Below are 72,089 nucleotides of genomic sequence, written 5' to 3' on the forward strand. Positions count from 1 at the left end.
AGATATAAAATGAAACGTATGTTTTTATTTATTTTTACATTCTAATATTATAATCTATATATCTCTCAACAAAAAACAAACCTAGCCTATAATATCAATGGTATTTAAAGCTAATTTTATTGTTGCTTCGCTAATAAGAACAAGACTAAGAAACAATCAAACATTCAATGATAAGGCAGGTTTTTTTTTCTTTTGGGTATGAATAAGTTAACCTAAAATTATGGAATCAACTTGAAACTGTGGAACTGTAACTTAGTCATTGGATCTTTGTAAAAAAGATTTTAATTTTGAAAAGAGAGTACTTCATAAAAAGAGTTCTTTAAATTATGTTGATAATTTATTCATCAAGATAAAAAAATCACATAAATAGATATTCTAGAATATATATAGAAATTTTGTCAACACTTTAAAGTTTTAAAATGCTGCATATTCAGATCTCGTATAAGTTTCTTCTGGTTCTGATAAGGACATATTCAGTTTCTTGAAATTCGATGGATAATTAAATGCTCCATAAACTGGAGAATGGTCAGAAATGAACAAGAGGATTACAATATACTCTGCCAAAAGTTTTACCAATCTACTTGAAGACAAAAAAGAATCATGTCTGAGTTAATTTTTTTCATTACGTTAGAGAATCAAAGCTTAGATTTTAAGTTTGGACCATATAATGCATAGAGTATTGTTTTTCTTCCACGAATGTCCATCTCGATTATTAAATAACTCTCTTTAGTGATTGACTCTCATTATGGTCATTATTATCATTATTTAGTTTATGGATATATAAATCATAATTTGGAATGTAGAATTAAATAAAAACTTGGTTTTCATTTCATATCTATAAATACAAAAAAGTCAGAAAACTATAGTTAGACCTAAGACAAAACATATATAAACTAACTAATTTTCAAATTAAATTTAAATTGTCAAAATTTCAGATATATATTTGGTTTATTTTTATTTTCTATTTTTTAGTAAAATTAACAGATGTTCCTATTATTTTGTGTAGCTTTAATTAATATTTTATATAAACTTATATAATATATTTGATTTACAACCGTTCAACATAGGGGTGGCCAGTTCGAAGACCGCGAGAGAAGGTGGCAAGAAGACTTTTGATGCAACTATGTTAAGACCTTCGCTAACATAATCTTACGTGATATAATATAAATATCAACATGTAAATAGGAAGCATGTGTAAATATGTAAATATACATTAAATAAAGAGTCTGTCTTTCCACAGTGTTTGAAGTGTGTTTATTGATATCAATTAAAACACAGCACTACGACTCTACAATTGAGATGTACTTTTCTCACACACAACTTACAACTAGATCTTAGATATTAACTACCATTTATCATATTAATAAAAATAGGCTGAAACGCATGACACTCCTGAAGTTGAACAAAAATATTATCAGATATATAAATATATATCTAACTACATGTATTAATAATATATATACATATATAACACATTAAAATATCCTCCTCTTTTTTCGATAATTATGTTTGATTGACGAAACATGATCTGCTTTGTTTCCGGCTCAATTCCATTTGAGGGCCTTTTGTTACTTCCTTTTTATCCTCTTCTCTTTAAATAAGTATGAAAACTCATTTATCGAGTTGTTTTTTACATTTTTGATACAAATCTGATCATTTTGCCAATAGTATGCCGTCTTATTGAAACATAAATTTAAATTTGTACTTTCTTTCCCATCTTCGTTATTGGTAATTTCTTTGAGTGTGTATGGCCGTAATTTATAATATAATCATAGATAAAAATAACATTACTACCCGGTATTTTAAACCAAAAAAAAAAAAATTACTGAAGGCGTTCTTCCTGACAATATCAAAAATGTTTGGAAATAGAGTAATATAGCAATATGGCTAACTCAAGTGAAGCTTGTGTTTGATAACATCATTTTATCACTCAGGGCCAAATTGATTTTATCTAGTCACAAGTCCAAGAAAAATCCTTTCTTTATTGCTCTGGAGGCTTTTAATAACACCTAAATAGGTCCACCCCTAAATATCAATGCCTATAACAAAACACCCAGGACGTTCCTTTTTACTAATACTAATACCAGAACGTAATATACATAGACGAAAAAACAAACATGATATTGGGAAAGGATATGTTATTGAAAAACTTGATACTTCATCAAAAAAATATTTATTAATAAAAATGAAAAAAATATGAATATTTATAAATAAAAATGAATGAGTAAAATATGAATATTTATAAATAAAAATGAATGAGTAAAATATGAATATTTATAAATAAAAAAAAGGTATTATCACTCTTTGATTGACATAAATATTATAATCTACAAAAAAATTGAGGCCATAAGAACTTTTTTTTAGCTAAAATTAAATTTTCTACGTAATATCTTGCAAGTACAATTATTTAAATACTTTCTTTTTCCATTATATCCAGATAAATTTGTTAAAAAATAAATGGAAATTTTTTGAGTATAAAAGTTGTTTACAAAAATACACATTAAGGGACACTTTGTCTTGCTATCATAAAATGTATTAACTTGTGAGATGATTCATTTTCACACTCATTAAAGAAAGAAAAGAAAAAATTTTATAATTTTTTTTGCCATATGAGTTTAAAAAAATTGAAAATACTGGATGAATTAATCCCAAATTAATTATAAAGTTTGTTAGGTTGTAATGTATTTTCAATACTCCACGCAATGCAACTGGAAAATTATATCTAACAACAAGAACTTCATTCCCTTGTTGCAGTGAGTTCAAGATAAAAACTTGATTTTCATAAAGTGTATTATATAATTATAAACGCTAAATTACTATGACATTACAAAAACATTTTGTTAAAATATATAATTTCTATGAAAAATATTCATTAAAAAATTAAATTTGCTCCAGGGAATCTAGTAAAAGTTAAATAAATTTATCATATCCCAAATCATTTTGGACACAACTTTATGAACGCACTGTAGAGACAATTTACAAAGCTAGAGAGGGAGGAATAAGCGAATTCTTTACCATTGCTAGGTAAATTTGTTGATTTCAATCATTTTAACCAATAATATAGTCAAAATTATGTATTCTAAATTGGGTTTTTTTCTAGAAAGAAGTGATAAAAAAATAAAATTAACTTTGATCTTAATATGAAAATTTTATCATTTTAGTGGATTTGAAGAATCGAAAATTTTTCAAAGGCTTATGATTGTGAATTCAAGAATCCTTTTTGAAAATATTTATGTACTTGAAATATACCGTTGGTAGTTTTTAACGCATTTGGGGTAATACTGAAGATTTGATAGTGTGAGAATAACTGATGTCAAAGGGAAAAGTACTATTTGGGAACTTGAAAATCAGAGTGAAAAAATAGTAAGTGGACCTGAAGAAAAGTTGGAGAAGAAATAAGAATGATTCCTATTTCTCCATATATTCCTATATTTTATTTTTGGAATATTATTGCCATCTACTGTTAATTTGTTAAAGCACATTCAAAATTACATTTTAAGGCACACTAAATAAATATATTATGTTTTTTCATTTAAGTATTTGTCATTGTTTTATTTATAATTGGGTTTCAAACCCATTAATATATTCCTACAGTTACCAAAATTAATATAGGCGTGAGGGTTGTCTGTAATTGTTTTTTTTTTTTTTTTTTTTGAGTACAATCAAAAAACCTACAAATTGCTAAATATTGTTCACTATTTCAACATAAAATTTCATTGCAAAATTGATAATTTGTAGGTTACTTTGACGCAGAGCTGTTCACTCGAGTCACACCTGAACCACTTACAGCTCGTAGCTAAATTAAATTGTATATATTGTTGATGATGGAATGAACAATTCTAGAAAAGAATCATATACTGAATGAGGAGTAGCAATGGTGTATGAAATAATGAAAGAAAGGATCAGCTCCATTTGTGGTCATTTGCTATGAGGAAACTCATCCGGGTAAATTATTGATGACTGCAGTTTTTTACTTTTATTCTACTCCACTGAAGAATGGAGGTGTGAGATGGGAATAGTTGAAACTGTTTGGAAATATATTTCATTCCTGGTCATTTAGATGGATTAACCGGGATTTCAAGGAGACACTCCCATCAGACATCATTCTCGTCCCAAAACAAAGTGTTGCCCTTTTGAAGCTATTCCTCGATGAGAAATTAGGCCCACAAGTAGTAGCCAGCATCCAGTCTGAGACAGATATGTTTTTCAAAATGTACCCAAACAGAGACATGGAAGACATATCCTGAAAGCAGAGAAAAAGATTTGCATTCTGAGTCTTGTCAAATTCCCAGGCAAATAAGATATTTGTTAATAATTAGCTTCTTTATTTAGGTATTACTTATTTTTATACAATATTTGGCTTTTTTAAATTTTCAGGTATGACTACTTCAGAAATTAATGCTATGCCGGATGAATACCTGGTAAAAGCTGAGCTCATTTTGACTAACTGGAAAGTAGATGACCTTCAGGAACTAGCTTCTAAGGGAGAAAGTAATGCTTTTACTTTTTTGCCGGGTATATTGGGTTTTCTTTGAAGAAGAAGATCAGCTGAATATCATGCCAAGAGTTAATGGTCATCAGAGACACTTCTCCGGACTCAATAACCTTCGATAGCCCAACCAATCAGCATGCAGATCTAAAAGAGTGCATCGATATAATGACCAGAGGGAGGTTGTCGACTACATCCGACCTTCCATACCTTACCCGTTTTTATGCTCACTCCGTGTTCTCTTACATCACAGCTACTCCTGAAGAGAAAGACAGTTTACTTAGACCCCCAAATCCTAGAGCTTCATTTGTTGCCACATTCATGGACAGGATGCAGGACAATTTAAACTCTTACATTATGACCGTTGTGGGAGTAAAGTCTGAGGAAGGATACTACTGGTCATCTTTTTTTCAAATAATTTCATTCGCATTGTTTAATGCCATGGCTAAAAATTTAAGTGCTAAACTGAATGATGACATCCGATTATTAACAAAAAAGAGAATGTCAGCTAAAAATTCAGAAGCACATAGAAAAAAAAAGCAAAATTTCAATCAAAATCTTCTGACTTGTAGACTTTGACCAACTTTGTACTTTTTGATAGTGCATTTTCTTTTTTATTTGTTTTTAATGTTTATTTTGATGTAAGTACTAATAAAATACCACTTCTATTAGAAATATATAGCCTTATTTTCATTATTCTGATGATTTTACTTAGCAAAATACTTTTCAAGATAACAGAAGTTCTCATAATTTCAATTAATAAAGGAGAACTAAGTCCATTTTTTGTCCCTATAAGCTCAAAAAGATAAATTTCTTGTTGCTTCTTTAATAAGGAATTAGCTGCTAACAAGAAAAAATCGAATATTCAATGTCTTTTTTCTTTTTGATATGAATAAGTTAACCTCTAAATATGGAGTCCACTTTATAATAAATTATGCTTTCCTAGGAATTCAACTCGTATTAAAACCCAGATTTTGTGTTGAAGGTATGAACAGATGTCAACGAGTAAAAATGTGTCGAAACGAGTATAGGCAATATTATACCTTAATATTTTTAAGCCTTAACATTATATCATACATGTGTATGTAAGTTATGATAATAATATTAATAATGTTATAATGATAATATTAATATTATATGTATTATAACTTACATTTTCAAGTTTAATTAATTTACATGTCAAGACTCAAGTACTATTGTAAGTGTAGTAACTAGAGGGGTGAATCACTTGGGGGCTGTATTCATCCTCCCAACTCAAATATAATTATACAAATAATTCAAAACTGTAGAATTGTTATAGTGATCCAATAATTAGGATCACATCATAGATTCTTGTCCTGAACAATCTTCTTTTTTTTCAACATTTTGCCCTCCCAAGCCCTAAATTACTGGATGGGGCAAAGTCTTATTTTGTTGTAATATTAAAATTTGTGTTATTTGACATCATTAAATAATGACCGTTAACGTTAAATCTTGTAGTTTACTTTTAAAAAAATGTTATAATAAACATACTTAAAGTGTCGAACCTGCTACTTAATTTGCTCATACATAAATAAAAGAAAATGGATCAGCTTTCTTTTTGAAAAATACACACCCGGGACGTTCCTTTTTACTAATACTAATACCAGAACATAATAATATACATAGATGAAAATACAAACGTGATATTGGGAAAGGATATGTTATTGTAAAACTTGCTACTTCATCAAAAAATATTTATTAATAAAAATGAATGAGTAAAATACGAATATTTGTAAATAAAAATGACGTATTATCACTCCTTGATTGATATAAATATTATAATCTACAAAATTCCATTAGAGCTATATTGAATATTACTGAATGTCAACGGTAAGCACTGTTGTTATTTTTCTCTCTAGGTACATGTGGAAATTTCTGTTTTCAATCGAGTGTTATGTCTATTTTAGCATTTTATATGAATTCTCATTTGCATCTGTTTAGCTCTATTTAGAATTCAAAATTGTAAATTCTATTTTTTGTGAATATTACTTTTGTTTAAATATTGAAGCAAACAAGCCGCTTTAAATTGAAAAATAAATATTCATTTTATTGACTGAGTAATAAAATAACTAATCATGATACTTATTATTAGATTGGTATGGATCTATAGGATTATTTTAACCATTGGTATGTACTTCATTCTTTGAGTTATTGGTTCTACAAATATTATAGAACTATAAAAATAATAAGTTGAAAATCTTGATTATAAATTGGTCTATTTATTTTTCAATAGCTGAGACGAAAGAAAGGAATAATTTGAATCTCACTGGGAGTTATGGTAGTAAGTATATTTGAAATTATAATTATATATCTATTATTTAGTAATTCTTTTATTCATAAAAATCATTGCATTAATAAGTCATTCGAACAAAAATAATTTAAATACACAAATTCTATTGAAAATTGTAAAATTTCTGTCTTGTTTAAGTCTTATTTAAAAATTGTAAATATGTGTTCTGATTATTATTCCATGAGACATTTTAACAAATATAAAGATTATATATGCAGTAGTAGTTGTAATAATTCTCTTTAGAAATGAAATATTGAATACTTAACTTAATCCAACTTTTTAGTAATAATAAGTCATAAACAAAACAATGATAGAATTGTATAATATACCATTCAAAAACTATCGAATAAGTAAGAAGAAAGAAATTTAAATCATTTAAATCTTTCTTTAATTGGTATGACGTAGTTGCACTAATTAAGGATAAGTATTTTTTTTAATTTACAATATTTTATGAAACCTTATTTTATTTTGTTTCTTACTTCTAAATTCATGGTTATGAAGATTTATATATACATACCTAAATATAACTTTAGTATTTTTATCTTTTTGATAGCTTTTCAATGATTTATTATATGTACTTGTTCACTTTAAATCTAATCCGATTTAAAAAATATATTCAAATTTTCATGAGCGTCAAAAATTCGGATTCGAAGTTACGACATTTGCAAGATTTTTTTAAATATTTTTAATATATAACAAATGCTAATTCAGACCTCCATTTTAGTCGAAAAGTTTCATAGCAAAGCTAACAATCGGTAAGTCAGACAGTTATTATACAGAATTGCACAAAAATTTACATATCAATTTATATTTTTGTTAATTAATCGACTTTTCTCTATAAAATAATTTTTTTCTATTGAATAAAGATAAATTATGTTTTTTATAATGGGTTAAAAACAAAACCAAAAAAATGGGGCATGTGTAAGAAAATTTTGCAGTTAATTTTTATATTTGAATAAAAAACAAGAAATTGATTTATAAAAACTTGTATTGTTGCTACAACATACTTAAATATAACTTTTGTTTATAGACATGGAGCAATAGGCTCATAGGATATGACAATTTAAAATTTGATATACATTTTCAAAAATAAATGTATCTATATTAAGGAATCAATGATTTGATTAAAAAATTGATTGAGAGTTTGCATTAAAAAGTTGCTTAATTTTGAGAGAATGGTTTGAAAATATTTGAGTGATTTGATGTGAAATAGGCTCAGCTCATAGTTATACCTACAATTAATATCTGAGGCACAACCTATCCATATATTCTAATTGTTGTTAATATACTTGGATTTTGAATAAATTATAACTTTAACTCGTAATTATATACAAAATATATATGTTTCTGATCAAAAATGTGAAATTCAAGGTAATGATTGGATAATTAATAAATATATTCAGCTTTTTAGTATATTTAATTATTTTTTTTAAATAAAAATATTTATGTTTAACTGGTACAATGCGCATGGAAAAAGGTTTGATGTAAAAAAATATATCATTCGAAATATAATTATAAGATACTTATATTTTTTGCGGGATTAATAATTTTTGAGTAATTAGCCCATTTATAAAAATTAATTATTTTTCTATAAATTTTAATTTTTTTATTGTCTTCTATGTACATTTAGTCGAATGGAATGTAAAAGTGACTTAGGAAATGTAGTACCTATGACTTTTCTTAAGATTACAAGCTGTCCTCAAAGTAAAGAAATGATTGATTTAAGAATGAAACTTTACACACGTAAACACCCTCAAATTCCACAAGTTTTTAAATATTCCCAGGGAAGTTCAATACGATATTCAAATTATGATGCTTCAAAACTTACAAAAACAATTGTACATGGATTTATGGGTAATTGTGAGTTACCATGGGTAGTTGATATGAGAGATGCTCTTCTGAAGATAGTAAGAGATATAATATAATTTATAACAAATTAATAAAATACAAATATGTAGTCGGATATTAATGTGTTCTGTGCTGACTGGAAGCAAGGGTCGCAGTTTCCAAATTATTCTCAAGCAGCAGCAAACACACAAATAGTTGGATTAATGATTGCAAAATTCTTTAATGCTGTCAGTGGAGTTGTTGGATCTATTGGACCGAAGCTTCATTTAATTGGTTTCAGTCTTGGAGCACAAGTGTGTGGATATGTAGGATCTAAGATTCCAAACTGTAGTCGGATCTCAGGTTGGCTAATTTTATTTATTGTTTTCAGAATTATAAAACATTTATCAAATAAAGGATTGGATCCTGCTGGACCTGTTTTTAGAGATCTAGAGGTAGAATTTAGATTGGATAAAAGTGATGCAGATTTTGTTGATGTCATTCATACAAATAGTGCTTATTATTTGAGCGAAGGGTTTGGTCTTTCGGATGTTTGTGGCCATGTGGATTTTTATCCTTTTGGTGGGAAGAATCAAATGCCTTGTAAAAGTGTGTTTCAAGAAGCTTTTTGTAAGTTTGACTGAGTTGAAAATATAAATTTATAGCAAAATATATTAAATTAAAATAGTGTGGAAAGATATTGGTTGTAGTCATAGCCGTGCTGTGCGTTTGTATATTGAAAGTATTAAGAATAAAGATTGTAAAATGGTAGGTTTCCCTTGTGTTGGAGGATATAATACTTTTCTTTTAAAAGGGGAATGCTTCGACACCTCAAAAGCATTTCCTCTTGGGCTGAACACTCCTCGTAATGCAAATGGAGAATTGTATTTAACTACAAGAATTGTGGCTCCATTCTGTGGTAAGTTTACCAGAGATTCATGTATTAAATGATGAATTTACATTTAGATATAGATGAATTTCAGCATAAAATAATATTTTTTTAAGGTATTCAGCTCAAAGTAAACATATCGGTGGATATTCCATACTCTTTCCTTGGAAAACATTATAGTCGTGAATTGAAGATTACATTTTATGGCGACCAAGGAGAAGTTGAAACCTTTACAATTTCCAAGTTAGTTTTTTTAATTACATAAAATATTTCTTTTGATTATCTGGAAAATATGTTATATTTATCATCTAGAAATATTAATTTTAACTAATAAAGTACTGATGATTAGATTCAATCATATATTTTTTCAACTCAATGAACAACACAACACAACCAGGAGAAATTATTTTCTTGAACTCAGTGTGCATAAGTTCATGCTTTGGTGATTCCTAGATATATATTTTATGCAAATGATTCCTGGGTCAGATGAAGTAAATGTAGTACCATAATGTTCATTAATACTTAATTAATACAACTCCATCTGACAAATTAAAGGAACATTTAAAAAAAAAATAGTTCTAAAAAATGATGACTGTTTTTTATTTATATTGCAGAGGATTTACGTCGAGTGGGAATTATTACAAAATTTTCACTTTAGATGGTAACATTGGGTTAAAGGATGTATTTTTAGAATATGCAATTGTAAGCATCCATAGTTCCTTTGGTACAATGGAACGTTTAAAAGTTGATGGCTTGACAATAACAGATGCTAATGGACCATCTTCGCATTGGCGACTTAATACTGGTGATGGTTGTATTAAAAGTGGAAGATCAGAAAGATTAGTTTTGGATAAGAAGAAAGTTTTAACTTAATTGATAATACAAATGGACACATTTTTTTCGAAAAATCAAAAGGTTTTTTAAAGTAATTTAAGTAAGGTATAATGTGTTAATTACAAAAGTCCATTTATCAATTATTATTGTATCATGTAGGGTTCTTGATAGTTTTTGATTCCTTTTATTGTTATTTTTTAAATATTGTAACAAAGTTTAAGAAAAAATATTTCAGCATACATTCATTTAATGCAAATTTTGTCTTAATTTGAAATATGCTTATGAATATTCATTAAATTTCAAGTATTTTGTGTTGATTTAATAACAATTCTTTGCTTTCTGTATAAATTTAGATTTAAATTGTTTTTTTTTTAAATGTTTTTGTTTCGTAGTTATTTAAAATAAATATTCAAAACTCCCACTGTCCCATATTTTATTCTAGTTCTTCAAATAGTTTCTCAATATTCGTTTTTCCATGACTGCGTTGTATATTATTCATCCGAAGCTTGTTGTTGCCACATAGCAGTGCTTATCTTGCACATTTCCAAAGCTCACAACACAGTCATTTTGCCTGTTGAAACAGGACCGACCGTAAAAGTTTTCTGCCTGAAAAAATAATGATGAGTCCAGATTAGCTCTTGATATCATTCAAGATTTTCTCGGCACGCTCAAGTCTGACTTCTCGCTGACGTTCAGTTAGCAGAGGGCGTTCAGTACGCCTCAGGGATTTTTCTCCAGCCCTTTTCAGTGCCCTTGAAACAGTTGATCTCGACGTTCCCATCTTTCTGGCCATGTCGGCAATGGACCTGTTGGGAGTCATCTTGAACACTGCCTTTACTTGCCTTGTTAAGACAGTGAGCTTCCTGCCAGTCCCAGGGGAATGCTTGAGATCACCCCCAGCCTGCAAGCGCTTGGAAACGTTGTAAATTGTCTTCAACGAGGCCCCAACCTGTTTCTTAATGTTGTTATGAGGCACTCCTGCTCGGAGGAGGGCTGCAATTTCCATCCTCTTTGTTTCCTGATTTGACATGGTCTCACATGTGGAAGTTGTTACGCTCTAACTTTCATTTTCATTGATTTCTTTTCCCTTATCTTGTACCTCAATCATATCTTGCTCTATTACCTTGATCCTTTCTTGCTCTTGATCAAGTTGTTTTTTCCTGTGTCGAGTTGTTACTGCAGCAACATTTGCAATGGGTTTGCCTATAGCTTTCATTAGTTTGAAATCATATTCATTGGGCTTTTAACTTTCTACTGTTACACCTGCTTCATAGTCAGATATTCTACTCAAAGAATCAGCATTCTGATTTCTTTTCCCAGGCTTATACTTAATTTCGAATTCATATTCCGTAAGCCTCTCCTTCCATCTGTGTAACATTCCAGTAAGCGCAACTGATTTCATGAACCATTGTAAAGATTGATGATCAGTCCTGATTTCAAACTTTCTCCCCATTATAAAATACTTAAAATGTTCTACAAACTCGACTTCAGCTAGCAATCCCTTCTGCGTTGCAGAATAACTTCTTTGTGATTGATTAAGGGACTTGCTACCGTGCGCAATCGGATGTTCTTTACCATCATCCCCTATTTGCGTTAACATGGCGCCAATGGCAAAATTTGAAGCATCTGTTTCTACAATAAATTATTTTGAAAAGTCTGGGGTATTTAATAATGGTTTTACCTGCAACCTTTTTTTTAATTCATTAAATGCTTCATCTTGGCTCTTAGTCCACTCCTATTCTAGATCTTTGCGGAGAAGTATTGGAGATCCCTCTTGTTAGCAGGAATAGGCCAATGCTGAATCAGCTTCTACTAGTCTATCACCCAGAGCAACATGCCCTCCCCCCTATCTCGTGCCCTAACCGATTTATCATAGGCGTAAACAAATCTGTTTTCGTAGCCTTTACCCTGAGATTAGCCTTCTCAGTCCTGAGCATAAATTCAGCAAATCTACATAGTGTTTGCATGAACGTACATCCTAAGATGAGATTGTCATCAAAGAATCCAAGGAGTCCTCGCCGGTCTAGTTGTGGACCATAAACTTGATGCATTAATTGTGCATATGTCCCGCACGCATTCTTGGGACCAAAAGGAATTTATAAGTCCCAAATGGGGAAACAATTGTTAACTTGTTTTGATCCTCATTCACTTATGGTCGGTTCAATTATTCCTTCCTCAATCCATTGTTGAAGTTGTCCTTTAAAACTTTCTTTCACAGCTGGATTCATAGGTCTAACCTTCGCCTTCACTGGTTCATTTTCACTAGTATCCACCGCAAACTCTAATATTTCCATGCGGCCTACATTGAAGGAGTCTTTTGATAATATACCATAAAATCTATATAATAACTCTTCTACTAGTGTCCATTCATTACCGCTCAGATAATCATTCTTTCGAACTCTCCCCCAAAACATAATATTAATTTCATTTTTTAAATTTCTCCGCCTCACTAGCTACTCTTTTAATAGGTTTTCCAATATATTGAAACAGTTTATCTAGTACTAGTGAATAATTAATGTTAGGGTCTAATTTTTCAAGTTCTTCAGATGGAGGGCAGATTTTCTCCATCTCCATTGAAGCTAATAAATTTTCATGAGTTGGCGTGTAACGCTTCAATCGTCGGATAGTTCTTATTTTTCTTCCTTGAGCTATCCGCCAGGGTTCTTCTTCAACAGTCGAAATGACTCGTCATCCTCACTTCTGTTAATTGTGACTCAAGATTTTTTTCCAATCTTCTTCAGTTGCAGTAAACCATACAATATTTGATGTGCCGTCATCAGTTACCTTGTACCCTTTGGCTATAGCCTCAATTATTACCGGTTTCTCTACGGAATTACCGTCTTCTCAGTAATAATTACCCCAGCAACTTTTTCACAGTCAATTAACATTAAAGTGGAGACAAGTTCCATTGCTTCGTCAAAACCCAGATATTCTGTAAACCGAATTTCTGTCCCACTAGTCCCAACCCTAGCAATGATATCCTCACCTAATTCTAATGATATGGACAGCTGTCTTATAGTTTTCAGTGATAGTATAAATGGCACCCACGAACTACTAGGGTTTTATCTTCCATGGTTCTTCTAAATTTTCCACCATGATTTCAACCGGTTCAGTAGGAATACCAATAATATCTGACCTATTATCCCCTACTGAACCCACAACAATGTCCGCCTTTTTCAGGTCCTTGCAAGTATTTGACCTCCTCCCTAATGCCTTGTCAATACGATCGAGTGCCCGGTTTCCAGTGTCTGCTAATCCCTGAAACCGCATACCACCTTGCCCCAGAACCAAATTGGCTGACTACCTGGCAGATTTAAGCTTGCTAAACTCAATTCATCAAATTTGCTCATTGTAGTTTCTTCCCCAAAGTCTTTTGGATGCGTCATATCCCCTTTGGTATTTGTGCTGTCCGCGATGGTGTCGCTTTGGGAAATAATACCTAGGGGTTTTTTTTCCTCCTTAGGAGTTTCCCAGCTTATTTTTAGCCAAGGGGCAATTTCTTTTAATATGGTCCTCCTTTTGACAGAGAAAACACTTCGGTGTCTGTTTAAACCTTGGTGCCGCAGTAGCGCCCTGTCTTTTTTCTTCCTCCCTTTTATACTTATTTACTACGACACAATCCTTCATTTTGTGACGACCCTGAGGGTGGATCAAGCAATGGTATCCTTGCGTGGTAAGACTTATTGCATCTACCTCCATGGGTTCAACCATGGCGTAATGGGGTTTTTGGGCATTTACATTGTGTGCTTTACTTGGCATAGCTCGTCCCCAATCCCTCTTATATACCTTTTGGTCGACATAATCGACCTGATCCGCCCTCTCATAGTGCCCTACATGTCGAAGCACTTCTTCTGCCGTCATCTCAGGATGGTCATAATTTATTTTCCTAGTAGCTTTTGCAATTACCCTATTTAACAGGCCCTGCAAAAAAAAAAGCACTATGGTCCGTGTCATTCGTAGGACCATAGGCCGTCAGCCAGAGATTATTTAATATGAAAAAGTACTTTTAGTACCTTCCCCCGTCCTCTGCAATCTCATTTGGAAGGCCGCCATCGCCTCTTCTTTCCCCCATACACTATTAATGGAGGTGTCTAACCGCTCCATTAAATGTGTTACACCCTTGACTTTCTCCAGGGGGACCCCTAAACTCTGGTCAAAGGTAAAATATGTGACTATGACTATGTGCCGGGCTGTCTGTTCCACGGTACCACACATGACCGAAAAAGCCTACGTTCTTAGTCATGACATACGATGCTCAAGTTCGAACCGATTTCAAGAAGTCCGTATCATGTCCATTAGATGTAAAAGAGGGATCAGATAAATACCAATCTGTAATGATAGGTACTAGGGTTCAACACTGGTATTGGAGATATAATATAATGGGGTTTGCAGTTATAGAGGATTCAACTTTGTGCTAATCGTGAATATGATAGCTGCATTGCTGAATATACTTTAATTAATGACTCCACTGAATATTAATTGTCATCTTATTTTCATATACCTGAGTAGAATTGACTTCACAATGTAGGTGTCCATTGTAAACTTGGATGGACATTATGTTTGAGAGGGTTTCCTCCATGGTATCGCCCAGAATGAATGCCCTGTTCAGCTCAAAGCTTGGAACTCGGGTCAAAATGAATTCATAGTGTAGTGTCCTTTTCTAGCAATCGTGGAAAAGGCTATTACAAAGTTTACTTATTTCTTTTCGTTTGGATTAATATAAGATCAATATTTGATAAGCATTCCTTCTCAGGATACAATTTAGTGGGAGTCAAATGAAAAGGATGAAAAGTTGATTCCAGAAATGATATCTGTAAGAAATCTAATAATAAATGTAAAAAGATCATCACCATAAATATAAAGCATCTAAGAAATAATAAGGTAAAATAATCTGTTGAACTTTCATAAAGGGGTCCAAGTTGACTTGGACCAAATAAAAATCTTAGAATAAAGTGCTTGGCCGGTTCTTTCTTGAATGAGTGTGCGTCGAGGATAGAGGTCTCAAAGTATGTAATTCACCATTTAAACAATCCGAAAGGGGAAAATGCGTCAAAATCTACCAGGAAAATTTGCGATATATATGTGACCGAAACACTTTTGGTTCGTACTGCACAACAATAGTTAGAGCGATTGTTTCCAACTCAATTCTACCCTCTACTGCTGGCGATCGAACCGTACTGGACAGCATTGGCAAATAGGAGACAACAATATATCATAAAGACAACAATAGGCTGTACACATCTTTGATGACACGACCGAAGCTTCGGCATCAAGAAAAGGAAGTTATTATGTATCTATAATACAGTCCGTAAGTAATTACTAGCTGATACTTTATTTGGCCAACGCCCTTGGAGGTACAAATTTGGCCTTAATAGAGGAGGGTAAAAATTGAGTGTTCCAGTTACTTGACAATAGGGATATGATTTACGTTGAAACAAGTTATCAAACAGAACAAGGTATAATTTGCTCCAATGGGATGATTCTAACACGTCCTTTAAAGAATAAAATACGAAATTACTTTCTCCTGAACCTTTTATATAACTTTTTATTGTTATACTTTATTTTACTGTTTTGTATTAAAGAAGAATCAATTTTCTTTTTGATCTTTTGTAATTAATATCAAATACTTAACAATAATCAACAGAATTGAACTAAATGTGTGTCACTCACAAGATATGTTTCCAAATTAAAAAAAAAAAAAAAAAAACTAATAAAAAAACCTATGGAGCCTCGAAGCTTCCCAAAGCAATATTATCAAATAAAAATGTCAAAATTCCAAAACTAATTTAAGTAAATATTTTTTTTATAAAAATATTTACTTAAATAAAATCAAAAATCCAATTGTTTTTACTCTGAAAATTTACGTAATCGATAATACTTTGAAAGACACTTGACCTTTTTCATAGATACGAAAGCACAACGATCTTTAATTAACTATTCAAAGTTGATAAATATAAAACCACCTTGTATTGGACTCCTTGTTGCAAATAATTAGAGTTTTAAGAATTATGGGAACTCTTCTTTAAAGAGTTAGATTGCATGGCTTTGATATTAATTGATGCATGTAATAAAATAATTATTAAACGTGGTTATTTCATTAATAAAATTCAAGTAAATACTAGATTTCAACAGTATTCTAGTCAAGTTATCTGCCCTTTCACGTCGTTATTTTACATATTATATTATCAGGATACCTTTCCTCCTAAAAGAAAAGAAAAAGCCCAAAACAATCTCATAGTAAGCTAAATAAGTAAATCATAAGAAGTGTTTATTTATCTGTTATGAAATTACAAAAATACAAAATAACATTGGCATTATTGCACAATATACAAAAGTATTTATAGTGTGTCTATGATTTCTTATTTCTAGAATTGAACGATCTATATTTTGATTGACTTTTTCTATATTTTCAGTACTTGTATCTCTAAAGGAGATTGGATTTCTCAACACAATGGCTGCTTTTAGGCTATGAGGTATTGTGAATATATATGTAATCAATTGAGAAATTGATAACCCCCCTCTTGAATAAAGACGCTAGCCTAAGATATGGGAACAAAATATATTATACTACTCAAGGTTACTACAGTATTATTTTCTTATTTCTGTTAACCTTGGTTCTACTCACTCTTGTAAATATCAGCTCCCTGTTTTATGATTTTGTGTGAGAAAATGGAGTACTGCTATCAAAAAGGAGAACTTTTAAACTACATACGTTTTACAGAAAAGTTTGTTTGTAACAAGGAGTATTTTATTGTAATTTTAAATACATTTATACACATATTTTTAACAACTCTATCTATATCTTTAAAGCCGACTAAATAGAAATTTGAAAAAATGCTTTGCTTTTACAAAATATTGAAAATGACTTTGATTTGTACGTTATTCTTAATCAACCTTGTATATGCTAGCCTATATACAATGGACTTATCCAATGGTACACTGTTTTAATCAACCAGTTTTAGACAATTTTAAGACAATCAGCAATTTTATTCATTAGAAAAAAAAAAAAAAAAAATTAACAATTATTTTTCCATACAATTGAGATTAAAAGTTATGTTATTACTGAAGTGTTAAAATCCCAAATATGGGCAATCATTGGGTGCTTAATTGTTATTTTTAACTCTGACAAATAATGATTGTAATTTAAGGTATAATACGACTTTTTTAACTGTCATTTATAGGCAAAACTAAAGCCTTGCATACAATTAGTTGGGTTAACAAGATCATCCATCAATTACAAAATGTACATATATGATATTTTTGTTGGAGCAACTCTTCTGATACTTCCCCCTTATAGTCGGAACATGATACCTTGGATACTTCTTCCTCTTTATGGAGAAGGATTGCTGTTATAAAATTTTGCATGTAGAGAAGTTAGTTAAAATTGACACTTCCAGTTTTTTTGACAATAGGGCGAGAGTTTATATGAAAAAGTCATTATAAAAGTCACTACAATTTACTAACAGTTTGCGTGCTCCATACAATATATCTACGTTGAATGCTATTGCAGTAAGGCCCATATTATTGGGCAATAAGCATGATTATGCACACTGTTGTAGATAAGCCACTATACCAAATTATGAAATAAATACCTCTCAAAAATTACTCCGTGTAGGGAGGAATAGATGAAATTGCTGGAAAAATGGATAATAAAATGTGAAACATTCTTGCTGCATTATAATTTAGCTCTCAGTTAGATGTGTCCATTGAAATTAAAAATAAACATGTGACTCTTGGTCATCCTTGGGTTGTCAAAGTTGAAAAGTTCGTTCAAAAAATGATATTAGTAGGAAATTTTATACTCAATGCAAAGGAGAGTTGGTATTTGATTTAATTTATATTTTTTTAGAGAAAAGCAACCCCTTGTGTAGTTTTCTTATTGAACAATATATGGTGAACCATCTATGTATAAAAGGTCATCAAAAGGTTCATGAAAAGCTGTGTTTAGTGTACTTACAGTACTTTGAGTAATCCAGAGTCAGTATTTCGTAGAAAAAAGTTATAGCCAACTCAATTAATACTGTAATCACGTCTTTAATAAGATGAAGGCCCATTTCTGAAATCCAGACTGTTTCGATCACATGTGCCCAATAATGAACAAGACAAGTGGCGGGGTCATCAGATTAATCACGATCACATTATATGGGAACTAAATGACTTTTCTCTTATTCACTTATTCAAAGAGAAGATTGAGTACTTAGCAAATCTACATTTATACGTGAGAGGGAATCAACTTACGTCGCTCATAAGTTGTAACTAATTGTTATACTTTTGCCCATCAGCATATCCAAAATATATATCTTAGGATTGGTATTATTAATTTGTTGGAATTAGTATTGTTATTATTAAATAAGATAAAGTTAAATACAGCCAAAGTCGGTTGCAACAAATTCAGTTACTATATTAAACAAATGTACGACTTTGAATTCAGCTGACGACAACTATGAAATATCTAAATCCTTTTTTGAAAAGAGTATATTAAAAGTACTCAGGATAAAAAGTACACAGGCCTTGGCAAAGGGGAATTCCATGTGAGTCGAATCTCTGGTTGAGTTGACAAGAGACTGTAGCGTAAAGGAATACAGTCTATGATGTTGTTCTTTACAAAAAGTATGTTGCAATCCATATACAGACATTGTATGTACGATTAACGACTACGCATAAAAACTTTTATACAAGTAATTTGCTCAGCAAGAATGATGAATAATATCCAACGCAGTCATGGAAAAACGAATATTGAGAAACTATTTGAAGAACTAGAATAAAATATGGGACAGTGGGAGTTTTGAATATTTATTTTAAATAACTACGAAACAAAAACATTTAAAAAAACAATTTAAATCTAAATTTATACAGAAAGCAAAGAATTGTTATTAAATCAACACAAAATACTTGAAATTTAATGAATATTCATAAGCATATTTCAAATTAAGACAAAATTTGCATTAAATAAATGTATGCTGAAATATTTTTTCTTAAACTTTGTTACAATATTTAAAAATAACAATAAAAGGAATCAAAAACTATCAAGAACCCTACATGATACAATAATAATTGATAAATGGACTTTTGTAATTAACACATTATACCTTACTTAAATTACTTTAAAAAACCTTTTGATTTTTCGAAAAAATGTGTCCATTTGTATTATCAATTAAGTTAAAACTTTCTTCTTATCCAAAACTAATCTTTCTGATCTTCCACTTTTAATACAACCATCACCAGTATTAAGTCGCCAATGCGAAGATGGTCCATTAGCATCTGTTATTGTCAAGCCATCAACTTTTAAACGTTCCATTGTACCAAAGGAACTATGGATGCTTACAATTGCATATTCTAAAAATACATCCTTTAACCCAATGTTACCATCTAAAGTGAAAATTTTGTAATAATTCCCACTCGACGTAAATCCTCTGCAATATAAATAAAAACAGTCATCATTTTTAGAACTATTTTTTTTTAAATGTTCCTTTAATTTGTCAGATGGAGTTGTATTAATTAAGTATTAATGAACATTATGGTACTACATTTACTTCATCTGACCCAGGAATCATTTGCATAAAATATATATCTAGGAATCACCAAAGCATGAACTTATGCACACTGAGTTCAAGAAAATAATTTCTCCTGGTTGTGTTGTGTTGTTCATTGAGTTGAAAAAATATATGATTGAATCTAATCATCAGTACTTTATTAGTTAAAATTAATATTTCTAGATGATAAATATAACATATTTTCCAGATAATCAAAAGAAATATTTTATGTAATTAAAAAACTAACTTGGAAATAGTAAAGGTTTCAACTTCTCCTTGGTCGCCATAAAATGTAATCTTCAATTCACGACTATAATGTTTTCCAAGGAAAGAGTATGGAATATCCACCGATATGTTTACTTTGAGCTGAATACCTTAAAAATATTATTTTATGCTGAAATTCATCTATATCTAAATGTAAAATCATCATATAATACATGAATCTCTGGTAAACTTACCACAGAATGGAGCCACAATTCTTGTAGTTAAATACAATTCTCCATTTGCATTACGAGGAGTGTTCAGCCCAAGAGGAAATGCTTTTGAGGTGTCGAAGCATTCCCCTTTTAAAAGAAAAGTATTATATCCTCCAACACAAGGGAAACCTACCATTTTACAATCTTTATTCTTAATACTTTCAATATACAAACGCACAGCACGGCTATGACTACAACCAATATCTTTCCACACTATTTTAATTTAATATATTTTGCTATAAATTTATATTTTCAACTCAGTCAAACTTACAAAAAGCTTCTTGAAACACACTTTTACAAGGCATTTGATTCTTCCCACCAAAAGGATAAAAATCCACATGGCCACAAACATCCGAAAGACCAAACCCTTCGCTCAAATAATAAGCACTATTTGTATGAATGACATCAACAAAATCTGCATCACTTTTATCCAATCTAAATTCTACCTCTAGATCTCTAAAAACAGGTCCAGCAGGATCCAATCCTTTATTTGATAAATGTTTTATAATTCTGAAAACAATAAATAAAATTAGCCAACCTGAGATCCGACTACAGTTTGGAATCTTAGATCCTACATATCCACACACTTGTGCTCCAAGACTGAAACCAATTAAATGAAGCTTCGGTCCAATAGATCCAACAACTCCACTGACAGCATTAAAGAATTTTGCAATCATTAATCCAACTATTTGTGTGTTTGCTGCTGCTTGAGAATAATTTGGAAACTGCGACCCTTGCTTCCAGTCAGCACAGAACACATTAATATCCGACTACATATTTGTATTTTATTAATTTGTTATAAATTATATTATATCTCTTACTATCTTCAGAAGAGCATCTCTCATATCAACTACCCATGGTAACTCACAATTACCCATAAATCCATGTACAATTGTTTTTGTAAGTTTTGAAGCATCATAATTTGAATATCGTATTGAACTTCCCTGGGAATATTTAAAAACTTGTGGAATTTGAGGGTGTTTACGTGTGTAAAGTTTCATTCTTAAATCAATCATTTCTTTACTTTGAGGACAGCTTGTAATCTTAAGAAAAGTAATAGGTACTACATTTCCTAAGTCACTTTTACATTCCATTCGACTAAATGTACATAGAAGACAATAAAAAAATTAAAATTTATAGAAAAATAATTAATTTTTATAAATGGGCTAATTACTCAAAAATTATTAATCCCGCAAAAAATATAAGTATCTTATAATTATATTTCGAATGATATATTTTTTTACATCAAACCTTTTTCCATGCGCATTGTACCAGTTAAACATAAATATTTTTATTTAAAAAAAAATAATTAAATATACTAAAAAGCTGAATATATTTATTAATTATCCAATCATTACCTTGAATTTCACATTTTTGATCAGAAACATATATATTTTGTATATAATTACGAGTTAAAGTTATAATTTATTCAAAATCCAAGTATATTAACAACAATTAGAATATATGGATAGGTTGTGCCTCAGATATTAATTGTAGGTATAACTATGAGCTGAGCCTATTTCACATCAAATCACTCAAATATTTTCAAACCATTCTCTCAAAATTAAGCAACTTTTTAATGCAAACTCTCAATCAATTTTTTAATCAAATCATTGATTCCTTAATATAGATACATTTATTTTTGAAAATGTATATCAAATTTTAAATTGTCATATCCTATGAGCCTATTGCTCCATGTCTATAAACAAAAGTTATATTTAAGTATGTTGTAGCAACAATACAAGTTTTTATAAATCAATTTCTTGTTTTTTATTCAAATATAAAAATTAACTGCAAAATTTTCTTACACATGCCCCATTTTTTTGGTTTTGTTTTTAACCCATTATAAAAACATAATTTATCTTTATTCAATAGAAAAAAATTATTTTATAGAGAAAAGTCGATTAATTAACAAAAATATAAATTGATATGTAAATTTTTGTGCAATTCTGTATAATAACTGTCTGACTTACCGATTGTTAGCTTTGCTATGAAACTTTTCGACTAAAATGGAGGTCTGAATTAGCATTTGTTATATATTAAAAATATTTAAAAAATCTTGCAAATGTCGTAACTTCGAATCCGAATTTTTGACGCTCATGAAAATTTGAATATATTTTTTAAATCGGATTAGATTTAAAGTGAACAAGTACATATAATAAATCATTGAAAAGCTATCAAAAAGATAAAAATACTAAAGTTATATTTAGGTATGTATATATAAATCTTCATAACCATGAATTTAGAAGTAAGAAACAAAATAAAATAAGGTTTCATAAAATATTGTAAATTAAAAAAAATACTTATCCTTAATTAGTGCAACTACGTCATACCAATTAAAGAAAGATTGAAATGATTTAAATTTCTTTCTTCTTACTTATTCGATAGTTTTTGAATGGTATATTATACTATTCTATCATTGTTTTGTTTATGACTTATTATTACTAAAAAGTTGGATTAAGTTAAGTATTCAATATTTCATTTCTAAAGAGAATTATTACAACTACTACTGCATATATAATCTTTATATTTGTTAAAATGTCTCATGGAATAATAATCAGAACACATATTTACAATTTTTAAATAAGACTTAAACAAGACAGAAATTTTACAAAATTCAATAGAATTTGTGTATTTAAATTATTTTTGTTCGAATGACTTATTAATGCAATGATTTTTATGAATAAAAGAATTACTAAATAATAGATATATAATTATAATTTCAAATATACTTACTACCATAACTCCCATTTAGATTCAAATTATTCCTTTCTTTCGTCTCAGCTATTGAAAAATAAATAGACCAATTTATAATCAAGATTTTCAACTTATTATTTTTATAGTTCTATAATATTTGTAGAACCAATAACTCAAAAATGAAGTACATACCAATGGTTAAAATAATCCTATAGATCCATACCAATCTAATAATAAGTATCATGATTAGTTATTTTATTACTCAGTCAATAAAATGAATATTTATTTTTCAATTTAAAGCGGCTTGTTTGCTTCAATATTTAAACAAAAGTAATATTCACAAAAAATAGAATTTACAATTTTGAATTCTAAATAGAGCTAAACAGATGCAAATGAGAATTCATAGGTGAGAAAAAATAATATTTATATTTTTAAGATAATGTCAATTGAAGTTGTTTGAAATTGAGAGCATGACCACAAATATTTCGTTAGTATATTGAACTATTAGACAGATAAATATTAAATTTTGCAATTGTTTTTCGTGAAGCGGCAAAAATAAGGATCAAGACCAAAATTGTGATTTTTATTTATAAATATTCATATTTTACTCATTCATTTTTATTTATAAATATTCATATTTTACTCATTCATTTTTATTAATAAATATTTTTTTGATGAAGTATCAAGTTTTACAATAACATATCCTTTCCCAATATCATGTTTGTTTTTTCGTCTATGTATATTATGTTCTGGTATTAGTATTAGTAAAAAGGAACGTCCCAGGGGTTTTGTTATATGCATTGATATTTAGGGGTGGACCTATTTAGGTGCTATTAAAAGCCTCCAGAGCAATAAAGAAAGGATTTTTTCTTGGACTTGTGACAAGAAAATCAATTTGGCCCTATATTTAGATCAAAGTTAATTTTATTTTTTTATCACTTTTCCCTAGAAAAAAGTTCAATTTAGAATACACTAATTTTGATTATATTATTGGTTAAAATGATGGATATCAACACATTTACCTAGCAACGGTAAAGGATTCACTCATTCCTCCCTCTGTAGTTTTGTAAATTATTTCTACAACGCGTTTATAAAGTAGTGTCCAAAATGAGTAGGGATATGATAAACTTATTTCAACTTTTACTTGATTACCTGCAGCAAATTTTTAAATGAATATTTTTTAGAATGAATATTTTCATAGAAATTATGTATTCTAACAAAACATTTTTTTAATGTCATAGTAATTTATCGTTAATAATTATATAATACACTTTATAAAAATCAAGTTTTTATTTTTAACTCACCGCAATAGGGGGATGAAGTTCTTGTTGTTAGATATAATTTTCCAGTTGCATTGCGAGGAGTATTGAGTCCTAGCGGAAAAGACTTTGATGCCTCAAAACAGCCTTTTTGTCCAAGATGAAATGGTCTAAAACCTTCAGGACAAGGAAACCCTATCATTTTGCATGTATCGTTTCTTATGCTTTCCAAAAATAAATATACTGCTCGGTAATGACTACCCTAACTCGTGAGTACATGTGTATGGACCAATCAGGCTAGGAAAAATAAATGAGACTGATGTAATTTCCAAATTTTATTTTTAAATTAATTTAAAACCCCTTGAAATAGTCTTTAGTTTTTTGTTACACAATTGATACAAAATTTGTACATCAGTAATTACTATTATATTTTTGTATCAAGTTTGCGAATTTAGGCAATTTAAATTTTGAGTATTTTTAACTTTATAGCAATTAAACAGTTGTTGAGTTAGAAAAAAAATATCAATTAACATAAGCCTAGTCTTTTCAAAATGGTTTGATTGTTCCAAATAGCTATTTTATTTCAACTGAAATTATAAAATCATGGATAATATTACAATAATAGGTATTATTCGTATAAAAACTTTTATACTCAAAAAATTTCGATTTATTTTTTAACAAATTTATCTAGATATAATGGAAAAAGAAAGTATTTAAATAATTGTACTTGCAAGATATTATGTAGAAAATTTGATTTTAGCTAAAAAAAGTTCTTATGGCCTCAATATTTGTAGATTATAATATTTATGTCAATCAAAGGGTGATAATACCTTTTTTTATTTATAAATATTCATATTTTACTCATTCATTTTTATTTATAAATATTCATATTTTACTCATTCATTTTTATTTATAAATATTCATATTTTACTCATTCATTTTTATTTATAAATTTTATTCATATTTTACTCATTCATTTTTATTAATAAATATTTTTTTGATGAAGTATCAAGTTTTACAATAACATATCCTTTCCCAATATCATGTTTGTTTTTTCGTCTATGTATATTACGTTCTGGTATTAGTATTAATTGTAAGTTGTGTATGAGAAAAGTACATCTCAATTGTAGAGTCGTAGTGCTGTGTTTTAATTGTTATCAATAAACACACTTCAAACACTGTGAAAAGACTGACTCTTTATTTAATGTATATTTACATATTTACACATGCTTCCTATTTACATGTTGATATTTATATTATATCACGTAAGTATATAGTAGCTTATGTTAGCAAAGGTCTTAATATAGTTGCATCAAAAGTCTTCTTGCCACCTTCTCTTGTGGTCTCCGAACTGGCCCCCCTATGTTGAACTGTTGTAAATAAAATGTATTATATAAGTTTATATAAACTTATATAATATATATATATTATATAAGTTTATATAAAAGATTAATTAAAGCTACACAGAATAATAGGAACATCTGTTAATTTTACTAAAAAATAGAAAATAAAAATAAACCAAATATATATATCTGAAATTTCGACAATTTAAATATAAATTGAAAATTAGTTAGTTTATATATTTTTTTGTCTTAGGTCTAACTATAGTTTTCTGACTTTTTTGTATTTATAGATATTAAATGAAAACCAAGTTTTTATTTAATTCTACATTCCAAATTATGATCTATATATCCATAAACAAAAATAACTTAACTTATAATAATACCAGTGGTATTTAACACAGCTTTTTACAAAACTTAAACCTATTATAGAATTTATAGAATAATGGAAGATATCACATAAGAAAATTATCCGTCACTACGTGTGAATGAGTAATTCCTGAATGGACTATATTTAAATTCTCTGGAAAGATCTTGATTTTAAATAATGTGAGCTCTACCGAAATGTGACATATTGAGAAGGTTAAAAGTCTTTGAAAATTACGATAAAAACGAGGATGAGAGCCAGTAACTATTTCCGATAAACAAGAAAATTGATATATATAGCAAATAGTGGATTTTACTTGCTAAACAAGCGTTTCTCATTCATAAAGGGTGATTCAAAACGAGCGGTTTTTTCCAGTAAATATTTTTTGATATCACACCTTTGGACTTTTTTCTTTGGGGCTACGTAAAAGAAAAAGTCTAGTTGGATAAACCAGCGACGATTGAAGCATTGGAAGCAAATATTTAGCAAGTTATTCCTGAGATTCCAGTCACAATGCTGAAATGCGTCATCGAAAATTGGCGAAAAGAATGGACCATTTAAAGGCCAGTTGCTGCCAACATATGAAGGGGGGGGATTATTTTATACAAATTATTATATAGGATTGTTTTTTCGGTTTATAATAAAGTTTTGACCGTAATATAACATTTGATGTGTTTTATTTATACAATCCAAAAACCGCTCTTTTTGAATCACCCTTTATTTGAAAGGAATTCCCTACTAAAAAGTCGTCCACGAATTACTAATAATATCACTAACTATAATCTGATCAAATCAAAAAGCCTTCTTAGGGACGTCAAAATTATAAAATTTCTCTTGTGTTTATGGTCTTGTTGATGATTATTGTCTCTCTGCTCTTTCCTTTAATCCTTTAGATAAAGGACCGATAGGAACGGTCTAAGTAAACTGTCTTTCTCTTCAGGAGTAGCTGTGATGTAAGAGAACATGGAGTGAGCATAAAAACGGGAAAGGTAGGCAAGGTCGGATGGAGTCGACAACCCCCCTCTGCTCATTATATCGATGAAATCTTTTAGATCTGCATGCTGATTGGTTGGGCTATCGAAGGTTATTTAGTCCGGAGATGTGTCTCTAATGACCATCAACTCTTGGCAGGATATTCAGCTGATCTTCTTCTTCAAAGAAACCCCAATATACCCGGCAAAAATGTAAAAGCATTACTTTCTCCCTTAGAAGCTAGTTCCTGAAGGTCATATACTTGCCAGTTAGTCAAAATGAGCTCAGCTTTACACAAGGTATTCATCCAGCATAGCATTAATTTCTGAAGTAGTCATATCTGAAAATTTAAAAAAGCCAAATATTGTAATGATATTATTATATTGTAAAAATAAGTAATACCTAAATAAAGAATCTAATTATTCACAAATATCTTATTTGCCTGAGAATTTGACAAGACTCAGAATGCAAATCTTTTTCTCTGCTTTCAGGATATGTCTTCCATGTCTCTATTTGATTCCATTCGTCTTTTGATCCCAGAAAGGAAGCCAAATTGATGGCTTGAACCACAGTGTACACCTTGCCTTCTGAGGTGATGTGTGAAAATGCCTTTTTGTCAATCAAAACACCAGAGCGGTACATTTTGAAAAACATATCTGTCTCAGACTGGATGCTGCCTACTACTTGTGGGCCCAATTTCTCATCGAGGAATAGCTTCAAAAGGGCAACACTTTTTTTGGGACGAGAATGATTTCTGATGGGAGTGTCTCCTTGGTCAATTTGTCACCAAGTTCTTCCACAGAGAGAACTGACTCCTCAATAAAGAGTTCAAATTCCAGATGCTGTTGTAGGTCGTTGAACTGTTGAGCTCTACTGTACGTGGGCGTAGCTTGAGTTGGCCTTGATGACGTTTTAGGAGTTGAGAGGTAGTTGCGGCACTTTGAGCATAAGAAAGGTACTATATCTAGTTTGAGGTATCTGTAAAAGAAGGACAGTTATAAGCATACACTATCTTCCCAACATTTAAAAAAAATTATTATTTGCGGAAACGGCAATCCTTAGTGAACCTATCAAAAGTGAGCAGCTGCCTTACTTTGCATTCAAGTGAAAATATTTATGAGGTTAAATATATAAATTGAACAGAAAATGAGGTTGAAGAAAGAATCAGAAGGTGTATGGCTAGGATATTCAAAATAGAAATATATAAACTCATAGGAACGGGAAAGATGGGTGGATGGAAATCCATTTATCCATCTAAATGACCAGGAATGAAATGTATTTCCAAACAGTTCTAACTATTCCCATTTCTCACCTCCATTCTTCAGTGGAGTAGAATAAAAGTAAAAAACTGCAGTCATCGATCATTTACGCGGATGTGTTTTCACATAGTAGCTGGCTCTATTCTATCTCTTCATTTACTTTCTCTAGTAGTTCTTGCTAAAGCTGATCCTTTTTTCCCATTATTTCATACACCCTTGCTACTCCTCATTCTGTATATCAGTATATAATTCTTTTCTAAACTTGTATATACATACATCAACAATATATGCAATTTAATTAAGCTACGAGTTGTAAGTATTTTAGAATCAAGTGGGAATCGAGTGAACAGCTCTGCGTGAAAGTAACGTACAAAGTATCAATTTTGTAACGAAAATACCCGGTTTTTTTTTAAATTTTGAAATAGTGAAAATATTTAGTAATTTCTATGTTTTTAAATTGTACCCATAAAAAAAAAAAAAAAAAAAGACAACCCCCAGCTTGTAGGAAAATATTTATTGGTTTTAAACCCAAATAAAAATAAATCAATGACAAATACTAAAATGAAAAACATAATTATTTATTTAATGTCCCTGAAAATGTAATTTTTGAATGTGCTTTACAAATCAACACTAGAATGCAATAATATTCCAAAATTAAAATATAGGAATATATGGAAAATACAAATCATTTTTATATTTTCTTCAATTTTTCTTCAGTTCCACTTGTTATTTTTTGACTTGGGTTTTCAAGCTCCCAAATAGTACTTTTCCCTTTGACGTCAGTTATTGTCACGTTAAACACTGTCAAATCTTCAGTTGTACCCCAAAAGCTATAAAAACTACCAATGGTATATCTCAAGTAGATATTTTCAAAAGGGATTGTTGAATTCACAGTCATAACCCTTCCAAAAGTTTTCGATTCTTCAATTCCACTGAAATGATACAATTTTCATATTTAGATCAAAGTTAATTTTATTTTTTTATCACTTTTCCCTAGAAAAAAGTTCAATTTAGAATACACTAATTTTGATTATATTATTGGTTAAAATGATGGATATCAACACATTTACCTAGCAACGGTAAAGGATTCACTCATTCCTCCCTCTGTAGTTTTGTAAATTATTTCTACAACGCGTTATAAAGTAGTGTCCAAAATGAGTAGGGATATGATAAACTTATTTCAACTTTTACTTGATTACCTGCAGCAAATTAAATTTTTAAATGAATATTTTTCATAGAAATTATGTATTCTAACAAAATTTTTTTTAATGTCATAGTAATTTATCGTTAATAATTATATAATACACTTTATAAAAATCAAGTTTTTATTTTTAACTCACCGCAATAGGGGGATGAAGTTCTTGTTGTTAGATATAATTTTCCAGTTTTTGTAAACAACTTTTATACTCAAAAAATTTCCATTTATTTTTTAACAAATTTATCTGGATATAATGGAAAAAGAAAGTATTTAAATAATTGTACTTGCAAGATATTACGTAGAAAATTTAATTTTAGCTAAAAAAAAGGTCTTATGGCCTCAATTTTTTTGTAGATTATAATATTTATGTCAATCAAAGAGTGATAATACCTTTTTTTTATTTATAAATATTCATATTTTACTCATTCATTTTTATTAATAAATATTTTTTTGATGAAGTATCAAGTTTTTCAATAACATATCCTTTCCCAATATCATGTTTGTTTTTTCGTCTATGTATATTACGTTCTGGTATTAGTATTAGTAAAAAGGAACGTCCTGGGTGTTTTGTTATAGGCATTGATATTTAGGGGTGGACCTATTTAGGTGTTATTAAAAGCCTCCAGAGCAATAAAGAAAGGATTTTTTCTTGGACTTGTGACTAGATAAAATCAATTTGGCCCTGAGTGATAAAATGATGTTATCAAACACAAGCTTCACTTGAGTTAGCCATATTGCTATATTACTCTATTTCCAAACATTTTTGATATTGTCAGGAAGAACGCCTTCAGTAATTTTTTTTTTTTTGGTTTAAAATACCGGGTAGTAATGTTATTTTTATCTATGATTATATTATAAATTACGGCCATACACACTCAAAGAAATTACCAATAACGAAGATGGGAAAGAAAGTACAAATTTAAATTTATGTTTCAATAAGACGGCATACTATTGGCAAAATGATCAGATTTGTATCAAAAATGTAAAAAACAACTCGATAAATGAGTTTTCATACTTATTTAAAGAGAAGAGGATAAAAAGGAAGTAACAAAAGGCCCTCAAATGGAATTGAGCCGGAAACAAAGCAGATCATGTTTCGTCAATCAAACATAATTATCGAAAAAAGAGGAGGATATTTTAATGTGTTATATATGTATATATATTATTAATACATGTAGTTAGATATATATTTATATATCTGATAATATTTTTGTTCAACTTCAGGAGTGTCATGCGTTTCAGCCTATTTTTATTAATATGATAAATGTTAGTTAATATCTAAGATCTAGTTGTAAGTTGTGTGTGAGAAAAGTACATCTCAATTGTAGAGTCGTAGTGCTGTGTTTTAATTGATATCAATAAACACACTTCAAACACTGTGGAAAGACAGACTCTTTATTTAATGTATATTTACATATTTACACATGCTTCCTATTTACATGTTGATATTTATATTATATCACGTAAGATTATGTTAGCGAAGGTCTTAACATAGTTGCATCAAAAGTCTTCTTGCCACCTTCTCTCGCGGTCTTCGAACTGGCCACCCTATGTTGAACGGTTGTAAATCAAATATATTATATAAGTTTATATAAAATATTAATTAAAGCTACACAAAATAATAGGAACATCTGTTAATTTTACTAAAAAATAGAAAATAAAAATAAACCAAATATATATCTGAAATTTTGACAATTTAAATTTAATTTGAAAATTAGTTAGTTTATATATGTTTTGTCTTAGGTCTAACTATAGTTTTCTGACTTTTTTGTATTTATAGATATGAAATGAAAACCAAGTTTTTATTTAATTCTACATTCCAAATTATGATTTATATATCCATAAACTAAATAATAATAATAATGACCATAATGAGAGTCAATCACTAAAGGGAGTTATTTAATAATCGAGATGGACATTCGTGGAAGAAAAACAATACTCTATGCATTATATGGTCCAAACTTAAAATCTAAGCTTTGATTCTCTAACGTAATAAAAAAAATTAACTCCGACATGATTCTTTTTTGTCTTCAAGTAGATTGGTAACACTTTTGGCATAGTATATTGTAATCCCCTTGTTCATTTCTGGCTATTCTCCAGTTTATGGAGCATACAAATATCCATCGAATTTCAGGAAACTGAATATGTCCTTATCAGAACCAGAAGAAACTTATACAAGATCTGAATATGCAGCATTTTAAAACTTTAAAGTGTTGACAAAATTTCTATATATATTCTAGAATATATATATATATATATTCTAGTTGTTCTAGAACTTTCCAATTCACCTCATCACATGCTCCCAGCATGTGATGATTGGCCTTAATGATTACTCACCATACGTGTATCATATCCAGACACACAACTCAGCAATAAAGCTGTAAACACATCATTCATTATCAAACATAATATCAAATAACAATAACTCATGATAGCTTAAATCTAATAAATATATATATACAATAACAACTATCATTCACATCATCATACATAATACATCCCGTTGGTGATACTACAGATGCTCCCTCCTTGAGGAAAAGACGACCTCGTCCTTGTTTCTTGATATACGGCCCTTCAGGATTCAACTCACTCCTGTACAGCTCTTCTAGCACGTACCTTACAGAGCAACGTCACAAAGAATCCTGAAAATATAATGATAGTAAAGTTTCAATAACCACTATACGGTATATCCAAAAACGATTCTCTTCAACCCTGGCAGTTCTTGCCATTATCCTCAACTTGTCTATAGATATTGCTGTCTGAGGTTCCGTCAATAATTGTAGCTTGTCCTTGAGGCTCGATTATCCATTACCATAAACCCAGCTTTCATGGAGGTTTAAATCCACAATAACATCTTCCACCTCATCCAGAATCATCATTTCCACGACCCTTACTTTGATCTTACTTGTCACTGGTATTTCTCCAATCAAGTAGTCACCAATCCTCACATTGCAATCATTCTGCAATGCAGTCATCCATTGTCCGGAACCAAGTGCTTCTCGACGTTTTTTCGTCCTACCAGAACCACTTGTACATGACGCTTTGATCCTTTGTGTCTTCTGCAAATCCACGAATATATTTCCATCGTTGATTTGCGACACAAACACGTCATCCGATTTATGTAACATTATGTCACATAATCCCTTAGCCAATTTAAAGTTACCATGAATCAATGCAGGCAAACAACCATTTTGTCCAATTCTGAACAACCTTAAATGTGGACACAGACGAATATCTTCAATATGAATACAATCCACTAATTCATCTGTTTCCATTTCCTTATAAATACCCTTTATGTCATCAATCACTAAATATTTTCCTATTGGTGATCGATATGACATCCAAAATCCTTCTTCTATTGCCATCAGGAGTTCCCTATACTTATATAACTCGTATAGATTATCTTTGTAATATAAGGTAATCGAACCGCCACATCTAATCCGTTTGCCGTTCTTTCCAGTTGCACAGGCAGAGAGTAAAAATGCCCAATACTCTCACTTTCAACTAGACTGATTGATCCATCATGATTCCTTTCTTTTACCATATCCAAGATCTTCCCTACATCATTGATTGATAACAAGTCTGGTGTTAATCTTTCCGGTCATACCAGCCTGTATTCCCCTGATCCATTTGTTTATCTGTTCTGAGATTGTTGTCAACACCATTATCATTATTTCAACCCTTTCTACTTCTTGTAGCTGATTGTGAAGCATCATTGTGACATTCTTAAGGATATCATACTTTGTGGCTAAGTTTCTTATTGCTCCACGGATTGCCCTTAGTTCTTCTTCTTGCTGTGCCAAGGTATCCAATATCTCTGATTCATACTTTGAGTGATCATCACTTGAGAAGAACTTTGTGAACAACCCCTTAAGCATCCAGCCTCCCAATACTCTGAGGAGCTTTTCGTTTTTCCATCATTCTTATATCCACATAACATCATTACTTCATTCATGTGTGTGCAGATATATTTATTCGTTTTCAATGACTTGGGAATACGCACAATGTTCATATTCTTATATCCCCAGGACGTTTTCAATTCTTCTGTTGATTTTAACCATCATTACTTCATTCATGTGTGTGCAGATATATTTTATTCTTTGCCGTAGAGCATTCGTCAATGACTTGGGAATACGCACAATGTTCATATACTTAACTGTAGCATGCATACTCCCCAGGACGTTTTCAATTCTTCTGTTGATTTTAACCATTGGTAATTCCGTCCTTACCTGTTTGATTTTCAGGAGAATCAGGATATGAATATTGAATTACTCGATCTAAATTATTACTTTCGCTCTCTTCCGTTAGTCTAGAGTTCTGTTCTATAGAGAGGTGTATTAAAGGAAATCAATTCTTTAGAAATATTTTTTCCCGATATTACCCGTAGTCTGTCCTTAGCTACTTTTTTAGGACCCTTGTTTGTTCTAATCTCAACCATTCTGTCGTTTATTACCTTTAGAACCTTAAATGGTCCGTTTGGATAAGTAGCCAATTTATATTTCTTGTCAGTTTGTGGTGCCCACGAAAACACCTCATCGTCAACATTAATTACCTGTTGTACTACTTTTTTATTATAAGCCTCTCTATTCTTTAAAATTGTTGGACTCTAACCTTTTCTAACGCATCAGTAACTGTATTTACCAGGTCCTTAACTGATGTAGGAGCATATTGCATATTTGAATCTAATTGAACTGCAGGAACCACTTGATGTGCTCCAGTTACTAAGAAAAATGGAGAATACCCTAACCTCGGTACAATGAGGAACCTTATTTGAGCCAAGGCTCCCCCTAGGCATTTATGCCATTTATTATCAGGGATATTTTCTTGGACCATTAATGTTCTAATAGCTTGTCCAATATCCCTATTTAATCTTTCAACCGGGTTAGTATGAGGTTGATAAGCTTGAGTTTCTGCTTTAATAACTCCTAACTCATTGCACACCTGTAGCATTAATTTGGAAATAAATTGTGAACCCATGTCTGTTACTGATTTCATACTCGTTCCATACCTTGGGAAGAATTCAGTTAATAATATCTTACAAATATTTTCAACTGTAGGTTCCTTCAAGGGGAACGCTTCTGGAAATTTAGTAAATGCATCAGCGATTGTCATTAAATACTTAGGATCACTGGCATAACCGTTGTACATCGGACCCATCAAATCCATGTAAAATACCAGGAATCTTTCATTGATGGTTTAGAAGTTTGTCCCATTTTTCCAATGGTCTTTGTTTCCTTTTCTTTGCACAAACACAGACCTCGCAACCTTTTATTTCATCCTCAATATTTCTATTCATACTTGTCCAATAGAAATATTGTTTGCCTAATAATTTTGACTTTGTCATTCCAGGATGTGCTGATAAAGGATATACATGTACAGTCGCAATAACTGTACGTGTATCTTTTTCCGGTACACAAATTCTCATATTTCCATTTTCATTATCCTTCATATACAATTTACCATCAATTAAATGTAATTGATTATATATTCGAAGATAAACTTTAATTTCCCGCGACAATAATTTATTACCTTGTGCTTTAATTTCCTCAACTGTTTTGTTTTTCATTAACAAACCCTTAATATATTTTATGCAAGTATCATCACTTTGTGACCTATAAAAATCTAGTTTTATAAATTTATCTGTTGAGATATCATCAATTTCATTTTCTTTGATTTATTTTCCCTTATCTTGTACCTCAATCATCTCTTGCTCTATTACCTTGATCCTTTCTTGATCAAGTTCTTTTTTCCTGCGTCGAGTTGTTACCACAGCAACATCTGCAATGGGTTTCCCTATAGCTTTCATTAGTTTGAAATCATATTCATTGGGCTTTTTACTTTCTTCCGTTACACCTTCTTCATGGTCGGGTCTTCTACTCAAAGAATCAGCATTCTGATTTCTTTTCCCAGGCTTATACTTAATTTCGAATTCATATTCCATAAGCCTCTCCTTCCATCTGTGTAACATTCCAGTAAGCGCAACTGATTTCATGAACCATTGTAAAGGTTGATGATCAGTCCTGATTTCAAACTTTCTCCCCATTATAAAATACGTAAAATGTTCTACAAACTCGACTACAGCTAGCAATTCCTTCTGCGTTGCGGAATAATTTCTTTGTGATTGATTAAGGGACTTGCTACCGTACGCAATCGGATGTTCTTTACCATCATCCCCTATTTGCGTTAACACGGCGCTAATGGCAAAATTTGAAGCATCTGTTTCTACAATAAATTCTTTTAAAAAGTCTTGGGTATTTAATAATGGTTTTACCTGCAACCTTTTATTTAATTCATTAAATGCTTCATCTTGGCTCTTAGCCCACTGCCATTCTACATCTTTGGAGAGAAGTTTTGCAATTGGTTCAGCTATTTTAGCATATGATGCTATACATTTACGATAATAAGAGGTCTTGCCCAAGAAGGTTTGAAGATCCCTCATGTTAGCAGGAATAGGCCAATGCTGAACAGCTTCTACTAGTCTATCAGCTGGAGCAACATGTCCTCCCCCTATCTCGTGCCCTAACTAATTCGTCATAGGCGTAAACAAATCTGTTTTCGTAGCCTTTACCCTGAGATTAGCCTTCTCAGTCCTGAGCATAAATTCAGCAAATCTACATAGTGTTTGCATGAACGTACATCCTAAGATGAGATTGTCATCAAAGAATCCGAGGAGTCCTCGCAGGTCTAGTTGTGGACCATAAACTTGATGCATTAATCGTGCATATGTCCTGCACGCATTCTTGGGTCCAAAAGGCATCCGACGGAATTTATAAGTCCCAAATGGGGAAACAATTGTTAACTTGTTCTGATCCTCATTCACCTATGGTCGGTTCAATTATTCCTTCCTCAATCCATTGTTGAAGTTGTCCTTTAAAACTTTCTTTCATAGCTGGATTCATAGGTCTAACCTTCGCCTTCACCGGTTCATTTTCACTAGTATCCTATCGACTGCGCCAATTTGTAGTGTCCTTTTCTAGCAATCGTGGAAAAGGCTACTACAAAGTTTACTTATATTTTATAGTTTGGATTAATATAAGATCAATATTTGATAAGCATTTTTTCTCAGGATACAATTTAGTGGGAGTCAAATGAGAACACCGCTGTGATCAATGGGATAACTATTAAGCCTACCTTAAGTTGTTGTTTTGGAGTTTAGTGTTGATAATAAGAATCACCTAGTACGTTTGCACACTGCCTTATGTATTACTTAGTTCTTTGGAGATAATCTGGCGATTGATTCCCCTACATACATCATAACATATATTTATAGACGTTTGGGGTCTAATGGTAGTTGTTCTAGAACTTTCCAATTCACCTCATCACATGCTCCCAGCATGTGATGATTGGCCTTGATGATTACTCACCATACGCGTATCATATCCAGACACAAAACTCAGCAATAAACCTGTTAACACATCATTCATCATCAAACATAATATCAAATAACAATAGCTCATGATAGGTTAAATCTAATAAATTTATATATATAATAACAACTATCATTCACATTATCATAGATAATACATCCCGTTGGTGATACTACACTACATTGATTAAATTTGTTCACAAACTATTTTATTATTCTAAAAATGTATGAATAAATTGTTTCTCAAGTCATTCGAAATGTCATTATTGTCCGCAATATGTTCGGAACAAAAATCGGTAAATAATTCTGCACGGCCCGGTAGTCAAAAAATTGGGAATGTCTCCTTTTCAAATTTTTGTTCAAGAATGATTTTATGTTGACCCAATGTATATCTGGATCAGTTATGTATCATTCCGTGAGTAATATAATTTGAAAAAATATACAATTAGAGATATATTTACCATTACTTATAATGGAGTTGAAGTCCGTTATTTCGTTATGCAAAAACAATTGGCATTACGTTTATTTATTTCTTTCTTTTTTGTTTGTTTGTTTTTTTGAAACATCTCTTAAGTTGTACATTGTATTAACTAACAAATTAATGGTGTCTTTTTTGGTATCTTTTATTTTGACGTGCATACATCTGTAATTTTGACCTATTTCTTCTTCCCTATATATGGTTTCATCATTTTTTTATTAAAAATCTCTATAATGATTTAGATTTTTATAAAGGAATTGTGTAATTATAGATGATAATCTCTTCTCTTTACCGAGGGAACTGTTCTGTTTATTAATCACTCTAGAGAGCTTCTGATAAAAAATAATTCAAATTCTATTCATTTTAAGAAGTAGTCACTAAATTACAGAGTCATAGGCTTTTTTTTCTATTTTGTAATGGATTTTATGAGTAGTGTACAATCTAAGAAGTAAAACTATATTCAAAACTTAAAGTACAGTTTTATAATAGGTTTATTTTTATAAATTATAACATTTTAAAATAATATTTTTATTAAAAAGGAACACCATATTAAAATGATGTAAAAACAAAAAAACTTGCATTTCATCATTTGATTCATCAGGCATTTTGGAGTGTAATAATTTTAATCCTTATTTACCTTATTTCGAAAAATGAAATAATGATAGCAAAATTAACAATAATTATAAATAATATTTATAAGGAGTGAAGATAAATGTAGGCTAGATTTTTGTAAATGAAAATCGATCAGTAAGCGTAAATAATTGATTCAGCTCTGTTCTTATAATTACAAATGTTTAATTATTTTTGATTAAAATGTAATTACAATTTTAAAAATTGTAAAAAAAAAATTGTGAACGAGGGTAATCATGACAAAGATTAAACCTTTATTTTTAGCCACAAATAATATTTTTCTGATATAAGATTGTAGAATGGCCTTTTTAAAAATAACCATAATTTCTAATGAATTAAATTAGATAGAAAAAGAAAAATACTTCTTGTTCAATTTCTTCTTTTTTATTTTTAGTCTGCTTTTATATTGGCATGTTACATGTGTAAATTATATATAACACTAGTGAACAATAATTTGTCCTTTATGGTATTTTTAAACATCACAAACAAATAATTATTAATAATTTAAACGTGAAAACAATCATTACATAATCCAGTGTTATTTTTTTGCTTTTTTATTTAAGCAAGTGCAAACACGATATTTTAAGGCATTGTAAATGCATCTGTTTATGATTCTCAAATAAGAAGTAAATATGCCGGGTGATTGTTCATATAACACAATATCTGAGCTGTTTGACCCCATAATAAATTCTAAGTGGTGCAGTTGTAATACAAATGTAAAAAGAAATGGTTTTCCTTTCATTTTCATCCTTCAAAATATAATTCCCAGCTATGTATGGAGTAGGCATAGAGGTATATACCTCGAATTTGTATTCATTATCCAATTAATCATAATACGTACACATAAAATATACAACATCCTACCTCTTTCAATAATAATATAGGTGTATTTCATGTCATGTGGATTAGAATATAATCTTTACAGAAGAATATGTCATAGAAAAAATGAGTACAAATTTGATTGTTTCCAACTCTGAATGAAAAATATCTCCTTAAAAAAGCCTGATTAAATAAAAAGAAAATGAGTATTTCCTTTGAACTTCCTATTTTTCAGATCCAGATACTATGATGATATTACATTTTTCCGGTCAATTTTTAACCAAATAACTTCATCTCAACAATTATTTATAAAAGTATTTTGAAATATTTTTGAACATGATCATTATGCTTCAGGCAATGCCAAAGCAGAATATGAGGAAAATCATACTTTTAACAAATCTGTTACAAGTATAGCATCTAAAATTTTCAGCTGTAACGGCAAATAATCACATCTCTTAGGTAAATAATAAAATTCGTGACAACAAGAAAAGAATTGGATATTAATATAATAAATCAAGAAATAAACAGCTAATAAGAAGGAAGACTTTATTATCAGAGTATCTTCAATGCTCCAGGGACCCTCCAAGCTTCATCAGTGCATTCACCAAGCGTCACCGAACCGATGAAAAAGTTAAGTCCAACGTTAAAAATAACACGAAGGATCAGTATTCATTTTCTATAACACATTTTTGCCAAGAAAATGAATATTTGTAATGTAACACAGAGAAGATTTTTTTTCGAATCTCACAGGGGTCCACCACTGTTTTTTTATTTTAATTTTGATATTCCCCTCGCTCTACTTTGATACAACCCTGTTGCAGCACAGTCACATTGAAAGCAGTTGCTGTGCCAGAAAACCACGTCATTAGATGCAGAACCCGTAAGAATATCCCACCCAACGTCTGATGTGTCTCTCCCAATCCCTAGGGTTCGATTGAACCTGGGTTAAGAACCACTACTTTAGGGAGTCCATCTTTTTTACTTCCCACTTCACTAATCTCCCTCCAAATGGTAGAAATTGAGGAATATCAATCATTTTTTGATTTTTACTATTGTAGTATCACCAACTGGATGTATTATGTATGATGATGTGAACGATAGTTGTTATTGAATATATATATTTATCAGATTTAAGCTATCATGAGTTATTGTTATTTTAATATTATGTTTGGTGATAAATGATGTGTTGAGAGGTTTATTGCTGAGTTGTGTGTCTAGATATGATACGCGTATGATGAGAAATCACCAAGGCCAATCCTCACATGCTGGGAGCATGTGATGAGGTGAATTGGAGAGTTCTAGAACAACTAGCATTAGACCCCAAACGTCTATAAATATATGTTATGATGTATGTAGGGGAATCAATCGCCAGATTATCTCCGAAGAACTAAGTAATAAATAAGGCAGTGTGCAAACGTACTACGTGATTCTTATTATCAACCCTAAACTCCAAAACAACAACTTAAGGTAGGCCTAATAGTTATCCCATTGATCACAGCGGTGTTCTCATTTGACTCCCACTAAATTGTATCCTGAGAAGGAATGCTTATCAAATATTGATCTTATATTAATCCAAACTAAAAAATATAAGTAAACTTTGTAGTAGCCTTTTCCACGATTGCTAGAAAAGGACACTACAAATTGGCGCAGTCGGTAGGATGCTGTCAGTCTTGAGCAACTTTTGCTCTTGCTTTAGTTTATTTTTGTTATCGGCCGAAAATCGCAAATGTAAAGTAATGTAAAAGTAGATTTTGTAAACATCTCTCAAGATGTAAGTACGGTATAGGACCTAATATTTGAAAAGCCTCCCGAGGAGAACGGTAGTGACGTAATCTTAATGCGGTAGAGGACAGGGCAGGAAAAGTTTCTCAGTATTCCTTTAAAGTAGAATCAATGCGTAAAATCACTGTCCACCCTACAGTTTAGTGCAGTAAATTTACGGAGGGTAGTTATTAGATCTGACTGTAGATTTCTTAAAGAAATATGTAATTAGTAACCCAAAAAATAAATTTAAGTCAATGATAGAATTTAATGTCGGTTAAAAATTATTGAATTATCATGTGACTTAAGGGGAATGGGATGAGTGGGAGTATATAGACAAATTTATATATGTTATCTCTTTTGTATAATTATTTTGTGTTTATGTATTCAATTTTATATGTATATATTTATGTATGTGGGATCGAAGAATATAATCTGACATACATGTTCACTCCGTGTGGGGCATCTATAGCAGATATATATTTGGAGATGAATAATTAAATTGAAGGTTATATTATTAGAAGAACACAAGGGGGTAGAGATAATTAGTAAACTCATGTATCTATATATATTTCTTTAGACTAAGCTGGGGTGAGACGAATAGTGATACGCCCATTTGATTCAAGTTTTGATTCTGAAATAAGTTTTGATTACGCTTTGAGGTCAGGATAAATAGTAAATCGCTGTCTTGCCAAATTAAGTTTTTATAAAATTACTGACCTATTAGTTTTAACAATTTAAAGGACAGAAAATGCAGGCATCAGGCGACAATCTCAATCCATCGAGGTCACAGACCTTAACCAGGGAGCAGCTAAAATTGTATATTGGCCAACAGGTCAATAAAGCATCAAAACAATTTCAGGGGAACCAAAAGAACCCCTGAAGGCGTATGATGGTAGTACTGACTTCCATTACTGGAAAATCGGTGCTTTGTCCCAGCTGAAAGATACAGGGGTGGATGAGATTCTCATGTGTAAATGGGTGGCGGAGGCCATGTGTGGTCCTGTGGAACAGACAGTCCGGCACATAGTCATGGACACATATTTTACCTTTTACGAGAGTTTAGGGGTCCCTCTGGAGATAGTCAAGGGCGGAACACATTTAATGGAGCGGTTAGACACCTCCATTAATAGTGTTGGGGGGAAAGAAGAGGCGATGGCGGCCTTCCAAATGAGATTAAGAAGCAGTTTTTGCAGGGCCTGTTAAATAGGGTAATTGCTAAAGCTACTAGGAAAATAAATTATGACCATATGAGATGACGGCAGAAGAAGTGCTTCGACATGTAGAGCACTATGAGAGGGCGGATCAGGTCGATTATATCGACCAAAAGGTATATAAGAGGGATTGGGGACGAGCTGTGCCAAGTAAAGCACCCAATGTAAATGCCCCAAAGCCCCATTACGCCATGGTTGAACCCATGGAGGTAGATGCAATAAGTCTTCCACGCAAGGAGACCATTGCTTGATCCACCCTCAGGGTCGTCCCAAAATGAAGGATTGCTTCATAGTAAAGAAGTATAAAAGGGAGGAAGAAGAAAGACAGGGCGCTACTGTGGCACCGAGGTTTAAACAGAAACCAAAGTGTTTTATCTGTCAAAAGGAGGGGCATATTAAAAGAAATTGCCCCTTGGCTAAAAATAAGCCGGGAAACTCCTAAGGGGGAGAACCCCCCTTAGGTATTATTTCCCAAAGCGACGCCATCGCGCACAGCACAAATACCAAAGGGGATATGACGCATCCAAAAGACTTTGGGGAAGAAACTACAATGAGCAAATTTGCTGAATCGAGTTTAGCAAGCTTAAATCTGCCAGTTAGTCAGCCAATTTGGTTCCAGGCCAAGTTGGGAGGTATGCAGTTTCAGGGATTAGCAGACACTGGAAACCGGGCACTCGATCTTATTGACGAGGCATTATGGAGGAGGTCAAATACTTGCAAGGACCTGAAAAAGGCAGACATTGTAGTGGGTTCAGTAGGGGATAATAGGTTAGATATTATTGGTATTCCTACTGAACCGGTTGTAATCATGGTGGAAAATTTAGAAGAACCATGGAAGATAAACCCCTAGTAGTTCGTGGGCTAGGGGTGCCATTTATACTATCACTGAAAACTATGAGACAGCTGTCCATATCATTAGAATTAGGTGAGGATATCATTGCTGGGGTTGGGACTAGCGGGACAGAAATTCGGTTAACAGAATATCTGGGTTCTGACGAGGCAATGGAACTTGTCTCCACTTTAATGTTAATTGACTGTGAAGAAGTTGCTGAGGTAATTATTACTGAGAAGACGGTAATTCCCGTAGAGAAGACAGTAATAATTGAGGCTACAACCAAAGGGTACAAGGTAATTGATGACGGCACATCAAATATTGTATGGTTTACAGCAACTGAAGAAGATTGGAAAATAAATCTTGAGTCACAATTAACAGAAGTGAGGATGACGAGGCAGGGCGATAGTCGAGTAAAATTAGTCATTTCGACTGTTGAAGAAGAACCCCGGCGGATAGCTCCAGGAAGAAAAATAGGAACAATCCGACGATTGAAGCGTTTACACCAACTCATGAAAATTTGTTAGCTTCAATGGAGATGGAGAAAATCTGCCCTCCATATGAAGAACTTGAAAAATTAGACCCTAATATTAATTATTCACTAGTACTAGATAAATTGTTCCAATATATTGGAAAACCTATTAAAAGAGTAGCTAGTGAGGCGGAGAAAATTAAAAAAGGAAATTAATATTATGTTTGGGGGGAGAGTTCGACAGAATGATTATCTGAGCGGTAATGAACGGGCACTAGTAGAAGAGTTATTATATAGATTTTATGGTATATTATCAAAAGACTTCTCCAATGTAGGCTGCACAGAAATATTAGAGTTTGCGGTGGATACTAGTGAAAATGAACCGGTGAAGGCGAAAGTTAGAACTATGAATCCAGATGTGAAAGAAAGTTTTAAAGGACAACTTCAACAATGGATTGAGGAAGGAATAATTGACTGATAGACTAGTAGAAGCTGTTCAGCATTGGCCTATTCCTGCTAACAAGAAAGGATCAAGGTAATAGAGCAAGAGATGATTGAGGTACCAGATAAGGGAAAAGAAATCAATGAAAATGAAATTGATGATATCTCAACAGATAAATTTGTAAAACTAGATTTTTATAGGTCACAAAGTGATGATCCTTGCACGAAATATATTAAGGGTTTGTTAATGAAAAACAAAACGGTTGAGGAAATTAAAGCACAAGGTAATAAATTATTGTCGCTGGAAATTAAAGCTTATCTTAGAATATATAATCAATTACATTTAATTGATGGTAAATTGTATATGAAGGATAAGGAAAATGGAAATATGAGAATTTGTGTACCGGAAAAAGATATTCGTACAGTTATTGCGACTGTACATGTACATCCTTTATCAGCGCATCCTGGAATGACAAAGTCAAAATTATTAGCTAAACAATATTTCTATTGGACAAATATAGATAGAAATATTGAGGATGAAATAAAAGGTTGCGAGGTCTGTGTTTGTGCAAAGGAAAGGAGACAAAGACCATTGGAAAAAATGGGACAAACTTCTACAGCCATCAATGAAAGATTCCTTGTATTTTACATGGATTTGATGGGTCCGATGTACAACGGTTATGCCAGTGATCCTAAGTATTTAATGACAATCACTGATGCATGTACTAAATTTCCAGAAGCGTTCCCCTTGAAGGAACCTACAGTTGAAAATATTTGTAAGATATTATTAACTGAATTCTTCCCAAGGTATGGAACGGGTATGAAATTAGTAACAGACAGGGGTTCACAATTTATTTCCAAATTAATGCGACAGGTGTGCGATGAGTTAGGAGTCATTAAAGCAGAAACTCAAGCTTATCAACCTCATACTAACCCGGTTGAAAGATTAAATAGGGATATTGGACAAGCTATTAGAACATTAATGGTCCAAGAAAATATCCCTGATAATAAATGGCATAAATGCCTAGGGGAGCCTTGGCTCAAATAAGGTTCCTAATTGTACCGAGGTTAGGGTATTCTCCATTTTTCTTAGTAACTGGAGCACATCCAGTGGTTCCTGCAGTTCAATTAGATTCAAATATGCAAAATGCTCCTACATCAGTTAATGAACTGGTAAATACAGTTACTGATGCGTTAGAAAAAGTTAGAGTCCAACAATTTGAAAGTCATTTAAAGAATAGAGAGGCTTATAATAAAAAAGTAGTCCAACAGGTAATTAATGTTGACGATGAGGTGTTTTTGTGGGCACCACAAACTGACAAGAATCGTAAATTGGCTACTTATCAAAACGGACCATTTAAGGTTCTAAAGGTAATAAACGACAGAATGGTTGAGATTAGAACAAACAAGGGTCCTAAAAAAGTAGCTAAGGACAGACTACGGGTAATATCGGGAAAATATATTTCTAAAGAATTGATTCCCTTTAATACACCTCTCTATAGAACAGAAAGAAATAGACCTTCAGACTCTAGACTAACGGAAGAGAACGAAAGTAATAATTTAGATCGAGTAATTCAATTTTCATATCCTGATTCTCCTGAAATTCAAACAATTCCTAAGATTTCTACATCCATAAGTAATAAAGATATAGAAGATCTTCCAAAAAAAAGGGATGATGAGGAGGAGAATGGAAAACAAGAGGATAAAAATGAAAATGGTAATATGGATGAACTCGAGGAGGCATATATGAGTGAAGCAGGAGCGGAAGAAATAAGAAAAGAAGTAAAGAATATGGAAGAATCGCCCAATAAGATGCAAGGATCTGTTGAGAAGAAGAATAAAAACGAAAAGCAACGCCTGAATATAAACAGAAGTCAAAGAAATTATTAAGTGCCGCCTTTGATGAACTAGCTGCGTTGCTAGATGGGAAAACACGCCCTAAGTCATATAAAAGGAAACCAGTCAGCCCCCACGCACAAGGTAAAAAGGAATCGCGTATAGAGTCAAGTGAAGAGAGTGAGCTGGACTATAGTGAAGAAGAGGAACAGACTGAAAGAGAACTAGAAGATACAATTAATATATCTTCTACAGATATTCCACAGGAGAAAGAGGGCGAGGAAAATAGTTTTCCTTAAAAAGGAATAAGTAATAAATATTTAATTGTGATTTGAACTTAAAAAAAGAAAATAATTAAATATGAAGTTACTTATTTTATTATTATCACTTACTTTTTGTGTTTGAAGTTCTTCAAGTTAATTCAGAAAGTGAAATTAATGGAAAGGAAGAACTCGTCAATTCTATTCGAGGAAATGGGTAGAGTGGGAACTTCAGTACAATTGATAGAGGTCAGGACGGAATTACCAATGGTTAAAATCAACAGAAGAATTGAAAACGTCCTGGGGAGTATGCATGCTACAATTAAGTATATGAACATTGTGCGTATTCCCAAGTCATTGACGAATGCTCTACAACAAAGAATAGAATATATCCGCACACACATGAATGAAGTAATGATGTTATGTGGGTATAAGAATGACGGAAAAACGAAAAGGCAAGTGATAGTGGGCCTCGGAGTATTGGGAGGCTGGATGCTTAAGGGCAAAGTTCTTCTCAAGTGATGATCACTCAAGGTATGAATCAGAGATATTGGATACCTTGGCACAGCAAGAAGAAGAACTAAGGGCAATCCGTGGAGCAATAAGAAACTTAGCCACAAAGTATGATATCCTTAAGAATGTCACAATGATGCTTCACAATCAGCTACAAGAAGTAGAAAGGGTTGAAACAATGATAATGGTGTTGACAACAATCTCAGAACAGATCAACAAATGGATCAGGGGAATACAGGCTGGTATGACCGGGAGATTAACACCAGACTTGTTATCAATCAATGATGTGGGGAAGATCTTGGATATGGTAAAAGAAAGGAATCATGATGGATCAATCAGTCCAGTTGAAAGTGAGAGTATTGGGAATTTTTACTCTCTGCCTGTGCAACTGGAAAGAACGGCAAACGGATTAGATGTGGCGGTTCGATTACCCTTATATTACAAAGATAATCTATACGAGTTATATAAGTATAGGGAACTCCCGATGACAATAGAAGAAGGAGTTCGGATGTCATATCGATCACCAATAGGAAAATATTTAGTGATTGATGACATAAAGGGTATTTATAAGGAAATTGAAACAGATGAATTAGTGGATTGTATTCATATTGAAGATATTCGTCTGTGTCCACATTTAAGGTTGTTCAGAATTGGACAAAATGGTTGTTTGCCTGCATTGATTCATGGTAACTTTAAATTGGCTAAGGGATTATGTGACATAATGTTACATAAATCGGATGACGTGTTTGTGTCGCAAATCAACGATGGAAAAATATTCGTGGATGTGCAGAAGACACAAATGATCAAAGCGTCATGTACAAGTGGTTCTGGTAGGACAACAAAACGTCGAGAAGCACTTGGGTCCGGACAATGGATGATCACATTGCGGAATGATTGCAATGTGAGGATTGGTGATTACTTGATTGGAGAAAGACCAGTGACAAGTAAGATCAAGGTGAGGGTCGTGGAAATGATGATTCTGGATGAGGTGGAAGATGTTATTGCGGATTTAAACCTCCATGAAAGCTGGGTTTATGGTAATGGGCAATCAAGCCTCAAGGACAAGCTAGAATTATTGACGGAACCTCAGAAAGCAATATCTATAGACAAGTTGAGGATAATGGCAAGAACTGCCAGGGTTGAAGAGAATCGTTTTTGGATTTACGGTATAGTGGTTATTGAAACCTTATTAATCATTATATTTTCAGGATTCTTTGTGACGTTGCTTTGTAAGGTACGAGCTAGAAGAGCTGTACAGGAGTGAGTTAAATCCTGAAGGGTCGTATATCGGGAAAGAAATTGTTATTTTAATATTATGTTTGGTGATAAGTGATGTGTTGAGAGGTTTATTGCTGAGTTGTGTGTCTGGATATGATACGTGTATGATGAGAAATCACCAAGGCCAATCCTCACATGCTGGGAGCATGTGATGAGGTGAATTGGAGAGTTCTAGAACAACTAGGATTAGACCCCAAACGTCTATAAATATATGTTATGATGTATGTAGGGGAATCAATCGCCAGATTATCTCCTAAGAACTAAGTAATAAATAAGGCAGTGTGCAAACGTACTACGTGATTCTTATGATCAACCCTCAACTCCAAAACAACAACTTAAGGTAGGCCTAATAGTTATCCCATTGATCACAGCGGTGTTCTCATTTGACTCCCACTAAATTGTATCCTGAGAAGGAATGTTTTTCAAATATTGATCTTATATTAATCCAAACTAAAAAATATAAGTAAACTTTGTATTAGCCTTTTCCACGATTGCTAGAAAAGGACACTACACTATTATATTCATCGATCCAACCGGTTAATTCAGAACTTTTGTTGCGAATTCCCCTTCATTCTCTTCACGTCCCGTTGTTTGATAATAAGTCTTCATCTCTTCACCTCAACAATCAGACGTTGTTATGACCTCTTCTGTGTTTGTGATCCTGGCTACATTGGAAATCATAAAATTATTTTTTTTCAATCCTGTTCAAAAGCTCATAATCTTTCACGTCGTCACCAATTGTCTTTCATTCTTCCTTTTGTCAAAACATTTCATGTTGAAGCAGTTTTCATCAATTTTTTCTATTGTTTCTTTCTTATTTTTAACTTCAATTGCTATTTTTCAATAATCCCAAAAATTAGAATAAGACACCATATCTTCTGACTACATACCTATCTCGATGATGATTTGATATATTACCTCCAAATTCATAGTATTTTCATATATTCTTCTTTTTTCCTTTTTTTCGTCCCTGAATGTCTTTACTCATCACTCACTCCCTTCTATCGCCCACGTATTCATCTGCCTTCGTCTCTTTTCCTGATTATTCTATTTCTTAAAAGTATCTTGGTCCTTCTTCGCTACCTGATTTTTAGAATAATAAAATAGTTTGTGATCAAATTTAATCAATGTAGCCACCATTTGACTCAATGACACTGGTCAGTTGACGTCTGAAGCTGCCACAGACTTGCTGGATGTAATCAGCATCCATGGAGGCCCACGCCTTGTTCACAGCAGCCTTTAAGGCATTTATGTTCTTGTATCGTTTTTTTCAGGCCTTGGTCTCCACATGCGCCTAGATAGAGAAGTTTAGTTGGTTCAGATCTGGGCTCTGAGGGGGGCAGTAGTCCTTGGTCCAAAAGTTAATGTTGTCCTTGAGCTACTCATGAGCTTTCTTGGAAGCGTGGGCGGGTGCTCCATCTTGTTGAAAACCCCAAGGAGAGTTGCCGACTATGGATTTGATCCACGGAAGGACCTTGGACGCCAGAATCTTCACATAATCCTCAGCTGTTAATCTGTAGCCAGTGGGGAACCATACTGGCTTCATAGCCTTCCCATTGGAGGCAACGAGACCCAACATCATCACCGAAGTAGGGTGCTTTGTTGTTGCCGCATAGCAGTGCTTATCTTGTACATCTTCAAAGCTCACAACACAGTCATTTTGCCTGTTGAAAACAGGATCGACCGTAAAAGTTTTCTCATCTGAAAAAATGATGATGCGTCCAGATGAGCTCTTGATATCATTCAAGATTTTTTTTCGGCACACCTCAGGGACATTCCTTCAGCCCTTTTCAATGCCTTTGAAACAGTTGATCTCGACGATCCCATCTTTCTGGCCATGTTGGCAATGGACCTGTTGGGAGTCCTCTTGAACACTGATTTTACTTGCCTTGTTAAGACAGTGAGCTTCTTGCCAGCCCCAGGGGAATGCTTGAGATCACTCCCAGACTCAAAGCGCTTGGAAACGTTGTAAATTGTCTTCAACAAGGCCCCAACCTGTTCCTTAATGTTGTTATGAGGCACTCTCGCTCAGAGGAGGGCTGCAATTTCGATCCTTTTTGTTTCCTGATTGAACATGGTCTCACGTGTAGAAGTTGTTACGCTCTCACAGGAAGGATTTTTGTTTATTTAATCAGATTGGTTGCCACAAAACCTTTTAAAAAGTATATTTACATCATTGGTAAATAATTTTGCTCGGCCCGGTATAACTGCAAGCTTAATTATGTTGCTGCAAAAATGCTGATGTTAGTGGGTTGTCGCAAAGGATCAAACCCATATTATCTTTAATTTTTGGATACAATCAGTATTGGTAGTTTCCATCAATGGCCATGCTGTCGTAGTTTTGGAAGAGTGCAAACTATGTACATAGTAATTTATCTTTGTTGTAAAAATACATAACCTAATCAACACCTTATCTATAAAATTGGTATAAACCAAATTTTCGATGAAATGATCTAAACCAATTTTTTTTAAAGTTGTGATTAGTTAATCTTATGAACTAAAATATAATAACATCCTTTCATACCCTAGATATGATAACAATGATAAAATACATTTAAAACAATAAATCATATATTTGTTATGTTTTTTGAATAATTAGTTTTAATTATGTCTATCATAATTTTCCATGACTTGAATATTAAAATTAGCCAACAATATTTTTTATCAAAAATATAGAATATCATTTTAATTGCCTTATAATATTAAAATTTATCGTCCTTCGAAATATCCTGCTTTTTTTTTTACATACAACGGAAGAGTTAATAATATAATTTCAACAAACCTCAACAATTGCCGAGCCAAGTATGATTAAACACGAATTACTAGATATAGCAATTCATAAATTTAAGGCCTCGAGGGTCTTTTCAATGACTTGTATTTTTTGTCTGCAACCTTTTTATTACAATCAATTTACAGTGAGCCCTCTACAGAGTGCCCATTTTAGTTCAATTTATGTCATATTCTTTTGCCATAATGTCTTATTTCAATACAATCCTCCAAAACACGTTAAATGTGTTAAATGTTAATCAATGTATGTATATTATAGATGATTTTGCATTAAAAATTATTTGTCTAAGTCAGGTTGATAACTAATGTATAATATCATATTTAGAAAAAATAAATCAAACTACAATCAAATTAAATCAATATCTTTTTTTATTTCATTTCGTCTTTGGAAATAACATTTTATTAGAAAGAAATTACAATTCACGCTCTAATGCTGAGGCAGTAAGAATAGTTGTAGTCCTTATACAGCATCTAAACAAATTAAGAAGGTAATATACTAATATGTATAGTTGATTGAAATATCAAAATTTAGATAAAATATAGTAATTGCGTCTTGTTACAAATTTACAAATATAAATAATAACTTTAAAAAAATAAAAATCCATATTACGAGCAATTACTTTGGCTAATTGAATATATTAAATGGAGGAATGTACTAGTTTACAAATCATATATAAAATAAGATCATTTCAACAGTGTTTAGTAATATTTTAAAAGACTTAATAATATTTATGCATATGTAAATTCGAATAATTAGCTGATCTTCAGATTATATTTTAGTTGGAACTAAGAGCACGAAAAGTAGTAAAAATTAAAGTATTAAGAATCAATACTACATATAATGGTTTTCATGTTAGTTAAGGCACTTCCAAATATATGATTGTAGAATAAAACATAATGGAAAACGTTTGCATAGTATTTTATTTCTAATTACGATAATATCACAGATACATTCAGAGCTTATTTCTGGCTCTCAGAGTTGAGCTTCTAATAAATGAGTTTATGGGTGTTAAATCTCTTTTTAAAGATGGAGTTTTGAATAAACTTTTCTTAGCAGTGACGTTGATTACAAGAGATTTTTAGAACTAAGCTGAACACCAGATCTAGAACGACGATTTAAGGCTATTCCTCCAGTTACAAGAGCCGTCTTTGGTGTCTGTTTTATATTATGGGGCGTCTGCTACAATAAAAAAAATATTAAACTTTTCAACTGGGTCATTCCACATCAAATGGATGAAGGGGATATTTTCTCAGTGACGTAGAAAATGTTGATTTTATATTATCTCCGATATTTTTATAATTTTACATATAGTTTAAAATTAGATAGAAACTCTAAAAGGTAAAATTTAGCTGGCGTTGACTTCTATTTTAGTAGTAACTTGAATTTGTATTTTTTTTCTTTATCGTTCAATTGGAAGTGAAGAAAATTTCATCCAGAAAGACCGATAAGTAAAGGTGGGCTGATTGGTCAGATAAACTACTGTTTTGAGATTAAAAAAGGAAAACAGTGTGTAGATCTTCCTTTTTTTGTACAACATTTCCATCCAATAAAGATTATAGTCTGCTGCTTACCTCGAAATACGAAAATCACTTAAGTCACCAAATGTAGGCCTTATTAAACACGAAATGGGGTGAAGTAGAAAACACAACAATGGATAATGGTTATGTTGCAAGTAAAAAGCACAACAATCAATAATTATAGTATACTACAAGCAACAAAACTAGTGTTGTGAGGTCACCGAACATAAGTGAGTAAACTTACAAGCAAACACGATGAATTTTATATAATCCTTCCCCTCTCACAAAAGTTAACACAGAATCACCTAAATACACAGGTACAGGGAGAGGGATGAAATTGTCGCCAAAATCTACAAAAAACAATACAAAATGTTTTAACTTTTTAATTAAAAAACAAAACTATGACGAGCATATAGGTATAGAGTAGCCATTCATTCGATATAATAACCGTTGGCATTAATAAAGGCCTCAATACGTCCTCTGAACCGGCCGCATGCTCTTCTGACCATCTCATTGTCGATGTTGCCGAATACCTCCTAGATGGAGTCCATCAGGCTGGCCTTGGTGCTATGGGGATGTCTGTTGGTGTTATGTATTGTCTTTTATTTACTTTTAAATCATGACGTAGGGATTTGTTTTAAATAGATAGGTAGGTACCTTGTGTTTTACGAGTTGGTATATTTTAATAGTCAAATGTATGTACATCCTTTTAAATTTAATCCCTTACAGAATATATGTTTTAGTGTATGATAGTACCCCCAATCCAAAGGTGTTCTTATTGACTTTACTCCGGTCCGTTGCTTCCGTCTGTAGGTGGTGTTCGTAGAACATTACAAGTGGCGACGAAGATGGTGAAACTACTACCAAGGCTCACGCTCGCGGAGCTGAGATGCGAGTGTTCCAGGTCGGAACTAGGAAGTGCGGACGAATTGAGGGGTAAAAAGAAATTGGAACTAGTGGCATTGGTGAGAGAGTACATCGAGGGTTGTGACTGTGATCCCAAGTCCTTCGACTTCAACGATGGGGCTCAAGCCTCTGGAGATGGTGCTTCAGGCACGACGGGACAGCTTGGGGTACATCAGTCCCCTCTGTGATGGATGGTCCACGTAGAGGCCATAGATGGTCGTCATGGTGGGAAGAATTCGAAATTTAAGTGTCCTTGTTTGGGGAATTGTCCCCGGAACGTAAAAAGTCTGTCCTGCTTCACTGTGCTGGGACAGAGGTCCAACAATGGTTCAACACTATACAGATTGTTGCTTTGCCTGAGGAGGACGTCTTCACCTCAACGGTAAGGGCAATTCGGGATGCTTTCTCCCCAACGGAAAGTCTGTTGTTTGAACGCTTCCGGCTCTCTGAGATGAAACAGGGAGTCAGGGAACCTGTAGATGATTACATGAATTGGTTGCATGGCCAGGCAAAGTTTCGTCACTTTGCGTGTGGGAGCTGCAATGTGTCGTTCGAAGACGAAATTATTCTCGACGTGGTGGTTAAGAACACGTCGTCCCCACGGCTCCGCCAAACTGTCTTCGAGAGAGGTAGCACGAAATTGACAGACGTGTTGCCATTAGCCAGAGCATCGGAAACCTCCATCAGCCACCCTAAAGAAATGGGATTGAGTGAAACTGTAATGGTATCAGAGTATAAGGGGCCAAAAGGTCTCCGTTGCTCCAAAGGGACGTGGTTGACACAAAAGGCTAATCCAAAGATGTACAGAAGGAACTGCAAGTTTTGTGGAAGAAGCCATGTTTTCCAGAAGACAAAATGCCCTGCGTTTGGCAAGGAGTTTTCCCGGTGTGGGAAGATGGGCCATTTTAGAGTATGCTGTCCATCATCTGCGCCGTCTAGTTCTTCCATCTCTTTCCAGTTGAATGATCGAGTAGGGGATAGGGCCAGGGCCGTACCTCAGTACCTTAAACCTTACTCAACCGTCCACCAATCATATAGGTATGTAAATATAGATGAATTAAGTCATAATAAATTATTAAAATCTATTATATATATGTAACTTGTGACCAACTCATAATAGTACTAAGTCATTATAATAAAATAACATATTTGTAGCACGTCCACCCAAAAGGAAGCTAGATAATTTTTTTCAAAATTGAACATGGAATACATTTTCCAAATAGTTCATTTAAATGAAAAAATGATTTTGAGTAATCCTTTGGAGGCACCACAAATTGTACTTAAAGTAGCCAAAATTCACCGGCACATTTATAGAATTATTAAATTATATCTCTAAGACAATATTGGGGCCAAATTAAGTCAACAGAGGTTTTAAACTACAGTTAACACTCTCGGGTATCTCAATTCATCGCTGAAATTTGAATTCAAATCCTGTAATTTACCGTAATATCTCTTTCAAATATTGCCTGTCATTTTATAAATATAAATGATTGAACCTTTGAATATAAAATGTGTTTTCCGCTTCCCTGATACATTTCTGATAATTAATAAATTACTGCAATTATTTCAAGAGTACTTTACACCCAAAAATAACAAACAAAGACAAAGGGACATTAGAGTGGATTGTTGCAGTAATTTATTAATTATCAGAAATGTATCACAGGAAGCGGAAAGCGCATTTTAACAGAGAGTTGGTGCTGCCAGGTGGAGTGTTCTATCTGTCAGAAGGAAATACAGAAGGACAACTTAATGATCAAGGTAGTCAAGGATCTTCTCTCAGATATAACCCTGTTGAGAAATACAATGGGGACAGTACAAATTTTATACAACTTCATTGAAGGGTCACCAAAGAGATCAGCAATCTACAAGTCTGTGAAGATAACAAGTAAAGATGAGGAGCATGCCAAGGTGATGACCCTGAAGAACCAGTTTGCTACCCGCTGGAGTCTCCGCTACGATGCTGTACACGCTGTATCTGTAGGATGGTCAGAATCATGAAGACCCTCATAATAATGAGAAAAGATAAAGATACATTGTCGAGTTCAACAGCAACTTCTCTACTCAGCAGCATCTTTAGTCACGAATTTGTTTTCGGCATTGAACTGTTGAAGACACTCCTCAGACACATATCTAGCTTGTCAGATGAACTTAAAGGCAGTAAGGTTGACCTAACAAAGGCCCGGAAACACGTCAACCTAGTGATTAGGACTCTTGAAGATCTTAAGAATGAGAAAAACTTTGAATCAATCTGGAAACTTGCTGAGTTGAAGTCGTCTGAGATGAAATCAGTATTTTACCAGGAGGACTCAATTGATTTGGAATTCAAGGAGGCGAAGATTCCAAGGAGAATAAAGTGGAAAGGAACAACTGAATCCTACTTCCGTGAAACACATTTCGATGTTGCAATCAATAAGATTGTATTAGAGCTTGAGGGCAGATTTGCCACCAACGATACAAACATCATAATGGATCTCATTGCAATCGTCAATGACAGTGAAGTGGAGACCTGTGTCATTGAGCGTATCGCCAAGCACTACAGACTTGAACTCGAGCAGCTCAAGTCAGACCATGCAATCTTACAGCAATTCAAGGTTAATATTATAATGTTTCATTTTGCATTATATGTTTAAAATTTATGTTTCTCTAGGCAGATATTGACACAGAAGACATGGTTTTTCACAAATTGCTGCGGAGTTAATAAGCTTGGGAGTGTTCCGCCTGATGACGGGGCTATACAGGTGATCGTTATCATGGCCTCAATGCCCATCAGCAGCTGTGAGGCAGAGCGGCCATTCTCCTGTCTCAGAAGGCTCAAGCCCTGCATGAGGACCACCATGGACCAGGAGAGGCTCTCCTCCCTCACCCTCTTGAACATGGACAGGGTGATGGTGGACAAGGTGCTCCATGAAGACATGGACAGTTTGATTGACATCATTGCGTCAAGGAAAGAGAAAAAACTTCTTCTTCTAATCATGATAAAGAACACATGCAGTTTTTTCTTTATTTTTTCAAACACATCACCACATATACATGCGAGTTAAGAACATCAAGACTTGTGAACATAATTTATTTTCTGTCGATGTACCCGTTTCATGGTATATTATAATCTCGTTCATTATCTTCATCCGTTATTATTTAAAAAATATTTAAGGAGGTTTAAATTGTTTGACTTAATTGTATAGTTCAAAAATTTTCTCTCATTGTTGCACCGTGCATTTTATACTCCATTATACTTCTTTCCTTTATGAATAGGTCGGCATTGACTTTCCGTCTAAAGTTTTTCCTTTCCATTTTATTTATCCCAATGTTTGAAGAAAATAATGGTCAGACAGTCCATTGGACGATATTCTTGAAAGATTTAATCTATGCTGTAGCATTTGCCCTTTTAAATATCCCACGTTCACCACTGAAAATCAACCGTTCACCCTTGTAAAGCGGGCCGAAAAATCTTCCTGACATACGGCACTGGATAGAGCCTATGCCTTCTTAAGGATAAATGGGAGAAGAGCTAAAATATTACTCGACCTTGGATCGAACGTGAATATTTTACCGAAACATCTGGTGGATATGTCAAAGGTGATCAAGAATACAGGTCCAATAGAGTTTTAAAGGGGGAAAGGTCAAGACTCTGGGATCTATCAGGTTATTGGTTTCATTAAATGGTTCTGACTAGGTGGTTAGTAGGTTTATTGTATCTGCTATTGGGCAGCCAATCCTGGGTTTTCCTATTTGCCTAGATTTCGGGTTGGTGAAATTGAGCAATTCCATCAACGCATGTACGGCTGGCGCTTCTACAGAATCCCGTGTGGAAATTCTAAAGAAAAAGTATAATATTATATTCGACGACTCCAAAGGAAGTACAATGAAAAATTCACAAGCAGTGATCCACCTGCAAGATAATGCTCGTCCCCATTACATCAGATCACGTTCAGTGCCACTCGCACTCCATGAGAAGGTTGCTGTGGAGATCCGAGAGATAGAGAAGCGCGGTACCATTTCCAAGATTAATTTGTCAGAATGGGCCTCTCCAATCGTTTCAGTCCTTAATCAAGAGGTCTTGGGGCAGTTATAGCACAGTTGGAAAATGGTAGGCAGCGCCCGGTGGCGTTTGCTTCAAGAAAGCTATCAAAGAGCGAGGCTAACTACTCGCAAATTGAAATTTGAAAGATGTTTGATTGGTCGTCATTTCAAGATACGATTGTTTGGGCCAAAAAAAGACCTGCACACATCAGACCACAAACTACTCCAATATATTCTCAACCCATGTAAAGACTTGCCAAGTGTTGTCTCCGCCCGTCTCGCTAGATTTTCATTGTTGTTGTCGACGTTTGATTACTCAATCGAACATGTGAGAGGTATCGACCATTCCCACGCGGATGCTTTTACCCGCATACCAGTCAATGATCTTCGGTGTCTGGATGATCCCACGGAATTATTACAATGTAGAACTATCTCTAGCTCAGGCTCTTCTGAATTGTCCCTCCTGTCCGCGTTACAGGAGGATCAAGAGCTTTGCAGTGCTGTGGAGGCTGCTAGAACGGGTGTATGGGGCAGAACTTGAGTTGTTTCAAAAATATAGGTTTGAGCTCAAGACATACTCTCCAGTTACGGACAATCCTTTTGATCTCTTCAGTTGAAAACAGTAAGTTGCGAGTGCTTACAAAGTGAGCTAGTATGGTTACTCCAGGATGACATAGATTCTTATATAGCGACGCTAGCTCATCAAGTTCATGGGTAGAGCAGATATTCCAGGATTTAGTTTGTGTGAAGAGTTACAGATCTGAGAAATTCAGCTGCAAAAGTGTTGCTCCCTGAATTATTTTATAGTGGAATCAAACTAATTTGATCCTCCAGCTTATAATTTTTTCGATTTTAATTTCATTTGAGTGGATTCTATTGAATGTGAAACTAACACTTCTTTGATCACTAATTAGTAGGAATGGATACCCTTTGAGGAAATGTCTCCATTTTTGAGGGATTCTACAATAGTATAGGCATCTTTTTCTCTGGCAGAATGATGCTGTTCGGAATTTGATTGGGTTCTATAAAATATTGCAACAGGCTTCCCCCTCTGACTGATAGCGGCTCTGATACCATAGTCAGATGCATCAGTCTCAACAATGAGATTTTGGGAAGGATCCACAACTTTAGAATTAGAAAGGTGGTATATTTTCTCCGAGAAGCTAGGTATCCATTTGGAATATTAAGAAAACATGCCCAAAGATCGTTTTAGTACTGATATGGATCCAGGGATTTGCATCTGCAATAAAGGTTGTAATCGCACAGCATCAGGGTTAATTGTTTAATTTTCCACTGAACACCCGAGCAAGTGAACCTTCAGTATATAGAACGAACTCTTCTGTGAGTCAAGGGTGAGCTGATATTTCTTTGCTGCATCAAGAAAAGCTTTTAAATTACAATCATGTTCTTCCTGTGTAGAACCACATTTGGTTACAATATCTATGTAGGCGTAGGTTTTATCAAACAATACTTCAGATATAACAAAATCGATTAAACAATTGGGCATGATCCATGTATCGAACATGATAATTTTTAGTCTTGTTAGTGTATTTGAAGTATGATAGGATTAAAATTGATTTTATTTCTAAGATCTAGCCATTAGTTTTTGATTTCTCATTGTACAACATATCATATTAACTGTGAGCGGACAATTGGCCGGGTTTATAATTTAGGATATTTGGCCGAAATGTAATATTTAATTATACCTTATTGATATATGGGATTGCATATTTTAATTAAATTTAAAAAGATTGTTTGATCAATTGCCCAATTATTACTGTTCATATGCTATGTATGTCATATAAGTTAATTAATTAGTGTTCTTTTCTATAAAAATTACAATTTATCATGAAATCTTTTTAACTGAATTAAAACAGATTGTATGATACATTGCCCGTTTGGTAAGTTGTCCTTCGCCTAATTACACTACACCCATATTAGAAACTTTAATAGAAGGAATTTATGAGATCTCAATATTAATAGATCTATAATATAGAAATATGAAAGTTATTTTTATAAGTTACACAAATAAAATCAAGTATTCCTGAATTTGAAAATTTCAACTACTTTTTATATTAAATGTTGTAGTGTAATTTGAAATATAGAAGATTGCATTTCTATAGTAGAATCACGTTATACTCTATCATCCAAAACCGTAGCTTTAATCAACATTCCATATGGCTGGCTCCCACTTTTTACGCAGACTCGCTCGAAGCCCATCCCTACTCATAAGTAAAATTTTTGTATTAGCACCAAATCAGTGGATTCTAAAATATATAGTTGCATTTAAATTCGTAATTAAATAATTATAGGGTAAATACTAAGTAAATGAATTAAAATGGATTTATGAATACAAAAATATATTATAATGGACCATATGGATATCATCATGTATGTATTAAATATTATCATAAAAAAGAATAGTCAACGTGATAAGTATCCGTTTGATAAGAATGACAATTTATATCTGTTGAATTGATAATGATCCTAAAGGGTCATTTGCAGAAGTGCTAAAGCACTCAGTAAACATAAATAATTTCTCCCTTTTTATTATTATTTTCCTTGATTTCATCTTTGCTGAAAGACTTCCGTCTATTTCTTGACGATCCTTTGACAACACCTCTCCTTTATCAATAATGTCATTTAATTATTACTTCTTCTTCTTCAAGGGGAAAAATAAGAAAAACGTATGGAAATTAGAAAAAAGAGAAGGTGTAGATGAATTTGGAACGGTCTTATCGGTTTACTGTTCGATTCAGTGTGATTTACTCACAAGTTCGAACTTAATTGTGATTCTTCGCCATGAATTAAAGAATCTTATTGTCATACCTCATTAAATCCACCCAGCAAGCACTATATAAATGGAGAGTTCCTGGGGGAAAAAACGTAGATAATTTATATATGGCTCAAAATCTTTAATTTAATCAGATGATGGTCATGGATAGTAATTTAATTAACTATTTGACCAATCGACTTCATATTCGGGAATCCATCTCGTATATTTGTGAGAAACATTTGTTTAACAAGGCTCTCCTCAACTTCAATTAGATGGTAATGTAAAAGAAGTTTGTCCCTCAGAATAGGTTTCCTTGGTTACCAAGGAACCATTCATAAAGAAAATGAAGGGCTCTTATAGTTTTGGATGATGATTTTTTGAGAGAATATGATTATAATTTATTCATAAATTACAAAAGCAACGTATGATTAACATGAGGAGAGTTCAAAAGAGTATTAACTCGTATTGATTAATTTTATACCTTTGAGGATTTTGTATTTAATATTATTCGATTAAGCATTATGAATGAACGGATGAATGAACGACTTCTTTTATAATATCTGGCAATACATAATTAAATAAGTGAAAAGATAATAATAGTAAAGATAAATGATAATTGCCGCCACGACCTCTTAATTCAAAATTAGAATACGTCATAGCTGATATGTACATCATCAAGGAATATTAAACACAACTGGAAGCCTCTTAAAATCGCTCTCACTTTTTTCCCGCACTTTCTTCCTAATACTTTGTTTTATAAATTATAATAAAAGAAAAAGTGGTTCACTAAAGATAAATACTTTGCACTGTTATTACTTAATTAATATTATTTTATTTCTTAGATACACCCCACTACACCGGAACTCAATCTGGAATAAGTCGGCAGAGGGCGTAACTTCTAACTGATAAGTTTCTTACTTTATTATTATAAAATAAATCATTATTACACAACATATTAAAAATCCTTAAAAGTTGCTTCTCCATTGATATTTTCTTTTCCACAAGACTCCATAACAAGTGTAAAAGTGTGTTAAATAGTTTGCTGCAGCCTTTACATGAATAGTTGAAATAAATATATCTAGAAAAAATTTAAAAATGTAAGAGTTTTTAGTTAAAGTTTGATTAAGCTGATTTATCACACTAATTAACATATCCACTGTCTTTTCATCAAACAATATTAATTATTCTTTTCATAATTACATAACTAATATTATACTTATAAAATTGCTAATGTGGGGACTTGAGTCATTAAAGATGACTAGAGATGATAAATGAGAAAAGATGGAAGCGGTCTTGGCTCATTTAATGCCCTGTAATTTTATGATGCATTTATCTTAATATGATAACCTAGTGCATATTATTTACTTACTTTTCGTTTTGTATTTGTTTTTTGCTTTATCAATTCTAATGAGCTAAAATTTTATTTGTAGCTCAAAATATTTAATTAGTTTTAATGATAAAAATCAAGCTAGATCATTTGATTTCGAATTTGAAAATGAGCACTGCTTTAAAAAATAATCGAATTTAAATAGTTTTATGTTAGATATGAGTGATAATGGATATCATATTTTTTAGTTGTTAACAATTTTTTAATTAAATTTAATTATTCAAGTTATAAAAACTATAATATTATGTTGAATTTCTTGATATGGGAATAGCTAGTGCATATTTATTATCTACTTTTGCTTAAGTACTTTGGTGATATTTGCTTTATTGGTACTAATGAGCTAAAATTGTATGAGTAACTTTAAGGTCACAAATTTTTTTTTTGTTCCAAATCATGCTTAATTAGAAATTGTTATGGATTAGAAGATAAACTTAGGGACGGCATCATCAAACTCAAAATATTTTATGAGTTTTTCTGCAAAAAAATTAAGTCTACGCAATAAAATATGAAATCCACTTGGATTTAGCGAATTTGAAAATGTACACAACACTAAAAAATCCTAATTAAATTAATTTCATGTTCTAGGTATGAGTGGATAATTGTTATGATATTTTCTAGCAATTAACGATTTTTTAATTAACTTTCATAAGTAAAAAAACTTTTAAAACAGACACGAATCGTATATATAAAAAATAAAGTTAAAAAACTGTTTCATTTGTGATTACACTTTCTGCCAGTGAAGTAAAGATCATGTACATTGAAGCCGGAGCAGTCCATTTTGCTGTGTTTCAAACATTTAGGAGTACTACCCTCATGATTTGTGCAATAATTTGTCATGAATCCGAGGAATGTTGGGGCTTTCAGTATGAAGACGGACGTTGTAAATTAATTGAAAAATATAAGATAGATTTGTCCCATTATGAAAACCTCTATATAAAAGAGCGTAACGGTATTAATAATTATATTAGTAAATAACATTAATTTCTTTTAAATTGCAGCTTGTATCTATTGGAATGCAAACACAATCATATATACAGATAAAATTACGTATAATGTTACATTGAATGAATGCATACATGAATTTAACAAACAAATGAAATTTAATCATTTTGTATGGACCCAAAAGAAATGTTCGTTTAAAGAAGAAACATCGCCTCCTATTGTTGAAGGGCTAAATATTATAGTTGGTTGTAAATGCACTCATAGCTTGAAAAATATCACAAATATTATATCAATTAACTAAATGAATTCAAATAATTTATAATCAAAATAATGGATCTTAAGTCTACCTTTTCTTTAATTTCAATAAAACAATAGCTATTCTAACCATTAACAGAAAGTTCAAGCCTCAAATTATCCAAATTCGTATATACAAGTCATTCTTGTGGTTACAGGTAATAATAGATATGAATAAAAGTTGGTTCACTCAGGTACTTAGGTCACCGAACTAACTGGATGCACAACGTATATAATAAAAAGGAGATGGGCCCTTCAGCTGTGGGCAGTCATTTTATGTATTCCTAAGTTATTCAAAGCTAAGTTTTAAAGTTTCATTGGCGTTATTGCAAATCATGTTTTGTGTTGCGTTTGAGTGCAAGAACAAATGTGTTGCTAAGAGTGAATTTATAATTCATCAATTTCTGAAGGATTCAGAGAGGTGCCTACAATGGGTAAAGAACCTCAAGTTGAAGAATTTTATCTCCAAAGGAGATTTCAAGGATTTATTCCCAATATTTTGATCCTGAGTGTAATAATGGAACATTGGATGTTATAAGGTTCAGAAAAAACACTGTGCCTACAATATTCAAAGCATTTCCACCTCATCTTTAAGAAGATGTAGTTAGAATCAATTTAAAACACAAGTCCCCCATGGAGAGACATTCCTCATCCCCCAAAGTAGTAAAAACATCTCCTGAGCCAGCACTAGATATTAGGTTCCTCCAAGCTCAAAATAATTTAGAGTTGGATCATCCCTACTCTCTTTCATCAGCTCAAAACATCAAGAAGAAACTCCAATGGCAAGGAGATATGATTTAATACCTTTCATCGAGATCACAAAAGTCCAGATGAAAAAAAGAAAGTTAGGTAAGAAGTTGACGTAGTCAATGAATTCAAGTCCAAGAGATGGATGTCAGAAGATGCAACATCTATTCTTGAAACAATGTCAAACGTACCTAAAAATATTATGAAGAGGAGACAACTCAGAAATAATGGACAAGGAAGTGATACAGCTCCTCCCCTGAACTTCGAGAAATCGCTTTGACATTGTCATTATACTCTGCTAAAGCTTATGATTATGCAAGGAAGCCATTCGACATTTACATACCAAGTGTATCATACAATCTTTTTTAATTCAGTTAAAAAGATTTCATGATAAATTGTAATTTTTATAGAAAAGAACACTAATTAATTTACTTATATGACATACATAGCATATGAACAGTAATAATTGGGCAATTGATCAAACAATCTTTTTAAATTTAATTAAAATATGCAATCCCATATATCAATAAGGTATAATTAAATATTACATTTTGGCCAAATATCGTAAATAATACTTTGGCGAAATTTCAGTTCGGAAAGTTGTTCTTTGGCGAATTGTCCGTTCGTAAATTACCCGTTTGGCAAAATGTTCTGTGGAAAATTGTCTTTTGGGCAAAAAAAAAAAAATCGGCCAATTGTCCGCTCACAGTTAATATGATATGTTGTACAATGAGAAATCAAAAACTAATGGCTAATTCTTAGAAATAAAATCCATTTTAATCCTATCATACTTCAAATACACTAACAAGACTAAAAATTATCATGTTCGATACATGGATCATGCCCAATTGTTTAATAAATTTTGTTATATCTGAAGTATTGCTTGATAAAACCTACGCCTACATAGATATTGTAACCATATGTGGTTCTACACAGGAAGAACATGATTGTAATTTAAAAGCTTTTCTTGATGCAGCAAAGAAATATCAGCTCACCCTTGACTCACAGAAGAGTTCGTTCTATATACTGAAGGTTCACTTGCTCGGGTGTTCAGTGGAAAATCAAACAATTAACCCTGATGCTGTGCGATTACAACCTTTATTGCAGATGCCAATCCCTGGATCCATATCAGTACTAAAACGATCTTTGGGCATGTTTTCTTAATATTCCAAATGGATACCTAGCTTCTCGGAGAAAATATACCACCTTTCTAATTCTAAAGTTGTGGATCCTTCCCAAAATCTCATTGTTGAGACTGATGCATCTGACTATGGTATCAGAGCCGCTATCAGTCAGAGGGGGAAGCCTGTTGCAATATTTTATAGAACCCAATCAAATTCCGAACAGCATCATTCTGCCAGAGAAAAAGAAGCCTATACTATTGTTGAATCCCTCAAAAATGGAGACATTTCCTCAAAGGGTATCCATTCCTACTAATTAGTGATCAAAGAAGTGTTAGTTTCACATTCAATAGAATCCACTCAAATGAAATTAAAATCGAAAAAATTATAAGCTGGAGGATCAAATTAGTTTGTTTCCACTATAAAATAATTCAGGGAGCAACACTTTTGCAGCTGAATTTCTCAGATCTGTAACTCTTCACACAAACTAAATCCTGGAGTATCTGCTCTACCCATGAACTTGATGAGCTAGCGTCGCTATATAAGAATCTATGTCATCCTGGAGTAACCAGACTAGCTCACTTTGTAAGCACTCGCAACTTACCTTTTTCAACTGAAGAGATCAGAAGGATTGTCCGTAAGTGGAGAGTATGTCTTGAGCTCAAACCTAGATTTTTTAAACAACCAAAGAATGTTATCATCAAGGCAACTAGACCGTTTGAACGCCTTAGTATTGACTTTAAGGGTCATTCCCCTCCTACTCTAAAAATAGATATATGCTTACTATCCTTGATGAGTATATGTGATTCCTTGTCGCCTATCCCTGTCAAGATATTACTTCCTCTACTGTACTACACTGCTTCTCGGATCTTTTCCCACTATTTGGCTTACCCTCCTTTAACCCCTCAGACTGTGGAGCGTCGTTTTTGTCCACCGAGCTCCAGATTTTCCTTATTTGCAAAGGTAGAGCTACTAGTAGAACGACCCCGTAGAACCGAAAAGGAAATGGGCAAGTTGGAAAATATCATGGAATTATTTGGCGCTCGATCACTTTAATGCTGAAGACAAGATACATGCAGGTAGAAGGGTGGGAAGAATGTCTGAAGGACGCCCTGCATACTATCAGATCTTTACTATGCACTTCTACGAATTGTACACCCCATGAGAGAATGCTCAATTTAACAGAAAAACAACCAAAGGTGAAGATCTTACATCTTGGATAATGAGACCCAGGGGTATAATATTTTCTAATGCATTAATTTAATTTAAAAAATGATGTTTCTCACCATAACAGGATACGTGTTTGAAGCTTGTGTCCCTTCAGATAGTATTAAAACTCAATGGCTATAACTTGTAAATGTAGACTCTGAATGGGAATCTGGCGACATTTTCCAAGGAACTGTGTATCCATAAATAGTAAAGCCTTATAAGCCTACAAGGAAGGCAAAAAGCTCCATAGTAATAAAAGACAATAAAATGCCAGACTTAGATGGTAAATGTTTCGGTTGCAGAAAAGACAACTCAGAGTTTAGATTTAGATACAACACGTATGATATAAAGAAAATGATATGAATAACGCCATTCGTCCCTCCAGATTTACAAGTCTTACTTTCGTGGTATTATCTAAAAACAATTAAAAGTAATTCTGTAACAAAAACTCTTTGAGGGAACCACAAAAGTCACGTTTGCTGACAACATTATGAATGTCAAGTCTATTTTTCCAGAGTTTCCTGATGCTTTGAATGAGTCAGAGAAACTTGTGCCAATAAAAATCATCATTAACATCATATTAGAACCATCACTTCCATTCTTTCCTTTTCTTACCATTTTTGTGAGAATAGTAAAAATTCAGAACGAAAAGCAATGCAGAAGTCAAAAGCTGGCATCTAGGATGAATTGAAAAGATCACTCCTCCATTGCCATTTCATTTTGTATATGTATAACTAATAATTTGTTTAATTATTTGTTTTATTTTATTCATAATTTCTTTATATCGAATTTGATTTATCATTTTAAATTTGTCTGATTCTCTGTTTATGACTTCTAGTTATAATTAATATAATTTTTTTTAGTTGTATTTTTTTAAATTTACCCATACTTATTTAACTTACTATTATAAGCATATGCTATAATACTTTAATAAATGATCTTAATAATGTTCATTATTTCAATGCAGCAATAAAGGCGTCATACTTCGTAATAAGTAATATTCCTATATAATACCGTGCTTTGTATAAATTCAAATTAAGTTAATAATACTTATATGTATTTGAAACATTGAAATTCCCTACTCATAGTGAATGGATCTCTTGTTTGTTGCAATCTTTTAATCTCCTTTGCAAGGAAGGAATCGAATCTGCTCTCTTGAAATGGATGATAAAGTTAAAAGTATATTTCTTCGATTTCTTCAATCTGGATTTGGACCTATCTCTTGAAAAACATATCCATAGCCTACGTCAGTATTGCACTTTGTCCACATGGTAGCTGCGTTGCTATAGCTCATTTCGTTGTGAGTCATTCTTCCTCCGTTTCCCACTCTTGATAAAAATAGAAGTATCATATACCAGCCATTTTCGTTATTAACTTTGTCCTCCTCTTTTGTGCTTTCATTTTCCAGCTTGAAAGGATTACATTTAGGAATGCCCATCTCAATGACCTTCGCAAAACTTAATTTATCAATTTCGTAAAAAAACTTTTTCACTTCTCTTGAATTTTTCCAACGATGTACCTTTATTGATATCTCCAACATTGCTGCTGGATATTTGTACATTGCATTCAAGGTTAGATACATCTGTTGTTACCCGAGGTTTGTCCACTTTCCCAGTAAACCCCAATTAATCCGGTTTCTCCGCGAAGAATTGTTCCATCACGGACTGATGGCTTTGCCGTAATGGTTTCCTTAATTTTTTTTTTACAGTTGACTCGGAGGCTGCAATACTCCCCTTGGAGTTGGTTTACGCTTCCATGCAGATGTTCGGACGTTTAAATCTTATATTTGAAAAAAGTTCCAGTTATTTGTTTGTTTATTTACTTTTCACATTCAGTTTAATTTTTTTTATTTTTTACTTTTATACGATCTTGAGGAGCACATGTTCTTATCACGCAAACTATTGTGGTAAAAAACATTACTTTAGATGATAAATTCGACTTGGTTAATTTATATTAACTTTATTCAATTATAAGTCTTTAAATTTTTTCATAGTTTTATTTTTATATCAACATCACGTGGTATTTTAAGCAACCCTTCTATTTAGGTATAATGCTTAAAATCTTAAAAAATGGTTTTTAAGCAAAAAAATGATGGATACAACTCAAAATCAAAGTAGATATTTGGTTCATGTTTTTTAAGTAAACTCTAAAAACATTATAAAATTAATTTTTCATAATTATGCGTTTGCACCTCAAAATAAAGTGTCAACTTCAGACTGGGATTGTAAAATACTTTGTAGTAATTTTCATTCAAATAATATGAAATATTGTATCCTCCACTATTGTTTGAATGTAATTAATTCATAACAATGATTATGTATTAATATGTTAAATGCCGAATAGAAAGGAACATAAAACATCATACAGATTGTATTAATTACTCCTATCCCCAATGCAAGAGTTTAGAAGGATCAAGATAACATAATTTTAAGTAGATACAGTTAATTGAGCCGGGATTTACGCACAGAGTTGAATAGAAATTGGAATTATAATAAGTGTTGTTCCAATAGTATGAAATATTCCCCATTAATGTTACATTAATAATATAATTAATTCATATGGATGAACAAGACTCTTATATTTGGTACCGAAATAGAACCATTGGAAACATCAGTTATTATTGTATTAAGTTCTTTTTGGGTCATTTGATATATGTCACAAGGGAGCATTGAAATCTCGTGATGTAAGTCTTTTTATAGAGCTCTGATTAAACCGATTACGAAGATTCAAGTTTGATTTTGATAATTATTAGAGTAAAGTAAAATTTATTATCTGAGATTTTAGATAATATTTATCTAAGAAGGAAGGATGATGTTTTTTGTATAAATGTTCCTTCGACTCTCGCGAATGCTTTACTCTATGAGGAAAAGTTATGCATAAAGTATTCTGGAATAAGTAAAATAGAGCATATACAAATTATTACCCATTACTTTTGATGTTGTTTCGTATGTTAAATGAAGCAGAAGTTACAATTTTGATTGATGAGTCCTCACATTGAAATAAAGAAGAATCCATGGAATCAAAAGGAAAATTATAGGAATGACTTGGAAGTAAACAGTCAATGAAATTCCCTATACCTATACATATATATGCATTACTATATTTTTTAATGATGGTCATTCTTCACTAAATACTCAAAAATGTCGTAGATGTACTAATAAGCGGGAAAATATCGAAATAATTGAGAGAAGTAAGTCCATATAACTTGTTTTTTCACCCAATAAAGTAATACATTAAACATTTTATCAATTTTATGGACAGTTTTAAAAATTCATAGCAAACAAATAATGCAGGAAATAAGAACACGTTTTGACAGAATTTAAAATCTATTGATGATGTACTCTTCCGATGAATAACTCGTCGTTATTTTGTATTTACGAGTAATATAACTGTTATGTATTGTCTTTTATTTACTTTTAGATCATAACGTAGGGATTTGTTTTAAATAGATAGTAATGTACCTTGTGTTTTTACGAGTTGGTATATTTTAATAGTCTTATGTATGTACATCCTTTTAAATTTAATCCCTTACAGAATATATGTTTTAGTGTATGATTGTACCCCCAATCCAAAGGTGTTCTTATTGACTTTACTCCAGTCCATTACTTCCGTCTGTTGGTGGTGTTCGTAGAACATTACAATAACTGGGAATTTGAGCTTTAATTTGTCAGAGAATATTTATATTTTAGTCATTTATATTCAATTTGTTTGAAATACGTCGATACCTACTTTATTGTATCTTGTAACCTCTCATACAAAAATTAACAGAAACTAAAAAAAGGCTCAAATTCATTGAGGCGTTTACCCAATTTATTCGAACTTTGTAATAATTTCTGGTAATCTTTAGCAGCTTAAGAAAAGCTCATTTGAATTCAATCAATCAAAAGTCAAAAAGATTTATAAGGACAAAACAAACAGAAAAATTGAAAAATGACAACAAAATCGGATCTATCATGCGTAAACGCGTAATAAGTGTATGAACAATTTTTTTCTAAGGACTTGGAATACTATAATCTTCAACCCTCAACAACTTTCTCTTTCAAAATGAAGAGGTTTTGTGATTTGAAATGTGAAAATAACATGATAAATACATTTTGGAAGGAAAAAAACTTCTACCTTGGCGATTTCTCTTCCTCAACCCATAAACACTTTAAAAAACAGCAAAATTTTATTTTGAAAGGGAGGTTTGAAGATTATAATATATATAGTTCTTAGAAATGAATGACCATAGGCGTTGTTTACATATATTAGTTTGTGAATAAGGGGTCAGAGAGTTGTGACCTCTAGCGTCTAAATAATAACACTCCCTTAATAATAATGTTATAAAATATAGCTGTACTTATGTTACTCCGGAAAAGAGGAAAATTAAGTTTGAAATTCTTCTGAGTATGCACAATTTTTTTAACGGATATACTTATGGTAGAAGTCGTAACCAACCTTAGAGAGGTAGGATTGTGAATTACTTTCTTTACTTTGCACAAAAACCCCTTTTCATAACAAAAAGTGGGAAAAATGATAATTTATAGAGGAGGTTGGGTGGTATTAAAAATGAAATTTTCGTAATTATATCAGGATGGTCTTAAAAGTTTCTGACCTAACAAAGATACAACCTATTTTTAATTTTGAATATAAATTCCTTGTAACTGACAATTTTAAGAATTTTTTGGAGGAGAGTTACATTGTTAAGGTTGGGCAATTTAAATTAAAATAATCCGGTTTTTTTACAATGAAAAACCCCTTTTTTCATGAATATTAAGGAAAAAATGAACTATGGCTATGTTTTGGATGTTTTATTCTACTTTGTATTACAAAGATTTAACCATTCAAAAATATACTCATAAACCTTTACAATATTTAACATATAACTTTTACTGCTATAAATTAATCTATAGTTATAGTATTTACACTCAAATAACATAATAGTACTTATATTGGATATACAGTATATTATCATAAAATGGTGTATTGGAGTCGGGATTGGGGACAATACCAACTCAACAGCCCTGCTATTTAACTCTTTACTACCGATTGCATAAAACTGAATACACCGACATAACATCTATAAATGTTGTATATAGAATTCTATCATGTGTACTATCAACGCAGATTCAGTCTATTTTGAATGCAAAGCATTTTGGCTATTAAAGCAGTGTCTGAACTAGGATCATGCGGAGCCTTGATTGCTGTTGACTTTTCCAAAGCTTTTCACTCTATAAAACATAGACATGTCATGAAATCAGTAAAATAACTTCTTCCAAATAAATATTTTAATATAGATATTGGAAATTGAGCATTTCTTGTTGAGGATAAAGTAGAGGATCAATCTCAGCAAATGAAAAACACTTTTATATTTAAAATTTGTCCCTCCATTTACTCAAATAAGCTACAATTATAAAATTTTAATATATTAAAAATAACATACAAAAATATTTGAGTAGTATTTGGGCCACCTTAGATGCCTCAGGAGATCTCTATTGCAAGTTGAACCGAGTTTCAACTTCAGAACATACAAGAATTACTATGACATTTTTAGCTGATTGTCTTTACTTGACAAAATTCTTAAAACATCCATCAATCTAAATTCTAAAGCTTTTACTCGTATGTAACCCACAATGTTTAATCGTTTACTCATCATTTACTGTATTTCATCAATGCGTTCACCAATTTTTTTTATATACTGTAAGAATTAACAGGCCAAATAATTATTTGGTTTAAACATTGTTTATATATTATCGTTACTAAACAGGATAACTCATTTTGATAAATTTATTCGAATTAAATTGAATAAAGGGTAAAAAATAATTTTAATGAGATTGGTGAAATTTACCTTTGGTTTTCATCATATAATCATACAATTTTCGAAATCTGTCCATATTTGAAAATTACCTAGACACAGTTTCCACTCTTTGAGTTTGTTGAAAAGTCTTTTATGATTTAAAGCTGATTTGTCGACCATTACGATGTACACTATAGGTATCACGTCCCTATCCAACAATTATATGAGCCCAACTTTAAAGGTTCCATCCCCGTACCAAGTCGAATTTCGGAGTTGAAGACTTTTAAACTTTTACTTTTATCAATATTATCATTACTAAACCAAGCTTTTTTGTAATCTATGTTAAGTCTTGGAAGTAATGGAGTCGACTTTTAATCTTGTACTTATCAAACAATTCAATCATAACCGATGAAATTTCATTATTATCAAAGATTGAGTTTTTGTTTCAATAAAATTGAAAACAGTTTATTATAGGAAAAAGGATGAAATTAATTTTAATCCATTTTTTTTTATTTTGAATTGTGTGTATATTTAAAAATAATTAAAAGTAATAAACGTTTTTGTAATGGATTTGTAAAATCAAATCCATTTAAAATAAGGACTTTATTAATACATGTATAACAGTAATGATCATTGTGCAATTTATTCTTCATTCAACTAATACAACTAATCAATATATTGCTTGCCTCAATACCCAAAGAAACTTAAATTACAAATTGTTAAAACTTGTAAAGTTGACGCACATCATATCTTGAACATGTTTCTTAATTTATTCAATTAGTATTCTTCTTTAATGATAACATTAGTATTGCTTGAAAATACCCCAATTAAACAATATTTTTTAAGATGTAAATATTATTAAAACCAACATTAACAAATTCTTTCGAATTGGAAACAAGGCATTAAGTAGTTTAATTAGCAATGCTCTTATCGATTAGTCTCTATTGTCTATTTTTCTATCCATGTTCAAAAAGAAGTTTGAATTTATGGACATTTTTGGGTTCATAGTAATGAAAATAGAGTTTTAAAAAAGAGAGGGAAAATTCAAATTCAAAATCCTTATAATATAATACTTTTGATTCATGATTTGGTCATGATTAACAACGGAATAACCCCATTTGTTCTTAATCATATGTATTATTATCATATGTTATTTAGCACTTGCTCGAGTAAGTTATTAAAATTAAAATTTCAAAAAGATAGTAATGTATCTTTTTATTTAGTATAGTCTACATGTTTATACATTTTAGTAGTT

General features: G+C 32.0%; 3 protein-coding genes and 3 long non-coding RNA genes across 6 annotated transcripts; 2 read left to right on the forward strand and 4 right to left on the reverse strand.

The window, feature by feature from the left end:
* The first annotated feature begins 6,541 nt into the window (after positions 1-6,541).
* LOC121126429 (inactive pancreatic lipase-related protein 1) lies at positions 6,542-10,767 on the forward strand. Its single transcript, XM_040721754.2, has 9 exons — positions 6,542-6,637; positions 6,744-6,791; positions 7,525-7,555; positions 8,431-8,707; positions 8,759-8,990; positions 9,045-9,257; positions 9,316-9,546; positions 9,633-9,759; positions 10,131-10,767. The coding sequence occupies exons 1-9, from the start codon at positions 6,586-6,588 to the stop codon at positions 10,387-10,389; spliced, it is 1,470 nt and encodes a 489-aa protein (XP_040577688.1). The 5' UTR covers positions 6,542-6,585; the 3' UTR covers positions 10,390-10,767.
* Positions 10,768-19,487: 8,720 nt separating this feature from the next.
* LOC121126367 (inactive pancreatic lipase-related protein 1) lies at positions 19,488-23,383 on the reverse strand. Its single transcript, XM_040721692.2, has 9 exons — positions 23,249-23,383; positions 23,096-23,143; positions 22,333-22,363; positions 21,181-21,457; positions 20,898-21,129; positions 20,631-20,843; positions 20,342-20,572; positions 20,131-20,257; positions 19,488-19,763 (listed from the first exon to the last, which is right to left on the reverse strand). Exons 1-9 carry the CDS (start codon positions 23,298-23,300, stop codon positions 19,505-19,507), a joined length of 1,470 nt encoding a protein of 489 aa, XP_040577626.1. The 5' UTR covers positions 23,301-23,383; the 3' UTR covers positions 19,488-19,504.
* Positions 23,384-23,959: 576 nt separating this feature from the next.
* On the reverse strand, positions 23,960-24,575 carry LOC139906543 (uncharacterized). Its single transcript, XR_011782151.1, has 3 exons — positions 24,361-24,575; positions 24,079-24,208; positions 23,960-24,001 (listed from the first exon to the last, which is right to left on the reverse strand). It is a non-coding gene; the product is annotated as an uncharacterized lncRNA (long non-coding RNA).
* A 4,240-nt stretch (positions 24,576-28,815) lies between these two features.
* On the reverse strand, positions 28,816-29,640 carry LOC139906544 (uncharacterized). Its single transcript, XR_011782152.1, has 3 exons — positions 29,594-29,640; positions 29,324-29,452; positions 28,816-29,185 (listed from the first exon to the last, which is right to left on the reverse strand). It is a non-coding gene; the product is annotated as an uncharacterized lncRNA (long non-coding RNA).
* Positions 29,641-31,883: 2,243 nt separating this feature from the next.
* Positions 31,884-33,345, reverse strand: LOC139906545 (uncharacterized). The gene is made up of 2 exons (XR_011782153.1): positions 32,741-33,345; positions 31,884-32,661 (listed from the first exon to the last, which is right to left on the reverse strand). It is a non-coding gene; the product is annotated as an uncharacterized lncRNA (long non-coding RNA).
* Positions 33,346-45,486: 12,141 nt separating this feature from the next.
* On the forward strand, positions 45,487-47,643 carry LOC121126037 (uncharacterized). The gene is made up of 2 exons (XM_040721327.2): positions 45,487-45,609; positions 45,708-47,643. The coding sequence occupies exon 2, from the start codon at positions 46,207-46,209 to the stop codon at positions 47,335-47,337; it is 1,131 nt and encodes a 376-aa protein (XP_040577261.1). The 5' UTR covers positions 45,487-45,609; positions 45,708-46,206; the 3' UTR covers positions 47,338-47,643.
* Positions 47,644-72,089: the final 24,446 nt, after the last annotated feature.

Source organism: Lepeophtheirus salmonis, chromosome 11, assembly GCF_016086655.4.
Source record: "Lepeophtheirus salmonis chromosome 11, UVic_Lsal_1.4, whole genome shotgun sequence".
NCBI lineage: Eukaryota > Metazoa > Arthropoda > Copepoda > Siphonostomatoida > Caligidae > Lepeophtheirus > Lepeophtheirus salmonis.

Bases quoted from the DNA above. Each gene is read 5' to 3' on its own strand.
- LOC121126429 (XM_040721754.2), top strand. From the start codon at position 6,586: ATGATACTTATTATTAGATTGGTATGGATCTATAGGATTATTTTAACC. The intron at 9,258-9,315 runs GTAAGTTTGACT...AAATTAAAATAG, and splicing joins TGTGTTTCAAGAAGCTTTTT to TGTGGAAAGATATTGGTTGT. The intron at 9,547-9,632 runs GTAAGTTTACCA...TATTTTTTTAAG, and splicing joins AATTGTGGCTCCATTCTGTG to GTATTCAGCTCAAAGTAAAC.
- LOC121126367 (XM_040721692.2), bottom strand. From the start codon at position 23,300: ATGATACTTATTATTAGATTGGTATGGATCTATAGGATTATTTTAACC. The intron at 21,130-21,180 runs GTAAGAGATATA...ACAAATATGTAG, and splicing joins GAGATGCTCTTCTGAAGATA to TCGGATATTAATGTGTTCTG. The intron at 20,573-20,630 runs GTAAGTTTGACT...AAATTAAAATAG, and splicing joins TGTGTTTCAAGAAGCTTTTT to TGTGGAAAGATATTGGTTGT.
- LOC121126037 (XM_040721327.2), top strand. From the start codon at position 46,207: ATGATGCTTCACAATCAGCTACAAGAAGTAGAAAGGGTTGAAACAATG.